A 72,089-nucleotide genomic window follows, 5' to 3' on the forward strand; every position below is an offset into this window, starting at 1 on the left:
TCTTTGCCGAAAAAAATAGATTTTATCTAAAAAAAATAATATCTTTTGATGATATATACAAAGTATAATAAAAATAAAGTAAATATTATGTCATAATAATATCTTTAATTACATTATAATTAGCTCATAAATAATGTATAATTATATTATTTTGAAAAAATATCCTCATTATAGTTATATCAAATTAATATTTAATATATTATTAAACTAATTATCAATTAATGATATTTTTTATTTAATATATTATTAAACTAATTATCAATTAATGTATTATCATTTAACTGAATTAATCTAAATATTTAATAAAGATAAAGAATAAATTTGTGTTTTGAATATATATTCTTTCTGTATTAATATACGTGTGTATGTCATCTCCATATTTATTTTTTAGATCACTCAATTTTCATTAAGCATAATAAAAACCAATAAATAATTACTTGAGTTTTTCGTTATTTCTATATATAGACTTTATTTTTTTTATAATACAGTTTATATTCATTTATTTTTATTTTTTATATAAAAATTATATTATATATATTTATATATTACTTTTTTTAACTCATTCTTATAAATATTGGTATATAATTAATATAGATAACATATATATCGAATAAATATCTTTATTGAATTAATTATAACAACTGATAGAAGATAATAATATAGGAATAACTTAATTATAACAAGAATTTTTATTAAAATAATTGACTAATAATTTAAATATAATTAATATAGTTAAATTGATATAGTCGATGTAATTGAGAGTATATGGCAATTATAGCAATTATATCGATTTCAAGCATAATTAACGTGACTTCATAATAATAATTCACGTGACTAATAACCTATTATGCAGTAATAATAATAATAATAATAATAATAATAATAATAATAATAATAATAATAATAATAATAATAATTTTGACTTCATATAATTGATATAGTTCTAATCAGTATATAATAATAATAATATTATATGGACATAAGATTAATTAGTTAACTAATTAAATTTAGATTATGGAGTTTTATTTCTCAATCAAATTTTTAATCATTAGTGATTTTATTTTTTACATTTACAGTAAATTTTGATTATAAAAAGAAAAAAATTATTTCTGATTGTTTCTTATTTTATTTATTTACAGTCATAATTAAAATTAATATAATTATAGTAAGTCTCTATAATTATAGCAATATAAACCTGCTTCATATATAGCAATAATATTGTACATATTTATATATCTCCTGTTTTATCTCTTTTCTCAAAATTTTGTCATATAATTAATGTGGACAATATAATCTACTATATATATTTAGCAGGTGTCTCTAGCTATTTATATAATTTTTTTTAATAATAGCAAGTATCTCCATTAAAAATCCATATCCTTTGCAATTAGTATATATATATATATATATATATATATATATATATATATATATATATAAAAGTCGTATTAGTCAATACTCAATTGTTTCAATTATTTATTATCTAGAAAATTCGTATCTCATTCATATTTCTTTTTCTCTTTACTATTTTTCAAACCTAATGGCTACAAGCTATGATTCTATCAATATTATTATTGTCTATAGTAGATTATGTAATGAAAAGGTCTGAAAAATAAAGGCAAGGATTATATGGTTATGAAAAGTCTCATCCAAATTTGACAAGAGTAAGACAGCTTACCTAAAAATGGTTCTCATTGATGATAAGGTAGGTTCATTATCCTCCATGTCTTATAAGTCTTTTTAATGATATAATAATAATAATAATCCACTTAATCTATTAAAATTAAATTTTTTTTTTAACTAATGAAAATGAGGTGTCATTCCCAGATAAGTTTTTTTTTTTCCAAAATAAAAATATTATTCTTTAATATATTTACATTTATTATTTATCAATTTTTTTATTTTTATTTCTCACATTTGTTAAAGATTTTTTTTAATTATTATTATTTAATTTACTTATTTTAGATATTAATTATTAATAAGTCTTCACAATTATTTATCAACTATTAGTATTATTTGTATATTAGTATATTTTTAGAAATATTAGAAGTGAGATGTCAATTTCTTATGAACTTTTTTCTTTCCAAAATAAAAGTACTACTTTCAATATATTTATATTTACTATCTTCTCAATCTATTTTAAGAAAATATCTTTTTTATAATTATATAAAAATTAATATTTAATACATTATTATACTAATTGTCAATCATTAAATATTTTTAATCATTCTAATTATTATATTAATTTATATAATTCTAATTCTCCATCATTATGCAAGTTGATATACACGTTGATATAAGTTGATACTAATTATTATATTAATTGTATAATACTAATTGTCGATCATTAATATTTTTAATGATTATTTTTCAATTATTATTTTTAATCAAACATAATTAGTAACAAATTGATACATACATTAATGGTGACAAATTGATATTAATATTAATTAATTAATTAATTAATTAATAACAATAATAATAATAATAGAAAAGGTTTAAACAGCACATGCACACGTTATATTTTAAAAAAGCAAAACATATTTTTAAAAAGATTAAGATATCAATAATTAAAAATAAAAAATAAACATAATTCTATAATTCTAATTGCCATAAATATGATACTAACGTTGATAGTGATAAATTGATATTGATATCAATAATTAATTTCTATAATTATTTTTGTACTACTAATTGCCATAAATATGATACTAACGTTAATAGTGGTAAGTTGATATTAATATCAATAATTAATTTCTATAATTATTTTTGTCCTACTAACCTAGGTTATATATAGCGTTTCTTTTGTGATTTGTGAGTCTAAATCTAACAGGTAAAGCATTCTTTTTTTCTAATTTGTTATTTTTCTTTGATTGAGCAATTGTTTTCAAGGAGTTTTGTAGGTCAAGTTCAAGTCTCATTCTCTCAACGCTTTCTACGTTTGTCCGAAAATATTCGAAGTGGAGCATCTAATAAGATTGAATTTTCTCAATTTAGGTTCAATTTTAGAAAATTCGTTCAAATTTGAAGATGCAATTTCAAAGATTGGTACTATATTTAAATTTTCTTCTCTTAAACTTTTGTATTAAAATAATTTTATAACATACTGTGATTTTTTCAGAAACTACCGGCCTTCTGGTGCATCAATGCAATGTCATTGAGGAAAATAAAGGTCAATTTAGTTTGACAATTTTAACAAAAAAATGGTTTGAATTTGTATGGATTCTAAATGTTCGATCTTATGATGTTATTTCAATAGGTTATCATTACTAGAATGACTCTAATCTATACGTATCTAAGGATTAGAATAGCTTAAATATTATTTAAATAATTTAGTTCTAATATTAGTATTTGATTAAATTAGTTTTAGAGAAATTTAAATTGTTGTCTCAATTTATATATTATGACTATTCTTTTTTGATATGTTATTTTTTAATTTTTTTAATATGAAATTTCTTTCTTTTTTTCGGTTTTTAAGTTTATTTTTTTTCTTGGATATATGCATCACTTTTTTTTATTTTTTTGTATTTCAGATTAGGAATGCAATTATTAAGAGAAATGTAATTCATCAATATACTAAAGTGATTAAAAATTTAATTATATTGTGTGGACACAAGATTGATTAATTAAGATTAAAGCATGGAAAAAGAAAAAGAGTCACAATACGTAATTTTGCTTTTTTTACCCATGTATAAAAATACACGAAAGAAAAAAAAATTAAAACATCACCATTTAAAATAAAAATAGTTAATCATCATGTGTATGAAAGGGGATTGAGAAATATGCATGGATAGAAAAAATAAAAAATTATTGCACAGTTGTAGAATAAAAAATAATCATATATATAAGAAAATAATCATAACAAAAAAAATTAATATATGTGATTTAAATATTTTTATGTACAATTAATATATATGTATACATAAATAAAAAAATATTTAAAATTATTTAACAAAATTAAAATATACGTATACATAAATAAAGAAATTACTATAAAAAAATTACTATAATTTATGAAGATTACACATACCATGACATTAGTAATAAAGAATAAAAAAACTTATCAACTGATTGTAGGCTAAAAAAAATTATGATCAGAAAATAACTAATATATGCGATTTAAATATATCTACATACAATTAATATATATGTATAAACTAAATAAGAAAATATTTAGAATTATTTAATAAAATAAATATATTTTGAGAATAAAAAAATTATTAACTAAATAATTAATATATACATATAAATAAATAAAAAAATTATTATTATTTATGAAGATTATTATGCGTATGATGGTATTAATGGAATAACAAAATTATTGAATGATTGTAGGCTCAAAATAAAATATTCACAATCAGAAAATCAAAAAATAATTAGCATAGGTGACTTAATATATATGTATATTTAAATAATAAAAAATTTAAAATTATTTAAACAAAATAAATAAATATATCCTACCAATAAAAAAACAATTGACTAAACGATTAATATATACCGGTAGCATAAATAAAAAAATTATGATTTAAAAAAGAAATAGTACGTTTTTTATTTTGGGAATAAAACGTAAATAATTATAATATAATGATTTATTTAATTATTAATATTTATAATTATTATTTTAATCATAAATTTAGAAAAAAAAAGAAGATTAACAAAAACGATTAATGATTATATTAGAGTTGTTACACTTAACACCAGATTAAGAAAAAACGAACGCATAACATATTACTTTTTTATTAATCAAATTATTACAATTCAAAGTAATTTTAATAAAATAATTTAAAATTATAATTTCAACCTTATCACGTGCATGGTACAAGTTATTGAACAATTTATTATCATGTGCATGGCACGAGTTATTAAATAATTTCTCATATATTTTTTTTTCTCCAAAATAAATACACTATTTTTACCTATAATTATTATTCTTTATCAATTCTTTTATTTAAACACTATTATTATTTATTAATTATTTTTTTTATTTTTCACATTCATTAAAAATTCCTTTTCAATATTTTAAGTATTAATTATTGTTATTTAATTAACTTATTTTTGGTATTTAATTATTAAAATTTTAGGTATTAATTATACTCCAATTGCAATATTAAGACTTTGAACATGATGTCAATTTAATTTTGGACAATACCGAAATAAATATATATATATATATATATATATATATATATATATATATATATTAAGTATTAATTATTGTTATTTATTAACTTATTTTAGGTATTTAATTATTAAAATATTAGATATTAATTATACCCTATTTACAGTGTCAAAACTTTAGAGATAATCTCAATTTAATTTTGGGTAACGTCATAAGAAAATATTTATATGATATTAAGTTAGGAGAGTATATTTTAATTTTACATAAAATAATATAATAGATATAGTGTATAAATAAATTTACTTAACAAATATAATTATTCATAGAGTGATATTTTATTATGATAATACATCTTTTTGTATCTGTTCTCTCTCTTTATATATATACTAGCGGCTCAACAGGCACTAACGTGCCTGTTCAGCCGCTTTTCTATTGTTTTTAAGAAATTAATTCTACTTTTTGTTAATATATGATTCACTCTTTAAATTTATTAGATAAGTATTTTTTTATTTTAATGTTGATGTGACTTTATTTATATCATATTTTATTAAAATTAAAATTACTATAAACTAAAATATAATTAAAAAAATAATAATAACATTATTCTGATTCAAAAAGAGTATATATAAAATAAAATACATGTTAGTTATTTACAGAAAATAATTTTTACTTAAATGTCATGGTTACTCATATTTGTCTTCTTCTTTTTTAAATGATAGGCCAAAATATGAATCTAAATACGAAGAGGTCTTCATTTTTTTATAAATAGTGGAAAAATAGAATAAATGAGAATGCTTATTTTTTTATTTTTAAATATCAAAATATAAGAATAATTAATAAACAAAATAGGAGAGTATAAAAATTGTGTATCTGAAGAAAATCTTTCGTAATTCATCGTATATCTTCTTATCAATAGCTTCTTTAGTCTTAAAAAACCGCCAGATTTACTGACCATAAAAATAAATATATAAACCCGTCAAGATTATTCGATTAAAAATTATGTGTAACAAAATCAAAATAAAAATTTAAAAACATTATTTACAAATTAATTATTTTTAAACATTATTAAGTTTAATTATTTATTTTTAATTAGTTTTAATTTGAAACCCAAATAAAAATTTATATTCAAAGCACTCTCTATCTTCATGCATAATTTTAATCATTAAAAAATATTTTTTTAATTTTATATTTAATTTTTTAAATTATCTTTAATTTTATTATTTTTTCAAAATTATTAATTTATATTTTTATTATATCCCTTCCTATATCAAACACTATTCTCTCTTGCTATTATTCTCTATATGACAAATACAATACTTTACATAATTAAATATCAAATCTAGTACTCTAAAGTCAATGAGTAATAGTTCAAATGCCATAGTCTCCCCATACTCAATTAAGAGGTTGCGGGTTCGAGTCTCATATCTTTGGTAAAAAAAAAAATCTAGTACTCTAAATAATTAATTATTTAGAAAATTAGTATACTAATATTTTAAGAAATACTTAATAGGTGTAATTTTCTTGGATACATTATATACCAATTAAATAACTAAGCCAATATGCCAAACAAATAATATTATAAAAGACAAAATTAATAAACTTTTTTTAGTATAATTTATTTATTTTAGTTTAATTTAAAAATATTTATATACTCAAATTTTAAATACAATATTCTAAGTAATAAAGTATTTTAGAAAATTAAAAAAAATTATCCCATTAAAAGCAATTTAAAAAGAAAAATATTAAAAAATATTTATAAAATTTTTTCATCCCATCGTTGACAGATAGTTAAATACAAACATGTCAAAAAAATAAATAAAATGTGTACATATAAAATATAAAGAAACTATTTTTTTTGTCAAATCAAATTAATGAGAGTAAAAGACATAACGCTATTTGTCTACATGAAAAATTGGTAACAAATTAAAAATATAAAAAATAGATTAAAAATATAGATTGAATAAGTAAATTGAAAAAAAAAATTGTAACCACAGTAAAAGAAGGTAAAGGGGGATGATGGAGGCAATTCAATTGAGAATGTTAAAGAAAAGAGAAGAAAAATATCAAAAGAAATACAAAAATGATAATTTTTTTTAAGAAACTACAACAAAAACTCTAATAAAATAATTAGAGTGAAGCTACAGACATGGTACAAACTAAAACTAAGATAAAACTAAATAAAATATAATTTAAATAAATATCACAAAATATAATAAAATTTTTCAAAAATTACTTATCACTATTATTTTGATGATAATTGAACACTTCTTTCATCATAAATTATTCTTTTGCTTTTTTCGTACATGCTTCTAAAACCAACATTTATCATAGTCATAGTCTATTTTAGGAAGTTGTCTAAAGAGTTATTCAAAAGGTAAAAATGTTAGAACTGAGTAAGAGAAGTAAAGAAAATTAAAGAAATGATAAAAAAATAGATTATTTAAGTAGAGGATTGAGAAAGAAGTTACGTGTGAATTTTTTTGTAACTGATGGTGAAAAAATATTATTTAATGAAAGATCTATTGAATCAAAATTTATGGAAAAATAAATTATTATTATTATTAATTAAATAAATATACAGGAGTCCTACCCATATTTATTATCATTCGGTCTATTACTTGAATCTGTTTCGCTTTTATTATGAGTATCTAAATATTTAAAAAATTTATTCTTAACATGAAAATAATGTAGACTGAGAATTTAAGAGTACATTCGGTAGAGTACAGTAACATAGAGATATTGTAAAAATAATTCAAATTAAATGGCGAACTAAATTGTAGAAAAAAGGTTAAAAAAATACCAGAATTATGTATTAAGTTTTTTTTGTTACAGAGTCAAAATATTTAATAACAAATATATTATTAAACAGTGAATATATATATATATTTTTCTTATAATAATACAGTTAACTAAATTTTATATTTGTATGATATTATATTAAAAAATTATTAGATAAGTATTTAATAATTGAGATTATAATGATGTAACGTACATTTAAGATAATATAATATTATTATTTAGGCCAATAATAAAAGATTTATTGAATCAAAATTTAAGAAAAAATAAATTATTATTAATTAAATAAATATAAATATAGGATTCCTACCCATATTTGGATCGTTCGGTATATTACTTGAACCAGCTCCGGTGTTATTGTGAGTATCTGTATATGTAAAAAAATCATTATTAAGATAAAAATAATGTAATTTGATCATTTAAGGGTATATTCAAAAAATAAATTATACATAATTGGTATATATCGTAAAAAATAATTCATATTAAATAATAAACTAACAATATAAATTTATTAATGAGAAGTATAACTTAGAGTACCTGATATAGAGTATTATTTAGGAGGTATATTTGTGATATCTTGTAATGGTGTTGCCATGTTAGTTGGTCCACTTGATGTATCGATTTGTTTTCCTCGTTTAATACTCTCTCGGTAACTGGCACGCCTTCTGGCAAGGTGTTGCTGCCTCTGTTCTTCACTCATATTTTGTCTTCGTTGTCTGGCATAGTCTTGCCAAGTTCGTCGACCACTTCCACGTGAATCTTCCATTGGTATGTTGTCAACTATAATTAATCAAAGAAACATATAAAAACAGTTCTACACTTTTATTTAATGACGAAAAATAAATTACAGTAAATTTTACATTATATTTAGGCAAAGTGAGAAGAAGGCAGGAGAAGATAAAGAAAAAACGAAGGAAATTTTTTCTATTATGGAGAGATATGGAGTAACCAGTGAAGTGAGAGAGATTAAGAAAAAAAATTGGGAATAATACAATTAACGCAGTAACTGATGTGAGAGAAATTAACTGATGCAGTAGTGGGAATTAACGTGGAGAAGTTATATTGAGGTGAACGTGGATGGAAATGAAGTAGTAGAATTAACGTGGAGAAGTTATATTGAGGTGAACGTGGATGGAAATGAAGTAGTAGAATGCTGTAACCGTAAGTAAGTTATTAAAAAAGGATAAAAATGGAAAGTAAAATTGGACACTAAAAATGAATTTTTCCATTATATATTGTTATAGATATTGTTATAGATAAATATAAATTATGTATTTTTTATATACAAATTTTTATAAATATGAATACAAATTATTATTAACTAAATACTAATCTAAAATAATAATATTTATTAGTCATCTAGTATTGTTGTTGTTTGAATATAGCTTGATTTAATTTTGCTTTTTCTGTTTGAATTATGTTTCATATTTATTTTTGTGTTTAGCTCTTTTTTTTTAAACAAAATTTATTTAATTATTATTAAATTATGTGATGTATATGATGGAATGGTAATTTTGTACAGGCAGTGTAAGTTGCGACGGTTACGACTTGTTCAATGCTTCTATACTACTTCCGACTACGGATTATATGAGATCGCTCAAAAGCTTTCGTTGTTGGAGGCACTCGAAATTACTCTTTGTAAATATGTAACTAGTATTGTTTTAAAAGCTATTGGCCAATGTTGTCCTCTTCTAAAATCATTAAAGTTTAACCACAATGATTACAGTATAGGTAACGAAAATGCATTTGCTATTGTACAAAATATGCCCATAGGTAACGAAGATGCATTTGCTATTGCACAAAATATGTCTAACTTGCGCCATCTACAACTTGTTAGAAACAGTTGTTTGGATAACAATGGTGTAAGTGCCATTCTTGACGGCTGTCGTTATCTTGAATCTCTGGACTTACGTTGGTGTGACAACGTTAATTTGGAGGGAAGATTAAGAAAAATGTGTGATAAACAGTTAAAATATTTTATAGAACCAAATGCACTCGAGGATTTTCTTGGCTATAAATTTGGTAAACTATGTAATGCAGATTGGTACGATGACTTAACATATACCTATAGATCTTGCAAGGAAATGTGCGATCATTATATTGCTGAGAATAAATCACAAGATAACGGTGAGTTATCAGAAGAAGATGAAGAAGAAGAAGTGACAACAAATTGGGATGAAATATATGATATAGAAAAATGTACAAAGAATCAAAGATCACGCAAAGGATTTTAAAGATATCTTAGAGATAAAGAAAAGAAGAAGAAGAATAAGAAGAATGATAAATTGAAACCAAAGAAAAAGAAACACGAAAGAAAGGAAGGGGCATTAGTAACCACAAAAGTATATGTTTTATGTTTTGACATGGAAGATGCACAATAGTTTCATCAGTAATGGTTCATGGATCAAGTCTGACTAATGGTTCATGGATCATTTTTTTTACGTACTTTTAAATGATGCTAAATCACGTCTAAATTATTTATTTCAAATTATTGTCAATGAAAAATTTTACGTCATCAGAATTTTTTTTTGTCTAAACATTAGTCAATTCTTTTTGTTATACTAAAAGTGTCCGTCTTTAAGAATTTGTATCTTTAATTATGCAAAAAATTTCATATATAAAATAAAAAATAAACAATAACTGTTCAATACCTTTTTGAAATTAAACAGTAAATTGCTACCTTACTATCATATATTATTATATATATAATATGTTTTAAATATTTTTAATGCATGAAATAATCATATAAATAATTATTCAATCCAAATTATAGTTAGTTTGGAATTTTTTTTTTAATTAAGAGTCTGATGATGAAATAAAATAGATGAAGGTTGTGGTAGGCTTACAGAAGGGGGTTGAATTTATGTCTTTCTTTTCAGTTATTGAAATGACCCTTTTAAACAAACTTTGACTTCTGATTCTGTTTGAACTCAGCAGCAAAAATTTATGAGATAATTTATTTTTGTCTCATGAATATCAGAAAACATAACAGTGTAGAGAAGAGAAAAGCTAACACCAGCATGTATCCTGGTTCGGTTGCCTTGTGCTATGCAACCTACGTCCAGTCTCCTCCACAACAATGGAGGAATTTCACTATAGTTAAAAGTATTACATACATCAATTCCACAGGATTGACACAATCCTTTCACACTCAAGTTCTAACCTAACTTGACATTGGCTATGCTAATACCTAACTATTAACTCTTAGTGCTAACCCAACTAAGAAAGGGATACCTTACATGTACAAGATACAAGACATAGACATACCTAAAGAAATCTGAAAATAATTCTAGGCTTTTCTCTCAAGTGTATCTCTCAGCGTTTTTTCACTCATGGGTTTTACTTAAGCTCTCTCAATATGCCTTTTCACTCAAGAAATTACAGAAAGATAAATATTGAAAAGTATATTACAATCTGTAAAACATGAAAGAGATTGATTTCTTCAACAGCCTCTTTGCTATGTGATAAACCAGATTTGCATGTCTCTGATTCAATTCTTCATTTTTGGTGGAATGCTTCTTTGAAAGAAAGCACTGTCCAAGTAGAGGAACTTCTTCAGGGAACTCTTTTCAGAACACAACTCACCAAATACTGGTTATCTCTCCTTGCCTTCAAACTGAAGTGATTTTCCTATTTGTATCTTGCTTTAGCCACAGCTAGGGTTCAGCTCCTTGGTTCTTGAACTAGCTGGAAATTAGCCTTTCTCTCTTTCTTTCATCAGCCCAAAAAATCAGGGATTTTAACTTAGAACTATGCGTCGTAGCAGACACAGCAGCAGTAACATTTTTCTCTCTCAATCAGCTTATCAGAATCCAAGCCATTAATCTTGTGCTTTGACTCCAAGAAACAATCTTATTCATTGATTCACAGTAGGAAAAAACAAACACTACTTTCTTCATTTTTTTCCGAAATGGTATGTGTAGAAGAAGGTAGGTTTCAATCAAGCTATCAACATGCATGTAAATAGAAACAATCTACCTTTATCTTCTGATTAAGCTAGAGGAGCCCTTTACTTTTGGCTTCATTGATTTGACCTTTTCTTCAAGAAGCTTTTTCCCCTTTTCTTCTTTGTGTATTGTCTGAAAGACAAAGCTTGCGACCAGGAACTCTCTTTTTCTTCTAGGATGTGAACCCTAGCATAGCCATCTTGTCATGCGTGGGTAAGAGAAGAGAAGAATGAGAATAGAGAGTTGGTTCCATAGAGAAGGGATTAGTTCAGATGCAAATGAACTTTAGTTACTTGGGTAGCCACTAAGTTAGATAAGGAATGGACTTGGATCACCTAATGGGCTTGCTTATGAATATGGGCTCACTTCATCAACTTTGAGGCCTTTGAGATTAGGCTTTCTCTTTCTTTATTCTTTGATGAAATGAGTAGGAAGGATGAAGCTCTCTTTCTTGTGTTTTGTTGCTGACCACAGCAATAAGAGAGAGTGAAGACATCAATCTTGTATGAGAAGCTTGGTAGGATCAACTTGGGCTTGAATTTTCTTCTTTTACTTCTTAGCCCATTTGGTTTCTTTGCTTAGTGACTTTGGGCTTTGTTGATTAGATATTCACCAATAAACTTGTTTTTCTTTCCTTCCAATTGGGCTGCTGATTCTTTGATTTATGACCTACAACACTTAACCAAACACATTCAAAACTAATTAATCACCCAATAAAATAACGTTTGTCATTATCAATTAAGTTAGTTAATTTTTTAACTCAACAATCTCCCCCTTGATGACAAACATAATTGAAACAATGCTCAAATAGAAATGAATTTGATTTAGGTTAAGAAACTTCCCTTTGAATGATGTTACTTGCTTTTGGGTTACTCCCCCTTTCCTTTTCAAGAAATGCTCCCCTTGGATTTGTGCTATTCTCTTCCTTCCTGTTTGTATGTACTCACAGGAAACACAATAATAGACTATATACACTATGTTAACTGTGGATGAAGCAGTCAGCAAGGTTTTCAAACAATTTAACTTCTCATGAACCTGAATCAAGGGATTGTGCAAACAACCAAATATATATCTCAAAACTGAACAAAATATATCAGCAATGATACCAGATATCCAGCCCAAAACTGCTCAAGAACTTAGCAATACAGAGCATCACGACTAACAAAGGCAAAACAGCAACAGATCATATAAAGCAAGTTCACATTCTCATGCCAAACAAAACAAACAGCAGCAAAGTTTCAAACTCACAGCAAAATTTCAAATTCTTCATATGCTACTACTCCCCCTTTTGTCATCAACGGTGGAATAAAAAGACACAACAAAATAGCAATGATCAATTCAAGTTCTAATGCCCAAAACTAAGTAAGACATAGCAGCTTATCATGTAAGGCAGATTCATAAACTGAAATTCACTTTCAGAAATCATATGACAGCACATTCAAAATTCACATGACAGCAGCTAATTAAAATTATCACAGTAGCAGTAATCAAGATTCACAATAAAAATTTAGCAGCAATCAAAATTCACAATCATGCTACTCCTACTCATACAGCCACTCTATCTCTAGATTTTTTGAAGAAGTTTTCATGCTTGGTGACTAGTTTTCTTTGCTCTTACTCATAGCAATCAAATGGTTTGACTGAGAAACAAATTCCTGCACCACATCCTTAAAAACTTCATATAGAACAATTTTGTATCCAGTGAAGGCCGAAGTTCCCGTGGAGGATGGAGGAGGAGATTACTCAGGAATGAAATCATCATCATCATCATCAAGAACCGCCCTGTCAGAACGAGTGGGTCTCTTGCTGTTTCACTGAACCACCTTCCTTTAGATAAGGGTGTCTATTCTCATATGACTCTTTAGACAAAACAACACCAAAGTGTTCAAAAATGCAAGTTAAGAATATGCCATAAGGAAGAACTTTATCTTTCTCACTTATAACAAAATCAAACATGTATCTTACCATAAAATAAGCAAAAGAGATTTCTGTTTTAGTGAGAAGGACATACAAAACAAGAGTGTTAGTATAAGAAACCCTTTGATATGAACTGCTTTGAGAAAGAATGATGTGGTTGACAATTCGGTGTAACTGAGCATGTTCATATCCTAGGGCTTTGTGAGTGGGTGTAATGCCATCAATCAAGAAAACATGGTCACAAACATGAGCCAAAACATCATTGAAAGAAATACCAACTCCTTCATCCCACTTACCCGAAGTAAATGCACAAGCCCCAACATCAATGTATTTCAAGGAATCACTGATTGTTTCATAGTTTAACACAATGTGTCACCCCTTGACATAAGAAAGAACACTGTCATCATGGTAAATCATATTAGCATAAAACTCTTTGACCAAAGGTGGGTGCATTGGCTTTTTGATGTTAAAAAGATTATTCCAGTCCAGAAATTCCAAAGTTTCAACAAAAGAAAAATCTTTCTTTTTCAGATTTGGTAAATCAACCAAAAAGACTTGACATCACAAAGAAAAGTGATTTAATCTCATTAAAAAAAATAAAACAGAAAGTAATTTTAAATATGAAAGCTTTTTACTAAAGGACAAAAAGAACAAATTAAAATAAAATGAAACACATGTATGATGTAACACTCATTTGGGTCCAGAGGTGGTTTATTTTAAGGAAACATGTATGGACCACCCAGAATCTGAAATTTAAGGTAGGCCGAGATGATTTAGCACGTGAAACAAGGCCAGAGAACGCAGTTTAGAGAGAAGGTTCTTCATTTGCCTAGAATTTTCTCATACCTGTTTATAAGACAAAAAGCTCAAGCAAACACATTAGTAATTTTCAAACAATGAATCATATGTCAAAATTCCTAGGCTAGTCCTAAGCATGCAGAATCTGTCCTCAGTAAGTGGTTTTGTGAAAATATCTGCTAATTGCTCCTCCGATTTAACAAATTTAATGCTAATATCCCCCTTTTGAACATGTTCTCTTATTGAGTGAAATTTCACTTCAATATGTTTAGTCCTAGAGTGCAAAACTGGATTTTTAGAAATATTAATGGCACTCATGTTATCACACAGCAAGAGAATATTTTTAGCATTTAATTTGTAATCGGCAAGCTGTGTTTTTAACCACATAAGCTGAGAACAGCAAGAAGAAGCAGCTATATACTCAGCCTCTGCAGTGGATAAAGCCACTGTTGGCTGCTTCTTACTTGACCAAACATTCAAGGACCTTCCAAGGAAGCAACATAAGCCTGATGTGCTTCTCCTATCAACTCTATCACCGGCAAAATCTGCATCACGATAACCAACTGTAGAAAAATCATCAATCTTAGGATACTAAAGACCAAAATTGGATGTGCCATGAACATATCTAACAATCCTCTTAACTGCAGAAAGATTTGACTCTTTAGGTTTGGATTGGAACCTTGAACACAATCCAACACTTTGCACAATATCGGGTCTAGAGGAAGTTAAGTACATAAGAGAGCCAATCATTCCTCTATACCTAGTCTCATCTACATCTTTCTCAGTTTCTCCCTTATCTAATTTTGAATTAGGGTGCATGGGAGTTTCCATGGGTTTGGCATTTTCCATACCAAATTTCTTAACTAATTCCTTGGCATACTTCTCTTGATGAATGAAAATACCATTTTCAGTTTGTTTAATTTGCAGCCCAAGAAAAAAATTAAGTTCACCCATCATACTCATGTCAAATTAACTTGTCATGAGTTTTCCAAATTCAGAACAACGAGATTCATTGAATAATCCAAAAATAATGTCATCAACATATATTTGGACTAGAATAAAAGAATCATTAGAATTCTTGATAAATAGAGTTGTGTCTATGGTGCCTCTTTGAAAACCATTTTTCAAAAGAAAAGAGCTAAGTCTCTCATACCAAGCTCTAGGAGCTTGTCTTAAACCATAGAGAGCTTTAGATAATTTGAAAACATGATTAGAATGCTCTTTATTTTCAAAACCAGGTGGCTGCTCCACATACACTTCTCTATCTATCACACCATTTAAAAATACACATTTCACATCCATTTGATGTAATTTAAAACCACAAAATACAGCATAAGCTAAGAGAAGTCTTATGGCTTCCATTCGGGCTACAGGGGCAAAGGATTCATCAAAGTCTATTCTTTCTTCTTGGTCATATCCTTGTGCCACTAGCCTTGCTTTGTTTCTTGCAATGCTGCCATCTTCTCCTAACTTGTTCCGAAATATCCACTTGATGCTGGTCACTTTCTTTCCACTTGGCCTTGGAACCAAAGTCCACAATTGGTTCTTCTCAAACTCAAGAAGCTCATCCTCCATTGCTTTAACCCAAGAAGGATCACTAAGGGCTTCCTTGACGTTTTGAGGCTCCAATTGTGAGAGAAGGACAATGTTTGTCTCTTCATTTGCCTTTCTAGTTGAGGACCGTGTTCTAACCCCATGAGAGACGTCCCCAATAACAAATTCCTCTGGATAATTCTTCAAGAATCTCCATTCACGAGGTCTAGTGGACTTGGAGGCAGATTCAGTCACCAATGGATTCTGGGTGTTGTTGATTCCAGGATCTCCTTCAGATTCATAAGACAAAATAGAATTGTCTCTTGAATTTTCAGCGTTTGTAGTTTCTGGTTCAGCTTGACCAGAATTTTCCTTTTCATGATTTTGAGCAGTTTTATCTTCCTTTTGAGCTTGATTTCCTGTATCACAATCTTTCAAAATGCTTTGTACCAAGTTAGTATCACAAAAATGTAACATATATGGACTCCTCATTAATCCTAACATCTTGATGATAAACCCTATATGCTTTACTAGTTGTGGAATATCCTACAAACAAACACTCATACACCTTTGGATCAAATTTACCCAAATTATCCTTGTTATTTAAAACAAATCATTTGCATCCAAAGATGTGAAGTAATCTAAGTTTGGTGGGTAGCCTTTCCAAAGTTCATAAGGGGTTTTCTTCAAAAATTTCCTTATGATTGTTCTATTCAAAATGTGGCAAGTCGTGTTAACCGCTTCAGCCTAAAGGAATTTTGGAATATTACTCTCACAAAGCATAGCTCTTGTCATCTCTTGTATGCTTCTATTTCTTCTTTCCACAACACCATTTTGTTGTGGTGTTCTTGGACAAGAGAAGTTGTGAGATATTCCAAATTCCTCACAAAATGATTCAAATAAATTATTTTCAAATTCAGTTCCATGATCACTTCTTATAGAAGAGATTTTTAAATCCTTTTCATTTTGAATTTTCTTGCAAAAAGGTTCAAAGGCCGAAAATGCTTCATTTTTGTGTGCAAGAAATAAAACCCAACCAAACCTAGTATAGTCATCCACAATCACTAAACCATAATATTTTCCACCTAGGCTTTGAGTTCTTGTTGGACCAAATAAATCAATGTGTAGCAACTCAAGTGGTCTTTTAGTAGAGATGTCTTCCTTTGGTTTAAAAGAACTTTTTGTTTGTTTTCCCATTTGGTAAGCATCGCAAGTGATGTCTTTGTCAAACTTTATCAAAGGAAGACCTCTTACTAATTCTTTCTTTACAAGTTTGTTTATTTGAAACATACTTGCATGGCCAAATCTCTTGTGCCATAACCACTTTTCAAATTCTTTAGAATGAAAACAAGCTACATTTTGATCCTTTAGTTCATCAAGAGTAAGTCCATACATATTATTAAAATGCTTGGCAATAAAAAACACTTCATTTATCTTCTCATTAACAACACAGCATTCAAGTCTATTGAAAGTCACTAAATATCCTAAATCACACAGTTGGCTTATACTCAAAAGATTGTGCTTCAAACCACATACCAAAAATACATCATCAATAAAAGTTGATTGTTCATTACCTACTTTTCCAACAGCAATAATTTTACCTTTACCATCATCTCCAAAGGTCACAAAACCTCCATCATACTTGTTTAGTTTGATGAAGTAAGTCGACCTTCCAGTCATGTGCCTTGAGCATCCACTATCCATGTACCACATGTCCTTTTTGTTCTTGGATGCTAGGCAAAGCTGCATGAAGAGTTTCAAGTAGCCTTAGGTATCCAAATTAATTTGGATCCTTTGAAGTTAATCCATCTTGGTTGCCCAAGTGCATTAAAATCACAAACAACATTATAAATTTGGTTTCTCATAACTCTCTTTTCAATGAAACATTGTGCATATGAATGACCAAATTTTTTTTGCAATTAAAACAGTAATTTTCTTATGCATGTTGCTGATGTTTAGATGAGCTACCATGCTGGAAATGATTAAATGATTGAAATTTTCTGGTTTTTGGAAGAGGTGCATTTCTTTTGACAAGCTGATTTTTGTTATAATTATTCCTCTTTGCAAAAGCATTTTCACCAGAATTTTTGAAAACCTTTGGATTTTTCCAAAATGAGGTTTTGTTGTAAAACGGTGGTTTCTTGAAAGCTACCTCATTTTTCGAGTTGAATCCCAAATCTGGCCTATTTGAACTAGGTTCGGTTCTTGGTGAAGGTTCAGTTTCACTTGTGTATACTTCATCAAATTTTTCTTCAAATGTTGGAACATATCCAATACCAGATTTGATTGGTGTGGATTTACTATTTGATGAAGAAGCCACAAATCTTATAGAGGAATCATTAAAAGCTGCATCTTCCTTGGCTATATATTCTAAACCAGTTTTTTCAAATAATGGTCTTTGACTTGCAAGTAATTTGTCCAAGTTGCTAGAACTTTGAGTAAATTTTGCTAAGTCACCATTCAGCCTTTTAATTATATCATTTAATCTTTCATTTTCAGCAATTAACTCATGAGAAGGATCCACAATGTGCTTTTCTTTCAATTTTTCAAGTTCAGATTTTAAAAATCTGTTTTCTTCAATAATGTCCAAAGCACATTCAGTTTCCTTCACTTTTTCTTTTAAAAACTCATTTTCAGCTCTCAACACATCTCTTTCAGATCTGCACTCATTGTGCTTGTCAAGCAGTTTTGAGGTATTTAAGGTGAGATCATCAATAATAGCATGTAGATCATCCATAGAAAAGTCAAAGTAATTTACCTCATCAAAATTATTGTTTCCAGCCATGAAACAGTCTTTGTTTTCACCTTCAAAATCTTCTTCCTCATTGGAGTCGTTCTCGAGATCCTCCCAAGCTGCCATGAGCACTCTCTTCCTTTCCTTCTTTCTTTTGTCCTCCTTTTTGAGCTTTGGACAGTTTAGCTTGAAGTGTCCAGCCTCCTTGCAATGATGACACGTCACTTTGCTCAAGTCCATCTTGTGTTCCTTTGAGTCTGAACCCTTGTATTTGCCCTTGTTCTTCATCATCCTTCTAAATCTCCTAGCAAAAAACATAAGCTCATCATCTGAAATACCATCACTAGACTCACTCTCTTTGGGTTCTACTTTTGACTTGAGGGCTATTCCCTTTTTCTTTGAATCCGGGTTTGTGTGTGTGGTTTCATAGGCAAGGAGTTTTCCTCTCAGCTCATCATAGGTTATGGGGCTTAGGTTGTTGCTCTCGGTTAGGATAGTGGCAGTAGTTTCCCATTCTTTTGTGAGGCTTCTAAGGAGTTTTCTCACCAAAGTTTGTTCTACGTAGTTTGTACCCATAGCATCAAGGTTGTTGATTATGATTGAGAATCTCTCAAACACTTCATCAATGCTTTCTCCATCCTTCATGTTAAACATCTCGTACTCTTTTCGCAGCATATCAATCCTCGTTTCTTTGACTTGTTTAGTGCCTTCGTGTGTAACCTAGAGTTTTTCCCAGATTTCTTTGGCTGTCTTGTATCTAGACACCTTTCGGTACTCTTCAAAGCTGATAGCACAGTGAAGAAGGTTGATAGCTTTAGCATTCAGCTCCATCTTCTTCTTGTCGTCCTCATTCCATTCAGCTTCTTCTTTTGGAGTCACCACTCCATTAGCACTTGTTTTTGTTGGAATCTTGGGACCGCTCATAACAATCTTCCATATATTGTAGTCAATGGATTAGATGAAGATCCTCATCCTCTCTTTCCAGTAGGCATAGTTCTTCCCATTGAAGAAGGGTGGCCGGTTGTTTGACTGACCTTCAATGAGGGTGTAGACAACTGTGGTAGTGCCAAGTTGTTCGCCATTGGATCTTTGCTCCAAGCAGTGAAGCTTGATACTTGAGACCTTAGCTCTGATACCAATTGAAGGTTGTGGTAGGCTTAGAGAAGGGGGGTTGAATCTATGTCTTTCTTTTCAGTTACTGAAATGACCCTTTCAAACAAACTTTGACTTCTGATTCTGTTTGAACTCAGCAGCAAAAATTTATGAGACAATTTATTTTTGTCTCATGAATATCAGAAAACAGAACAGTGCAGAGAAGGAAAAAGCTAACACCGGCATGTATCCTGGTTCGGTTGCCTTGTGCTATGCAACCTACGTCCAGTCTCCTCCACAACAATAGAGGAATTTCACTATAGTTAAAAGTATTACATACACCAATTCTACAGGATTGACAAAATTCTTTCACACTCAAGTTTTAATCTAACTTGACATTGGCTATGCTAATACCTAACTATTAACTCTTAGTGCTAACCCAACTAAGAAAGGGATACCTCACAGGTACAAGATATAAGACATAGACATACCTAAAGAAATCTAAAAATAACTCTATAGGCTTTTCTCTCAAGTGTATCTCTCAGCCTTTTTTCACTCATGGCTTTTACTTAAGCTCTCTCAATATGCCTTTTCACTCAAGAAATTACAGAAAGATAAACATTGAAAAGTACATTACAATCTGTAAAACATGAAGGAGATTGATTTCTTCAACAGCCTCTTTGCTATGTGATAAACCAGATTTGCATGTTTCTGATTCAATTCTTCATTTTTGGCGGAATGCTTCTTTGAAAGAAAGCACTGTCCAAGTAGAGGAACTTCTTCAGGGAACTTGTAACAGCCCAGACCACCCGCTAGCACGATATTGTCCGCTTTGGCACACAAGGCCTCACGGTTTTGCCTTTGACGATAGGGATGATAGCTGAAGCCCCCCACACTCACTCGTCAAAACGCGTCATGCTAGGGAGAGGTATCCACACCCTTATAAGGCATGCTTCGTTCTCCTCCCCAACCGATGTGGGACCTTACAATCCACCCCCCTAAGGGAGCCCGGCGCCCTCGCTGGCACATCGATCCGGGCTCCGGCTCTGATACCATCTGTAACAGCTCAGACCACCCGCTAGCACGATATTGTCCGCTTTGGCACACAAGGCCTCACGGTTTTGCCTTTGACGATAGGGATGATAGCCAAAGCCCCCACACTCACTCGTCAAAACGCGTCATGCTAGGGAGAGGTATCCACACCCTTATAAGGTATGCTTCGTTTCCCTCCACACCCTTATATCCACACCCTTGGATTACCTAATGTATTTGTATATAAATACATGTATGATTTAATTTATTTTCAATATGTATTTATATTTTAACATATATTTTATATAGGTAGTTGATTTTAGTGTACATGTAGCATTACTCATAAATAATATATGTAGTTTAATACATTTTTAATATGTATTTTGTATTTTAAATTTGTATTCTTAGTATGTTTATTGTTACTTCTCTAAGTGAAGTTCAAATGTTACTAGAGAGTACGAATATGCATTATTGTTGTGTGTTGTTTCTCTTCCCAGTATATTATTATGATTATGGTGTTTTGTTATTGAGTTGTCTAAATAAGTGATTTGGACAAATTAATTGTGGATTTACAATGTAACAGTTTGTATGATGATTTCTAACAGGGGATGTCATAAATTACGACACTTGCGACTTGTTAAATGCTATCGAATTTCAGACAAAGGATTATGTGAGATGGCTCAAAAGCTTCCATTGTTGGAGGAACTTGATATTACCCCTTGTTACAGGTGGAAACAGGCTAGGCCAGGCCATACTTTCTTAACAGGCCTGACCTGTCATGCATACAGTTAATTGGCCTGAGTCTGGCCTGCAACTTGCTATAGACTTTTTCTAAAGTATTAAGCACGGCCTGTTATTCAGCCTGGTCTAAAGCTTGTTAAAAGGTCTGATAATTTTTTTTTACAAAAATAAAAATATTATTTAAAAAAATTATTTTTTAATAAACATATTTATATGTAATATGTGATATTTAATATTTATAAAAAATTTAAATTTTAAAGTATTTAAAATATACAAAACTATTTATAATTAAATATAATAAATTTAAAATATCTCATAATTTTTTTAATAACAAAAAAATTATTTATATATGTAATTATGTATTAACAAGTCCAGGCAGGCCTGACAGGCCTATAAGACTAATTAGTGAGTCTGGGCCTGACCTATTAATATAATAAGGCTTTTATATGAACCTGAGCCTGTGCCTATTTTATAACAGGCCAAGCCAGGCTACAGGCCCTTGACAAGTCGTCTGCCCTTTTTTCACCCCTACCCCTTGTCTCGATGTATCTAGTATTGCTTTAGAAGCAATAGGTCGAGGTTGTCCTCTTCTGAAATCATTCAAATTTAACAATGGTTATGTTTGTGACGGTAACGAAGAAGCATTTGCTATTGCACAAAATATGTCCAACTTACGCCATCTCCAACTTGTTGGAAACCCCCTCGACAACAGTGGCTTGAGTGTTATTCTTGATGGTTGTTCTCATCTTGAATCTCTGGATTTACGCGAGTGTTACAATGTTGAGTTGGAGGGGATATTAAGGATAAGATGTCATGAACAATTAAAAGATTTGAGAGATCCAGATGCACCCCTTGACTTTTAATTTTGGAGACGATGCTATGACACCGCAGACCATGATGCATTATATGAGTATCTACACATGAGTATCTACACGAGAAGAGGGTTAAAAAAATAAAAAGCTGAAAGAGCCGAGAAAGAAAATAGATATACAGAGGCAGAAAATTTGGATAAAGCAAATTGGGAGGAAATATATGCTATATGGAAATGTATTAAAAATCCAAGATTACTGTATAAATGATTAATTCTAGGATCAAGTAGGAGAAAGAAGAATAATGCTAAAATCAAATGGAAAAAGAAACATGGAAGAAAGGAATGCAAAATTAATAACCGAAAAAACATATATTATGAAATGAAAGATGTATATGAATTATTGCAGTCTAATATTTTCTTTCCTTAAATTATAATTTTTTTTATATATAGGTCATGTTTATTTTATTGGTTTAATTTCGTCTCTCAAAATTAAAGAATTGTTTGAAATTCTTGGATAATATAAGTTTGTTGAGACATTTATTATTATTATTATTATTTTACAGTCTTCATAATTTTCCTCAACCTCTTCTATCCCCAAAATCCCCACTTACATGTTTCTCTTTCTATGTAATATGTTGCAACTTTGGATTAAGGTTCCCAACCACAATAAATAACTTAAACGTCATGCAATATAGTTGATTCACTTTGTATTCCTTTTCGCCATTGTTCATCGATCTTCAAAACCTTCGCCCACCATTTTTCTTGATACCTTGAAATCCTTCGTCAGGTCACAAATATGGAACAATCTGGTTGCAAGTTGCAACTTACAAAAAAATGACAATTACGCTTATGTCATTTGGTTTTTGTTATATTACCAACATTGCCACGGTGGTAAATAACTTCTGATTAGCATCTTTGGATTAATCATTAGCACAATTAAGATATATATAACAACATTTTAATCAGTGTTTTAATTGTTAGGTGTCACTTCTATATTTGTCCATAATCTTAAAGCCACTCATAGCCACCCCTCACTTAATTACCATATATAGTTGTGACCTTGTTATATAAACCATTTTTTCACACCTTATATATATATAAAAAATAACTTTTAATTTTATTTTAAATTCTTAAAATAAAAATATACAAAAAGAACAACGTAAATATAACATTTTTCAAAATTGTGTGACAATGGAAGTATTTCTTTTTTTTTTTTTAAAGGTAAAAATATTTTATTGAATTGAAATTAAATCAATTACAATAAAATGATGTTGTCTGAAACATTGAGAGATTATCCCAAAAGAACTAATTAGAGCTTCTTTACCGACGTAGAAGAAAAAACTTAGGAAGAAGAAGAAAAAAGAAAAAGCTTAGGAAGAGAAATGAGGATGAAAATTGAGAGACCATATTCGTTAGCAAGTTTAAGCGCCTAAGACAAAAATTTTTCAGGAGACTTTCTTTGGCTCTCAAAAATAAGTGTGTGTCGGTAACACTATATCTGCTAAAACAAATATGCAATTTTTTGGTTGTACTGTTTCAGGGTTAAAGACTTAAAGTGGGTTGTCACTAATGGTTGATCCCAAGCCTTCTGTGATCAATTAGTTGGTGTACCTATATATCTTAGCTGCTCAGTTAAGTATTCGTTGTTTGGTGGTTGGAACGGTGGCTGATTTCTTAGTCAAGGATCTTCATGGATTTTAACCGAGTTTTGAGATGAGACTCTCCATATAATTCTCTTTTTAAAATTTTTAACCTTCTAAAACTATCTACTAAGTCTATAAAAATCTGATTTTTGGTTGAGTTTTTACTTTTTAAGAAGGAAGAGTATCTAAAATATTTATATTTATAAATTTGGTAGAATAAAAACAGTTGATTAGTGATGAGACACTATCATTGTTTAGTCAACATTGTTAATAATACTTTTAGTTACATTAAAATTATAGTTGATATTTTTTTAAAAAAATATAAGTCATGTTTTCAAATGTAAAAAATTGTATATAATAAAAATGTGCTGTAAAATAATAATAGAAATATGGAAATTATTTGAGTAAAAACAAATAATTCTAATTACATTAAAGTCATAATTGATTTTTAAAAGAGTAATGATCAAAAGGATTATCAGTAATATAAGTATATGACGAACACTGATACATAATACGTAGACATATAATTATAATATTTTAATATTTTATTAATATTAAAATATAAATTAATTTTTAAATTTTTTAATTATTAAAAAATATTTAAAATTTTTTTTATTTCAATAAATAATAATATATACTATTTTTAAATTTATTTTAATAATAATGTTAGATACGCTAATACGTCACGGTGTTTAGGAGTATCTAAATGTGTTTTTATTAAGACATGGTTGACACAGAAGACACTCACGCATTACGGACAAATATTAATGAGTGTCGTGTCTGACATGCGAATCCACTACTTTAGCGAATTGTACATATTTCATAGGTTACAATATTTTTATTATACAGGTACATTTCTACGAAGGTTTATATTTATTGTTTTTTTTTTTGAAGGAAAAAGCTCAACACAACAAGGTGGAGCATATAAAATAATGAAGAACACCTGACAACTTTAGTCATGACAATCCCTAGTTATTTTCGGCATTGCCATCAATAACCATAGAGTTCACCACCACTCCACTCATCAGAGAGCAAGAAGGATCTACTAATAATATCCACCATACGTAAACTTTGATTCCTGAAAATTCTATCATTTCGTTCTAGCCAAACTATCCAGATAACAACAAAGAAGCCAATCACTCACTTCTTCCTCTCACCTCTTCTTGCTGCAGCATTCGTCCAACTTTCAAAGTGTTGTTTGAATGTACCAGGCATGGTCCATTTCCTTCCAAAAGTGAATAGCCAAGCACACCACACCTGCCAGAAAATCTCATAACCAGCAAACAAATGAAAAGCAGACTCCACAAACTTACCACATAAGACACATGTACAATCATTGGGGTTAATTACACCTAGTCTACACAGTCTGTCCTTAGTATTCACCATCCCCACCAACACAAACCAAGAGAATAACTCGATCTTTGGTAGAACGAAACCCTTCCAAATTGCACTTGTAAAGCTATAGCTTGTTATTTCCTCCGGGAGAACCGCTTCCTGCAACACCTGCACAAATGAGTTAGTCAAATAAATACCAGATCTATCAAATTTCCAGACCACTCTGTCCTCCCTCTCAGATGTTAGCTGAACAGACTATAAAACCTGATGGAGTTAGTTTACTAGTGCCAACTCCCACTGAAAAAGCTTTCTCCTCCATTGAAAATTCCATATCCACTCTAACCCATCCTAAAACCCGCAATCCCCAATAACAGAACCTTTGAGGTTTGAGACCGAAAAAAGCCTTGGAAACAACTCTTTAAGAACACCGTGAGGTAACCAGATATCCTCCCAGAACCGTACTGTTCTGCCATTCCCTACATCCATATACAAACCCCTGATCATTTTTTCTCTCACATGTGGCTCACTGATTTGTAACTGGCAAATATCCTTTCAAGGATCCCCTTTGTAGGTACAGGCTGACCACACAGCATCTCATTCGGATTCAAGTTATTACAGGATCGCAGATGACTTTCTTCCACAGGGGACAATCCTCTTTCGAGAACCTCCACCACCACTTAAAGAGCAAAGCTGTATTCCGAATTACTGCGTCTCCAATTCCCATACCACCTGCCTTTTTTGGAGCCATTACCACTTCCCATTTTTCTAGTGGTATCCCATTTCTCCCATTCTCTTTACTCCACAAGAAGCACCTTTGGAGTGAGATCAACTTCTCCGCTACTGCCTTCAGCATTTTGTATAGGCTAAGATAGTAGATAGGCAAACTATTCAGAACAGACTTAATAAGAACCAGCTTACCCGCTTTGTTTAGGGTCTTTGCTTTCCACAGACTTAACTTGTCTTCCACCTTATCAATCACCGGTTTCCAAGTCTTCACAAGCCTCGGATTTGCTCCAAAAGAAATGCCAAGATATCGGACTGGTAGAGACTCCTCCTTACATCCTAGTAACTGACACATCTTACGCGCCCAATGCCGATCACTGTTAATTTTGTAATTGAATTATTTTTGTGTAAAAAATATTAGAGTTAACATAGTATTTTTTTTTTCAACTTATACATTTAAAAATCTAATTAGATTCTTAATTACAGATATTCTTAATTCTAAAAAAAATAGTAAAAATTTATTTTTTTTTTCAAAGTTAGGAGTGAAATTTAAATCTGCGATCTCAAGGTGAGTATGGAGAAACCATGTCATTTGAATTATAACTCATTGGCAAAGTAAAAAATCTACTTCCAAAATTAAAATAAACTGAAAAAAATTAAACATTATTTTTGTTTATTCAGATTTCAAACTATTTTTTTATGTATTCAGTCTAAATATTATTATTTATCAAACACATTTGGAGTGGATGAAGGCATCAGTTAGAACTTGAGGCGCACGTAAAACGGTTCGGGAGAAAGAAAAACGAATTAATTAGCAAATACAAATCTCGCGATATATAAGTGGGGGGCAACATCAACACCAACACCAAAATCTATTCCTAAAAAATCACAACTAACTCAAACCCTAATTCCTCATTTGCCTACCTGTGAACTTTCCAAATCACAATGGACCACCGATCCATTAATGCAGGGCCTGTGAAGAAATTAAACTGGTTGGATCTTCCGGACGATCTCACTTTGATGATCATTGGGAAACTTACCACATTTCAGATCTTAACCAGCGTTCAGTTTGTGTGCCGCAAATGGTGGCGCATCTGCATGGATCCGCTCATGTGGCGCACCATCAACATGTGCAATATTGGGATTCGTAATTCGGTGGACTATAAATTGGAGAAGATGTGCCGCCATGCAATTGATCGTAGTTGTGGCCAGTTGGTAGACATAAGTATCGAGTACTTTGCTACCGATGATTTCCTCAAATATATAATTGACTCGTAAGTTTAAAATTTTTCATTTTTATTTGTATAAAATTACTTTTTAACATTTATTGGCATATAATTAAAGATTGTTCACGAGTCTTAATCTCATGAGGGTCATCCTTTTATCTTGTTGCAGTGTCAATCTTATTACCCCACTTTTGTGTTTCTTGACTATTAAGATAGTAATTAGAATTCATGCATATATAAAAGATAAAAATTGTTATTTATATATTAAAATCAATAATTAAAATTAGTTTAATTTATTTTTAGTGTATATTTTGTATTTTAATATATATTTTATTTTAATAATTAATTTGGTTATACACCTAACATGATTGTTAAAAAATAACATTTTTAGTGTTACTTCTCTAAGTGAAGTTCAAATGTTATTAATAGAGAGTAGGAACATGAATTATTGTTGTGTTTTGTTTCTCTTGCTGGTTATTATGATTATGGTGTATTGTTATTGAGTTGTCTGAATAAGTAACTTAGTTTTCTACCCGTTTGTATGATGATTTTTAACAGGGGATGTCATAAATTGCAACGCCTGCGACTTGTTCAATGCTTCCGTCGAATTTCAGACAAAGGATTATGTGAGATGGTTGAAAAGCTTCCATTGTTGGAGGAACTTGATATTACCCTTTGTCTCAATGTATCTAGTATTGCTTTAGAAGCAATTGGCCGAAGTTGTCCTCTTCTGAAATCATTCAAGTTTAACGACAATGGTGGCGGTAAAAAAGCAGCTTTTGCTATTGCACAAAATATGTCCAATTTACGCCATCTCCAACTTTTTGGAAACCTCCTCAACAATAGTGGCTTGAACGCCATTCTTAATGATTGTCCTCATCTTGAATCTCTGGATTTACGAAAGTGTTACAATGTTAAGTTGGAGGGGAAATTGAAGACAAGATGTGATGAACAATTAAAAGATTTGAGGGATCCAGATGCACCTTGTGATGACTTTCGATTTTGGGGACTTTGCTTTGAAACCGCATACTATGATGCAACACTTGACTATGTAAGCGAGAAGCGGGTTAAAGCTCAAGTTCGAGAAGCAAGAAGAATTAATTCAGGATCAAGTAAGGAAAAGAAGAATAATGCTAAATCCAAAAGCAAGAAGAAACGTTGAAGAAAAAAATGCAGAATTAATGACCGAAAAACATATATTATGAAATGGAAGATGCACATGAATTATTGCAGTCTAGTGTTTTCTATTTTAAAATTATAATTTTCTATATAGGTCGTGTTTATTTTATTTGTTTGATTTCATCTCTTGTCAGAAATAAAGAATTGTTTGAAGTTCTTGAATAATATAAGTGTTTCGAAAGTTACTTAAAACGTTGATTTGAGCCCGAATGTGAGGTTCGAATTCCTTTGTATGGCAACGTCTGATGCATTTAGCGTTCAACTTGTTGATGTCGAGGTCGTCTGCCTGAGTTTCTCGTGAGGAGGTGGGTGGTACCTGCTAGAGCCTCCGATGTTTAAGTTAGCAAAGATTTTAAGCCGGTTTTTAGTAGAGTAGAACGTGTATATACTTTATGGGTGTGGTGTATTTATAGGAGAGTAGATAACCATTGTTAGAGTAGTTCTATCTTTATTAAAGGATAATCATTCTCTTTATTTTGGAAATTTGTTAAGACTTATCTTTTAGAGAAGATAGAGATAGTTGGAGAAATTTAAAAAGACAATTACTTTCTTAAATAAGAATAAACTATCCATTTTCTTGGGAAACTACCCCTTTCATCGTGTCCAACTTCTTTAAAGAGGTCGGATATGAACAATAAGTTTGCTGGGATAATATTATACAGTCTTCAAAAGGACAATTTCAGAGCTCCAAGTCTATAAAAATATAGGAATAAATAAATGAATATAAAGTTAAAATGGATATCGAAATGAAAAATATAGTGAGTGATTGGCCTGGTAAAGTCTCGAGAAAGAACTAGGGTTCCACCTCTGAGTGAATGAACCTGTTTTGGACTGTCTTTCTCAATCTTTGTTAACCTCCTCTCTCCCCAAAAATCACCACATATTCATTTCTCCTTCACCTGTAACATATTGCAACTTTGGTTAAGGTTTCCAACTGTAATAGACAACTTAAACTTCATGCAATGTAGTTGATTCACTTAATATTCGCAATGTTTGCCACCCTTCAAAACCTTATGATTATCCCACCATATCTTGAACATTTGGATTAGTCATAAACACGATTAAGATATAACTTAACATTTTAATTAGTGTTTTAAGTTCTAACTGTCAGGCATCACTCCCATATTTGTCAGTCAACTTGAAGTTATCAATAGCCACCTATAATCACCATTCACTTGGTTATCATAGTTTGCGACCAAGTTTTATATATATATATATATATAGATCTTTTATAGAAAAAAATAATTTTCCACTATTCTAATTTTTCAAATTTTTTTTTTGAAATAAAAAGCTCAACACAGCAAGGTGGAACATAAACGTCTCGACAGAAATAAGCATCAACGTCTCAACAGAAATAAAAAGTACAATTTATTTGATTTGAGTTGACTTAAATGGTAGTTAATTTTTTAAACTTTTTCATATATATAAGATAACTTTTTGTATTTTTTTAAATTTTATTTTTAAATACTTAAAATAAAAATATACAAAAAAAACAACATAATATAACATTTTTCAAAATTGTATGACAATAGAAGTATTTTTTAAAGTTGATTGGTGAATGATATATATATATATATATATAATGGTATATTTCTCAATATATGTCTATGGCCATGGATTCCTTGCTCCTACATTTTTGTAGGAGTATCATTAATCTTCATGAAAATAATTACAAAATATATTCCTTTTTTTTTAAATTTACTAATTAGATTTTGATCTCTCAAATTATTGGTTTTTAACTTTTTTTTTCTTTTCCTTTCACTTTCAGATTCAAAGCCATTCAGAGAAGAGAGGTCTGCTAGAATTTTCATCTCTTTATCAATTTCTGCTAGGATTTTCAATCCCTGTCTTTCTCTCTTCCTCTTCCCCTACTGCAAATCTCAATATCTATTCCAATAGTTTCTAGTAAGCCTGATAGATTTGGAACATTACAACCATATTGGCGATAGCGCTCTTTTCATTTTTCTTCCCATCATCTGGTTAATGCCGAATGATGGCAACTAGGCCTGAAAGTCTTTCTCTCCGAACTTGCTTTTGTCCAAGATTTCTAAACCTTCGATGAGGTGAAGGCACGCATTCGGATCTGACCTTCTTAGTATATAACTACACCTCAAACCAAGCATATCCTCGCTGCCGCAACCTGCACCCGTCGCCGTGCAACATACCGCCGCCGTGCAACCTGCCCCCGCCGCGCAACCTGCCGCCTCTGCGCAAGACGCTGCCTCAATACTTGGAGGTTAGTTAATCATCATTTTTTTTCTCAATAGTCAAGAAATTTAATTATGCTTGCAATAAAAACTTAGAAATCTATTCAGTATTTTCATTGAAAATAATTTTATTTGTATATGTATGTCACTACCTCTATGGTAAATACTAAATAGAGCAGCACTATCTAATCTAGTGTAGTAGATGTAGATCAACTCAAACTTTTATGAACAGAAAAGAAAAGAAAGTTGTGGAGGCACGTGAAGTGCCATCAACTTCTGTGTCTGTGTTGTGGCCAATTAACAGTTAAATTTCAGCATGAGGGAGGTGGCTTGGGTATTGTCTGCATTTCAAGCCTAAAGGCTTTTTTGTATAAGAGACAAATTGCATCCATGTGCCTTAACCTAGCAACTTAGGCATTTTGGAGTGTTAATTTTTTAGTATGTACTCTAATTCATTTTCCCATTAAATGTTATAGCAAAGTGACAGAGCAACATTCGTTGTCAAATTCAAAAGGTGGTGGAAGGGTGTAAATATATTTCAGAAGGCTTATGTTTTGATTCCAGTACACGAGGAGTAAGTTTTTTCCTTAGCAGTGAAATTTCATTTTGTAAGTTATTAAATTCTTGACTGCGAGGAAGTTCTTTTTTGCTTTCTATTGTTTTAGGTTATTATCGGAAGAAAATACAATTCTTGTGATAGGGAAAGCCCTCTAAGGTCAAGAAATATATTTAATACTTGAGCCATAGTGTCACCTCATTTTACATTGACTTGAAACTACAACTGTGGCTTGTCCGACTAAAATAAGGGGCTGATATGCTCTGTAGTTAGTTTTTCTTTGTTATATTTTTCGTCTCTTCTGCCTTATAAGATTTTCATATTAGAAGAAATAGTGGGAGAAGAAAAACTGGTAAGAAAAAACAAATGAAGAATGGGTTATTTAACTGTAAATTTTTATAGTTATGTTTTTTGTGCTCCTATGAATGCACTTCATGCTCAATTTTATATTGGCAGCAGGGTCATTTTTATTGTTATATTTTAATCTGTCTTGTCCATTCTCTCATTTATGGATTCTTTTTCTTCTAATGTTTCATGTATTCAGTCTTCATTGGAGCTTGATCATTATTTGTATCCCGGATAAAGGTGATGAATCAGGGCCAATCATACTTCATTTGGATTCTTTGAGTCTTCACTCTAGCAGATCACTATTTGATAACATCAAAAGGTTAGGATGAAGTAGCACTTAATTTATTGTATACCATATATGTGACATATCTAGTTCATTTGTGCTCTAGTTATTAGTTCTTAAACATATCACAGCTTCCATATCTTGTGACTTCACTACCATCCTATGTTACAAGTAGATATTTTTCTTATGTTCTTGTAACTTGTAAGCATATATATATTTGGTTAAATCATGTTAATTTGCCTGGTATTTCTTTTTTCAATTTGTTTAATATTGTCTTATGACACTACTATTTTGTATTTGTTTTCTCCTGCTTCTTTTATATTACATGTTGCTATTCTATCTCTACCTTTTAGGTTTGCAATCTTTACAAGTAATTCGGGTGTAGTTTTATGGAATTAAATTAAGTAAAGAAAAATTAAAAAAGAAGCAAGATAATAGCAATCTTTACAAGTAATTCACCTTCTCTTTGCATCGCATCATTGAGAGAGATTTATCTTTACACGGAAAATGGCTATGAATTTGTTGAAACAATTTAAGGAGGAAGATGCTGCACAAAAAGAATTGGTCAATGATGTAAATAGTGTAAGAGATGATATGCAAGCGAATGCTTCTGGAGCTGGGCTTGCAACCAATAATCTGGGACATAACATGCCAAGGGACCCAAGAAAATGTAGGACAAAAGGGGGGACTTCACAGTCCAATAAAAGAAAACATCGATGTGGACAGTGTGGCATGGAGGACCACAATCGAACAACTTGTCGTGTTCATCGTGGCATTTCATAGTTAGAAGGCCGTGGAAATGACACATTTGATAATGACTTGGGTGATCACATGAACATTGAAGATGACTCATTGGTAAGTATTTTTACCAATGAGGTATGACAGTTTTAATTGCTGCTTATTAGCTAATACTAATGATATTATATTGCTGATATTGTAGGTATATGATGAGAATGCTTTGTACAGTAGCAATGAAATGCTGTAATAAGATATAGTTAATGGTTTAAGTTTCTGGTATTCTCTAATTTTTATTTTATTTGGGATTGGTGTTTTTTTTTTTAATTTATTTTTGTTATATTTAATGTTATTGGAATTCAGCTTTTGCGATGGTTGTTGTTGTCCGTGTTTATGACTAAAGGTTGAGGTTTGTACCCTTTTTATGGCATCATAGAAATGTGAAGCTGTTGCTTTTTTATTCCATCATAAAAATGAAAAAAGAAAAATTCGCTATCCTTCATTTGTTAGTGAATTTGTTGTGTTCTTTGTCAAATTGATCTATTCAAATATTATGTTTCTTACATGTTAGACTATTGCTATTTACTATTATGAACCAAAGTTTGAAGTTCTGCTTAGCTTTTCTTCTTCTGATAGTGGATATCAAGATTAGGGACCAAAGTTAGAAAACTTGGAGTTTAACCAAAATTAGACTAGCTAAAGAGACGGCCTTAATGATGAATCAGCAGTTTAGAGTACTAAAATGCATTTTAGCTAAAGAGATTAGTATGTGGTGGATATTCATGTCTTGTTCTCAAGAATTAATCGTTGGATTTATCATCTATGGACTGTACCTTTCTTATTGGTTGAAAGCATAGATTTAAGCTCGAATTATCATGACACCTTTTGAATCCCATAAATTCCAACCTTGACTGGTCAATTTTGTTGCTGATTAATGGTGATATATAGTTTCCATTTGAAATGTACACTTCAATTTTTGGTATAATATTAGTTATTTTCTTATCATTTGGTGGGTCACGGCTCTAAATTCTAACACATATGAATAAGTCATTGAAATTAGTTATTCTCTTAGAAGGCAATGTTGGAAGTGTAGGCAATGGTGGCAATGCTGTTGGTTTTGGCAGATTGGGAATGTTTCCAGGCAAATTTGGAACACTTGTTTGCAAAAGATTGTGAGCTGCTAGGCTCATGCTCATGCTTGACACGGTGATCACAGCAACAAGCAATGCTGCCATCAAAGATCTTCTTGCTGATGATGCCATGGCTGATGAAATGAGAGAAGAGAAGAGAATATATGGTAAATTGATTTGCTTTGAGATTGGATGAGAAGCCAAAATATGGTGCTTGTTCTTATATAGAGCTAGCTAGAATATGTGATTTCAATTATTCAACTCAAAAGTTTGGAGAACTAACTAGAGACTCTTGGTCTTGTTAGTTCACCTTCCTGTTTTAATTTGAATAAATCATTTTTGTTTCTTGTTTGGTTATTGTAACTTGTGTAAACTGATTATAATTTATGAACACAAATATTCAAATGTAGGAGTAGGATGGCCAACACTAGTTTTGTTATTTCTTGCCTAGTTTTGTTAGTAAAGTTGGTTGATCTAATGGAGTTCAGCATATAGCGTTTCATCACTTTCAAAGTTACCATTAGCTCAATTTGACCGACAAAAAGAGGCATTTTATATTTATTTTTTTATTTCCTACAGAAATATGTTGTTGCAGGGTTTGTACTTTAATTTGTAGTAGTTGGAAATTTTTCTTATGATAAATAGGCAATAGCGATAAATTTTCAATAAATCTATAATAACTATTATAGTAAATTAACTTGATACTAATAAAGTTAGCTTTTTTGAAGTAAGCCGCTCCAATTTGATTAAGGGTTATGTTAGGTAACCAATAGAATTCTTACATTACTTTTAATTTTATAATTAGGTCATCAGAAAAGAAGAACTATATAACCGAATAATGAGCATGATTAGTGAACGAATCATTATTATCTAAATTTCAATAATTCAAGTAATTTTTTAAGTGAGTCGATTCCTAATGCTACCACAATCATACCTGTCTAAGCTGAATTTGAATCATATGCACTGTAATTATATCTATCAGAAATATATAAACAGCACCAAATCCAAATGCACACATACAGAACCAAACCAACCACCATAATAGGTATTGTACGGGGGTAAGAACCTCTACAGTATGGACAATGATCATAATGAACAGGAAAAAATTTAATTCAATTCTATGCTACTATGAACTTTAAGACACTAAAATTATAGCATTTCATCAAAATCCAATAGTCCACAAAGCATGAGAACACATACTTCTGTTCTTACTAGAGAAATGTTCTCTGTACTCAACTTTTTCCTATACACCAAGCCAACTTATTCTCCTCTACCATAAGAGTGAATCCGCTCGTCATCCCTTACATATAACCCAACTCCTCTTATTTTCCTCGGAGAAGTATGACCGTTATGAACATACAACTCGTCATTAAATCTAACACTGCACATTAATGAAAACACTACTACTGACCATTGTTGTGGTTTATTTATCTTAGCCTAGATCAGGCACAGTGAAATGCTCATCATCTATTTCACCTACGACTTCGATCCTAGGCTTTTTGCTAGACATGTAAGATTTATTAGTGGCTTTAAAAGTGTATGGTGCAAGAGTGCTAGTGTGTGACATAGGAAGCTGAGGAACTTCAACTGCAGCTAATGTTTCCAGAGGAAACTGTTCACCAAAGATACCAACATCTGCTAGCCATTCCAACTCTCCAAATTCGTCTGCTTGTTTCTGAACATATATAAAAAAAGAATAACAGTAAATTACCAAAAATAAAAACATTGATATCATGAAATAATAGCATTGTAGGAATGTCAAAATTAAGTGGCTATTCGACTTTGTTTTTCCTTACCATTGCCGTCAGCTAGATAGATGTTGTGCAGGTATATGGTTCAAACTTTAGATTTCAAAGACGATCTTATTTTAAAACATAAAAACCAAATTGGAATGAAGACAATGCATGTTAGTACTACAGATGAAGTAAACATTTATACTTCACTGTTTAGGTACAATTCTCAAATTTAAAAATTTTCAATCACTGAAGACTTTTAAAAGAACGTTTTTTTTTGTTGAGTTAACATGAATTATGATGATTGGCTACTGCATGGTATTGTCCTAGATGAAAAGTTAAATGAGGTAAACTTATGAGGACATGAAAAGAAATGTTATGTCCTAATATATATAGCAAAATCACTCTTATCATCCTATCTCTTCTATGCAACTAGAATTTCAAAATAAAGCTGCCTTACTTTCTCTGGTGATCCAAACTCTGGTAAATCCAATAGTTGATCAACTGCTCAAAAGCTAGGGGGAGTGAAGCTAGGCGATTGCTGAGAAGGAACTTTCCTTGGAACTTGTTGCGCAGCTGGAATAGATGGTTCCAAGTGGCTTTTCTCATCACTTTTGGAGCAGTCATTAGTACCCAAAGCCACCCGGATTCCAGTAGCGAGAAACCGCTGGTGGTTCGCAGAAAGGCTGCCAGCTAAATGAATTAGTTCGTCACAATCCTTACAGAAGAGTGCTCTGTCTTCGACACAGAATATGAAAGCTGGCTTATCCTGTAGTTATAAGTAGGAGAACGGAGAGAACACAATTAGCAATATTTATTTTAGTTAACAAGATCATGCATGATGAACAAGTAGCTTTTCATTTGGGATAAAAACCATTTGTCAAGCAATATTTTCACCACTCACTCAGCATAAACTATACACTATTTATCAAGATGGTATTTTCTATTTTTGTTTCATGTTTTACCACTTCTTCCTAGAGTCCTAAAAACTGAAAGCAGAAACAGAAAACAAGAACAAAAGCCAAACAAACACTAAGAATTTCACATGGTAACCTTGAGTCTGTTGGGCACAAAATTATGTGAAATCACGTAGTATTTTCTAACAAGCTCACATGAAAAAGTTGCAATGTTTTTAAATATCAACTAACTTCTTTCAAAAACTTTGCTTTTAATATAAAAAAATGCAAGATCTGCATAGGCATAAAGAAATATCTAAGACTTTAGACAGTATAATAAGCTGACTGGAATATGGAATCAAATTAAAAGTTACAAAATTGCAGTCTTTACCCTGAGATGTGATCAAGTTGGATGGAACTACCTCCATAATGGCTTCAACAAAATCAACCAGGAATCCCCAACTTGATGACTTTCAAGGCATCATCATTGCACAGGTTCCCATGAAAAGATCGCACGAATTCCTAATCGAACGCCAAAAAGCAGAGAAAGCACATCAAGCATCAAACCACAACACCAATAAAATCACAACGATAATAGCAAATTAACCACCAAGATTTAATTGGGGAAGGCTGCAAAAGTAAGCAGACAGGGAAATAGATTATCAGCAAAGCATTTGCTATGCAGCCAAAAAACTGGAGAACATACAGAGTTAGAATTGTTGTCATCCTTGAGAATGTCTGTCAGCCGTCTTGCGCGGCGGGGGCAGCATCTTGCGCGGCGGTGGCGTCTTGTGCGACGGCGGCGTCTTGCGCGGCGGCGGTAGGTTGCGTGTCGGCAGTAGGTAGCGCGGCGGTAGTCGCAGGTTGCGGCGTATTGCAGTGGCGAGAATATGCTAGTGAGATGTGCAGCAGAGGAAGAGGAAGAGAGAAATGCAGAAATTGAAATTGTATGAAAATCCTAGCGGACCTTTTCTTCTCTGAATGCTTCTAATGTGAGAATGAAAAGAAGCAGCGCGTGGCGGCAGAAGCAGGGCGCGGTGGCGGAAGCAGGGCGCGGCGGCGGCGGCGGCGAAAGCATACGAAACTTGCAGCAGAGGAAGAGGATGAGAATGGTAGGGATTGAATTTGGATGAAAACCCTAGCTGCTTCTCTTCTCTGAATGCCTTTATATCTGAAATAAAAAAGAAATAGGAGGGCAGAGTTAGGGTTTTCCAATCTGCACTCTATTTCGGAAGAAAATTGCTTCAATCTCGTTGATGCTCTCCAAGAACTCTAATCTCTCTCAATTTCTCGTACCCAAAAAAGGAAAGGGAACAAAGTTAAAAAACCAATAATTGGAGGGATCAAAATGTAATTAGTAACTTTTAAAAAAAAAAAACGGAATATATTTTGTAATTATTTTTATGAAGGTTAATGATACTCCTACAAAAATGTAGGAGGAAGGAATCCATAGCCTATATCTATATATTATATATATTAGTATTTGTAAATATATTCTATTTTTTTTTGTAACATTTTAATCAGGGTTCTGAAAACCGAATCGGTCATCGAACCGCTCTAGGTACTGGTTTATTGGTTTATAGGTTCAATCGGTTCGACCGTGGTTGAACCGAAAAAAACCGTTTTATAATAAAATAATAAATAAAATATAAATAAGCACATGAAGATATAAGTATAGTCTAATCTAAATTTTAAAATATCATTCAAATTAAAAGTACTACATAAACCAAAATGTTATAATCTCATTCGAATACAAATTCAAAAATCAAAAGTCAACAAACAAAACAACCAATCAAACATAACATAGCAGCATCAAAATGATCAAAGTTTGTCATCAATCATCAAAATCCTCCATAACTTGCTGCAGATTTGCGTCATTGATTTCATCACCTTCATTTTCACTACTTGGACCAGAAAAAGCAAGTGGTGCAGCATAAAATGTACTAGTACTACCACCACCACCACCTTGATCTAAATTAGCATCAATCTCATCTAAGAAAATATAACACATTATCAATAAATTAAAGATCAAAGCTATTGTAATTTATTGTCTGATCAATAAACTATAATACTCACCAAGCAAGTCTTCAATATTACTTGGAAGATTAGGCTCTTTTTCAACAACCTCTTCCGTCACCCAAAAATCAACCTTATCAATAGTTTCAATATCGATTGGATCATATTGCAACTTTTGCTTTCTTTTTTTTTCTTTCCTTCCTAACAAATTAAATACAATATATGATAAGCCTAGTATATTAACTATACAAAATCTAATGATATGAAATGAAAGGATGAAATATATATTACCTGGATTTAAGACGCAAATTATATGTAACATACATAATATCACTTAGCCTATCATGCTCCAATCTATTCCTTCTTGTTGTATGAATTTGATCAAAAAGACTCCAATTCCTTTCACACCCTGAAGAAGCAGATGCTTGGCTAAGAATGCGAACTGCCATTTTTTGTAAACATGGAGCAGAACTACCAAACAACCTCCACCATTCATCTATAAATTACAATCCCATATCTCAAGTATTAGTTATCAAATTAAGGAAACCAAAACATAAAATAAGTAAATAACTAAAGCTTATTATCAAACAGATATTATTACCAGGTTGAAATTTTTTTGCAGCTGGAACAGCTTCAGGCCTATCAAATCTTTCCTTTCGATCTCTATATAAGTGTATTTCTTTCATTGCCTCAACTGAATCTAAATTATTAACCTTGCAATGCAATGTAACAAGATTAAGTAAAGCTCGCATGACATCAGGTGATTCTCTATAATTTTCAGAAAAAAAGCAATCAGGATTCAAGAAATAGGCTGCTGCGTGAAGATTTTTTTTCAAATGTTTGTCCCATTTTGAGTTGATAATCTCTGTGTAAGGTTGATATGCAGTCTTCCTATGCTTGAACATTTCTTTGATTCCATTTTCTGACCTCAGCATACCTTCATAAACAATTCCCAATGATGGTTTATCATCGGCATCTACCAACCTCAGCAATTTAATCAACGGACTCACAATTTGGCATGCAGTAAAACAATCATCCCAAAATTTATTGTCTAGGATAATTGCACTCACAGCTCTACCATTAGCACTCCTTCCTGATGAGTTTGGAAAACTCTACCTCCAATTAAGTGATGATCAAACATTATTAATAAAACCAGTTGCAAAAATTATTGATATTAAATTTAAATTGATTAAATTAATTTTTGCAATGCAGGTTCAGTTTGGGCCGAAAACAAATTTCTGGAGCAAGCCCAACTACTCTCAGCCTTTGGTTTTAAAAATATATGTTGAATATGGCTGATTTAATTTTTATGTTACTTGGGCCAAAATGATTTTTATTGCTCTAAGCCCAAGTGTGTTACATGCTTTCCATTAGCTTTATGCATGTTCCAAATTTTATCAAGAAAGCAAATGTTATCAATGGGTCAAGAAACTTAATTGATTATAGCAACCAAGCCCAATTCCATGAGTGTTACTCATGCTTTGTCCGAATCCATGAAGCAAAGAATAACAAATCCTCAAATGCTTCCAACGGATTCCATTACTCTTCCTGAAAGGATTTCAAAGCCAATTTAAACATTGGGAATATAAGCAAGAGAGAGAAGATTGATTTGACTAAAGGGCATCATTGCTACACGCCAACTAAGGGAAGCAAAAGCAAGATATTCTTCAATTAATTAGTTTAACCACTATTGCTTTTCTTCAGACTCTTTCTTCTCTCTCACTTCTTTCTCTCTTCGGTTATTACACAGGAAACATTGGTAGCCATGGAAGCAAAAATGAGCTACCGAAAGGAAGAGAAAGCAAGCCTAAAGACCATCACAATGATGGCAAGAAAACATACTAAAATAAAAATGAGTTGTGGCTGAGATTGTCACCATTTATGGACAGATTTGGTGAGGTAATCTTGGCTTCTCCATGCTCAAAAAGGAAGAAGAAGATCTCGGCCAGCAAGGGAGATTCTTGAAGCATGGCTTGTCTTTGATTCTGCTCAACCACCACAGGGAGTAGCTAGAGTGGCGAAGTGATGGTTGAAGGCAGAGATTAAAGCAGATGAAGTCATCATCATCATGAAGCATCAAGGGCCAGTATTCCATCTTGGAGAGCAAGCCAAGGATGGAGAGCTCGGATTGATGAAGGGTGATGATCAAGAAAGGACTAGAGGTAATTGCATGTTGGTTAATGCATGGTTATCTCTTCTCTCTCTTTGTGGCCGAACCGGTTTTGTTGAAGGAGGAAGAAGTTGGTTCGGTTTTGGCTTCAATAAGTGGAGGCTCCCCTCTTCTATATTAAGGGTGGACAACCACTGTTTGAAGTAAGGAGAAAATTTGAGAGTGCAAGGCACAGTGTTCTCAGAGCTACCTGAGCTAACAGTTTTCTCTTCTCCTTCAATGTATTCAGTTTTGTATTTTTCTGTTTAATTTTGTCATGTCTTGAGTCTCATGGAAAAAGGCAAACAGTGAGGTTTGTAATGAAAAAGCCATAGAGCGGAAAAAGGCAGAGAGTGCAAAATTAAAAGAAAAAGCCATAGATGTCTTAGAGTTCCTTTGTTCATCTATGTTGTGTTTCATGATTCTGTGGGAATCCCCTTGTAAGTTGGGTTAGCACTTTACAGGTTGTAATCTGTTTGATTATAGTGAAATTCCATCATTGTTGTGATGGAGACTGGATGTAGGCTGCACTGCACTTAGCAGCCGAACCAGGATATATCTTGGTGTAATTTTCTTCCTTTCCTACTCCATCTCTGTTTTCTACTGCACAGGAGCAAAAACCAAAAATGTCTCGTGCCAAGTGACGAGACAAAATGAAAATGTCTCGTGGCTAGGGACGAGCTAAAAACAGAAAAGTCTCCTCTGAATCCAGCAAGTATTAGCAAGCAAAAAAGGGGGCTAAGATTCAACCCCCCCTTCTCTTAGCCACTGAAACCATCACTTCCTAATTTGTATCCAGTAAAGTGTGTATCAACAACCAATTGTTGTAATTCCGATTTGCGCTCAAAGATACTCATCAATGTGAGGAAGACAGTGGCAAAACGAGTTGCACCTGGACGAACAATCTCCCTCCAATCAGTTCTTTGTCTTAGCCAGGACAAGAACACCGTATGATTATATACAAACACGGTAATCTTCGAAGCACGTGTTGCAAGGCTAGAAATATGTGGCATGCTGCTTATATCTTTTAGAATAAGATTCAAGCAATGAGCAGCACAAGGTGACTGGTGAATATTTTCAAATTTCTTATTAATAAGCCTACCAGCAGCAATATAATTCGCAGCATTATCGGTCACTACATGAACAATATTATCAGGTCCAATCCATTCAATCACCTCTGAAAACAAGTCACACAAGCTTGAAGCATTTTTAACCATACTTGAGGCATCTACAGATTTCACAAAGCACAATCCTTTCGAACAATAAACCAAAAAATTAATCAACGTTCTTTGCCTTTGATCTGTCCAACCATCAGCCATGAGAGTACATCTAGTTTCTTTCCAAGTAGACCTATAACTATCAACAACCATTTGACACTCCCTTTTGAGATCGGCTAATAAGTTAACCCTCACAGAGTCATAAGAAGGACCTTTATAATCAGGCCCAAAACCAGCTACACCATCCAACATATCTTGAAAAAAGGGTGACATAACCGCATTGAAAGGAATCCTACAATCCAAAAGCCATCTAGCCACTCGCTTATCAACTTCATGAAGCGCCTCTTTGTTTTGAAACACGCTTTTCAGACTTGGTTGACTTCCCGGAGTTGTTCTTGGTGCAAACATAGGAGGAATAATGGTTTTTGCTTTCTTTTTTGGATCGCCTCCAATAACCTCCTTAGTTGGTAACTGACTCGGAGTTTGTTGTTCTTCTTGCGCTATTGCTTCATCAATTGCATCCTTACACTCATCGGTACCCTCTTCGTTGAAACTTACTTTCCTTTTACTAGTTTTACTTTTCTGAATCTCTTTCAATAAACCTTCCATTTGTTTTTCTACATCATACGGGACTTTAGAACACTTCTTAATGTCTCCACCTATCTTCGCCAAATGCTTTTTCATTCTATTAATTCCTCCGCCCCCAAAAGAACTCAGACAAAATAAGCATTGGTAATGCGATTTTCCATTTATATTTTGTAAAGCAACATATCTCCAAGCAGGATCAGTTTTTCCCCGAACACTAGAAGTTTGTGACTGACTTTCGTTACTCGCGGGAGGAAGAGAACGTTCATTCGAAGCAGAATTATTTTCAGCATTATTATTCCTAGGTAGTTCTTGGTTGATACTTTCATCCATACCTAAACATTACCAGCAATCCAACCCAATAATCTCAACTCTCAAGTTCACAACAAATGAACAAACAACATCCAAAATTCAAACTTTAGCAGTTCATCATGTCTCAAAATCAGAGTTGACAAAATCAGAGTTCACAAAATCATGTCACAAAATCGGAGTTCACAAAATCAGATTTCACAAAATCAGAGTTCACAAAATCATGTCACAACATCAGAGTTCAAAAAATTCTTTGTTCACAAAATCATGTCACAAAATCAGATTTCACAAAATCAGAGTTCACAGAATCATGTCACAAAATCAGAGTTCACAGTTTCAGAATTCAGAGTTCATCATGTCACAAAATCAAAGAGCTACTCAATGAACAGAGTTCACAGTATCAGAGACTCAGAGTTCATCATACAACAGTTATTCAGTGATTGAATCAAACAATTATAAGTTCATAACTAAAATAAAAATTACCTGGAACTCAAAGGCTTTCTCTCAGAGCTCGAAGGCACCTTGAGGCTTCAGGCTTCAACGCTTCAACCGAAGGAAGTGGGAGACAGACAGCAACGATGAGTGGTGACTGGTCGAAGGAAGTGATTGCTCGACGGAGGTGACTGGTCGAAGGAGCTGACTGCGCGACGGCGAACCCGTGTGGCCGTCTGAGCCAGTGAGATCGTGATGGCGTTCTCTACTTCTCTCTGAACCTTGATGAGAATGGTGAAGCTGAACTGTGAAAGTGAAAGTGCGAAGGGCGAAGGGATTAGGGATTCAGACTCAGCGTTCATCATTTAGGGTTTCAGAGCTCCAAACGGCAGCGTTTTGCTACACAGCTCAAAAAACCGGCCGGATCACGGTTCGGTTCGACCGACCGGTTACCGACCGATTCACCGGTTCTACTCCGGTTTCCAAATTTTACAGTTTTCCTTATTGTTCGAACTGTGTTAGTGTCCAGTTCACGGTTCGACCGGTTCGACCGGCCGGTTCGAACCGGTTTTCAGAACATTGATTTTAATAAATTGAATTCATGTGCCACAAATTTCTGTTTCAAAACTCGTGAACAAACCCTTAAAAGTATAAAAAAATTTGGTTAAAAAGAAAAACACGCCAGCAAATTCGTTTCTTTCATGAAATTTCAAACAAATTAAATGATGTTACTATATTTATTTGGAGTCTACATAGAAAGCATAGCAGATCAGATCAAGCAAATATATGAAAAAGAAAAAGTGGATTAGCATTAGCATAATACGTGAATTGCTATTAGAGGCAAAGGAGGAAAGAATCATATCTGATTTGATTGTTGGAAAGAAATTTTTGGAATCAAATTATGGTACAATCATTATAATTGATAAAGGACAACAATGGAATTAAAATTGCATATTTGACATTTATAGAAAGAGCAAGGACAACAAATAAAATAAGGATTGCAAGTGTTTTTCACTAAACAATTTATTTTCATCTCAAAAAATTAAATTTGAAATCAGTAGAAAGCTCAGATGAGTTTGCCCATTATTCAATAAATTTGAGGTTGATTTTGTAATTTAATTATAAATTTAGAAATTAAAGATAATTGGATAACTTAATTTTAAAATCCGTCTTGTTTATGGGTTTAAAATAAGTTAAAAATATACAATATTTATTATATATTTTTATAATTTATTCCTTAATTACTTATAATAACATATTAGATTTAAGTTAAAGATAAAATAATAAATTTAATTAAAAAGATTAAAATCTCCAATTTTGAAAACCTAGAAATAGGGAGTTTCGAAGGAATTTGAAAAACTAAAAAAAAAAAAAGATATTTACTTTTCAAATAATAAAATTCATGAACTGTTTTTACATCTTTGAAATCTTTTTTTTCCCTTCAAAATATTTCAAAATTCTTGAACACACGTTAAAGTCTAAAAAATAAATGTAATTTTAATATGTTACCGGTATACAAAATTTTTATATGTTTTTAATTATGTATAATCATTCAACGGGAAATTTTTTTATAAAATATTGGTGCATCAAAATTAAATTTATAAAAAAATTGGTTAAAAGAAAATAGCACACCAGCAAATTCATTCATTTCTTTAAAATTGGAACAAATTAAATCATACTATATGTATTTGGAGTACTTCATTACTACCTAATAACGACACATGCTTCAAGAGATGAGATAAAGGCTTTATCATAGGAGATGACGGTTTCAAAAAAAAGGAATAGGAAAAGAAATATTAATGACTTGCATCCCACGAAATTAAAATAGGGATTCTAATCACTCACATGTTATTTAAAAGGTTTTTGTTTTCACTCCAACACTAACAACCCACAAATTCAATTCCTTACTCATCAAATGGCTAGAGGAACTACCAAGCCATTATTGCGCCGGCACAAACGCAAAACCGCCGTGAGAAACTGGCTGGATCTTCCGAACGACCTAACTTTCATGATCTTCTCGAGGCTTACCACATTTGACATCTTAACTAGCGTCCAGCAGGTGTGCCGTCAATGGTGGAGGATCTGCATGGATCCGCTCATGTGGAGCACCATCAATATGTGCGATATTGGGATGTTCAATTCATTGGACTATAAATTGTGGCAGATGTGCCACCATACAATTGATCGAAGTTGTGGCCAATTGGTAGACATAAGTATTGAGTATTTTGGTACCGATAATCTCCTCAAATATATAATTGACTCGTAAGTTTAAAGTTTTTATTGTATGATTTTACATGGACTTGCTTTTTTATTTTATTTATATTTAATTTTTTTTAGTTTAACAAAAATCGAATCCTAAATTTTTTAATAATAAAAATTCTGATACAATATTATATTTAAAAAAAAATTAAATTGATAAAAGATTAAATAATTATATCTGTAACATTGTTGTTAGGCATGATGGCGGTGCTTAAGATGAGAGTCGAAAACCTTTAATTTAATGGCTTATGATGCTTTTTTATTTGATTTGTATTTATTTTTGTTGAAATAGGATTTTGTATTTCTTCATCAGAAATTTTTAGGAACTAGTAGTTTTAGATAATTTTAATTAGTTTTTTATTGGAACAAATATCAAATTATTTTTAATAAATAAATTTTATTAATTTATATGAGCAAATTCTGATAGATAACATATAAGTTATATTAATTATATGTATAAATTTTAATAAATATAAATATAAATTATATATTTTTATATACAAATTTTTTTAAATATAGATGTAAATTATTATTAACTAAGTACTAACTTAAAACAATAATATTTATTAGTCATTTAACATTGTTGTTTCTTGAATATAGCTTGATTTAATTTTGCTTGTTTTTTTTTTTTTTGGTTTGAATTATGTTTCATATTTATTTTTGTGTTTATTAGCTCTTTTCTTTAAACAAAATTTACTTATTTTTTTTTGAATTATGTGATGTATATGATGGAATGTTGATTTTGTACAGGCAGGGTAAGTTGCGACGGTTACAACTTGTTCAATGCTTTTATACCATTTTCGACGAAGGATTATGTGAGATCGCTCAAAAGCTTCCGTTGTTAAAGGAATTCGAAATTATTCTTTGTAAACATATAACTTGTGTTGCCTTAGAAGCTATTGGCCGAGGTTGTCCTCTTCTGAAATCATTAAAGTTTAACCACAATGGTCACAGTAAAGGTGATAACGAAGACGCAGTTGCGATTGCACAAAATATGCCCAATTTACGCCATCTCCAACTTATTTACGGTTGTTTGGATAACGATGGTGTAAGCGCCATTCTTGACGGCTGTCGTTTTTTTGAATCTCTGGACTTACGTTGGTGTTACAATGTTAATTTGGAGGGGAGATTAAGAAAAATGTGTGATGAACAGTTAAAAGATTTTATAGAACCAAATACACTCGAGGGTTTTTCTGGTTACAAATTTGGTAAATTATGTAATGCAAATTGGTACGAAGACTTAGAATATACCTATAGACCTCGCAAGAAAATGTTCGGTCATCATATTGCTGAGAATGAATCACAAGATAACGGTGAGTTTTCAGAAGAAGAAAAAGAAGAAGAAGAAGAAAAAATGGCAACAAATTGGGATGAAATATACGATATATGGGAATGTACAAAGAATCAAAGATCGCGCAAAGGATTTCAAAGAAATCTTAGAGATAAAGAGGAGGAGAAGAAGAAGAATAAGAAGAATGATAAATCAAAACCAAAAAAAAAAAAAACACGGAAGAAAGGAAGCGACATTAGTAACCACAAAAGCATATGTTTTATGTTTTAACATAGAAGATGCAGAATAGTTTCATGAGTAATGGTTCATGGAATAAGTCTGCAGGCTAAGGGTTTTTTTTTTTCTTCTTCTTCTGCTGTCTAAGTTACAACATAAAGTTCTTTATAAGAAGAATATTTGTATCATTTTTTTTTTTTATACTTTTAAATTATTTATTTCAAATTATTGTCAATGAGAAATTTTACGTGATAAAAAATTTGTTATTTATGCCTAAATTTAAACTAACATTAGTCAATTCTTTTTTCTATACTAAAATTGTCAGTCTTTAACAATTTGTAACTTTAATTATTTAAAAATAACAATTTGTATCTTCAATTATTCAAAAAATTTTATATATAAAATTAAAAAATAAACAATAATTTTTATATTTTATATTGTCAATCAATGTATTAAAATAAAACTTTTGAAAGTAAAGGATAAATTGATACCTCTCATATATTATTGTACATATAATGTGTTTATTTGAATTATTTTTCATGCATGAAATTAAATAATTATATAATTACTCAATCCAAATTATAGTAAATTTGGATAAAAATATATTATTTTTTTGAATTAAGAGTCTAATAATAAAGTAGAATATCTGAGAAATAATATACACGTACGAGTTGAAGTATAAAATACCTCAGATGCGAATTATCCTGTGTGGCTTCATTCTTTTAATTTTCGCATAAATCTCTCAAAATTTTGTTAATAATTTTTCGCATATGTTTTCATTCATTTTGAAAATATAAATCTGAAAAAAATATTTTGTGAATAACTTTTTGTACTTTTTATATATTTTTATTATAATTAATTATCATCAATATCAAACTAATAAAAAAATAATCTAAGTGACAAAGTCAAAAGCAAGTAAATCAAAAATCAATATATTTTTAGTAAAAGAGAATTATTATTATTATTATTATTATTATTATTATTATTATACCTTCCTTTCGTCTTTTCTCTTACGTGTTGAAAATTATAAATTTGATGTGAAATAACTGAATGAGAATTTTTAAATTTATTATTCGTGGGTAATTTTTATTTTTAACTTATATTGGGTCAAATAAGCAGTCCATCATATACATTGTACAAATATTCCGTTGACTTCCTAGTGTTTTTTTTTTTTTTTACATATCATTGCTTTTTGATCCCTAGTCTCTGGATTTTTGCCCTCTAAGTTGAACTAAATCCATTTCAAATATTTTATTTGAGATTTTCTTCAATTATGAACTATATTGTATAACAACCTAGGTTTATTTTAAATTTAGTGGTGAGATTATATTTAAAATAAAAAAATCAATTTAAACATTTAAGCTAGTATCCCACAAGATACTATTAATTGTTATTAGTTTTATTTTGGCGTCTGTTATCTAGATTTAGAACACGGTAATTTATAGTCACCAAAAAAAAAAAGAACACGGTAATTTATGCACTCGTCTATCTGTTATCTATATTTAGGCTTGAGTCAAACGCAAAGAGCTTCAGTATTAAAAAAAAAAAAATTAATTAGCAAAATACTAATCGCGTAGATATATAATTGGGGCTTGGAGGCAATATCAATACCAACACCAAAATCTATTCCTAAAAATCACAACTAACTCAAACCCTAATTCCTCATTTGCCTACCTATGAACTTTGTAAATCGCAATGGACGTCAGATCCAATATTGCAAGGCTGCGAAGAAATTAAACTTGTTGCATCTTCCGGACGACCTCACTGTAATGATCATTGGGAAACTTACCGCATTCGAGATCTTAACCAGTGCTCAGTTCGTGTGCCGTAGATGGCGGAGAATCTGCAAGGATCCGCTCATGTGGCGCACCATCAATATGTGCGACATTCGGATTCGCAATGCGGTGGAATATAAATTGGTGGAGAAGATGTGCCGCCATGCAATTGATCGTAGCTGTGGCCAGTTAGAAGACATAAGTATCAAGTATTTTGGTACCGATGATCTCCTCAAATACATAATTGACTCGTAAGTTCAAGGTTTTTCATTTTTCATTGTATAAAATTTCTTTTAACATTTATTGGCATATAATTTTTACTCTGATGTTTGTATTGGTAATTATGCTAAGCTCATCAATAATTTATAATCGAGTTGAAGAATTGAAGTTGAATTATAATTGTTAAAAATTGTTAGAAGCTTTATGAATTCAACATTTATTATTAATTAGACAAGTGTATGTACGTATGATTAAACATAACCGAGTAACTGCATGGATGAAGAACAAGATATATATTGAAATTAAAGGATTTTCACACATGATTGAAGAAGTGTCATAATTATTATAAACAAGTTTTAATCTCATGAAGAAGACACCTTATTTTTGTTGCAGTGTCAATTTTACACCACACTTATTATATGTTGCTTAACCATTAAGTTTGTATGGTGATTTCTAACAGGGGATGTCATAAATTGCGACGTCTGCGACTTATTCAATGCTTGAATCAAATTTCAGACAAAGGATTATGTAAGATGGCTGAAAAGCTTCCGTTATTGGAGGAACTTGATATTACCCTTTGTCTCAATGTATCTAGTATTGCTTTAGAGGCAATTGGCCGAGGTTGTCCTCTTCTAAAATCATTGAAGTTTAACTACAATCGTAACAATAATGGGGAAGAATTTGTTATTGCGAAAAATATGTCCAACTTGCGCCATCTCCAACTTGTTCCAACCAACTTCAATAATAGTAGCTCGAGAGCCATTCTTGATGGTTGTCCTCATCTTGAATCTCTGGATTTACACGAATCTGACATAGTCGAGGTGGAGGGGATATTGAAGACAAGAAGTGATGCACAATTAGTGACACCAATTCCAAAACCTACTTCAAAATTTACATCCAACTCAAACTCTATTCTTTCTACTTTATTATTCTTATTCTTATTATTATTCTTATTATTATTAGGTGAAAACTCAGGTGAATTCGACTTCACATGAAGTTGATACTTTAGAGCCGTTAGATGAAAATTTAGTCAAATCAGTCAGATCATCTAACGACTCTCAGGTATAACTTTACGTGAAGTCGATTGCACCTGAATTTCCACCTTGATTGTTTTTTATTCAAGTTTTAAGTTTCTGTAAAATATAGGTTTAATCAAGTCTATATTCTTATTTGACTTCTGATTGTGGACTTAATAAGATTTAGTTGTTTTAGACCTCTATTACAATAGTATTAGTGATTTTTATTTTTCAGCACCTCTAAGTTGAGACATAGCCACTCTACTCTTTATGTTGTTTATGTGTCTATTCCTGTTGTAGTTTCTTGCACAAAAAAAATTAAATAATCATGTCCAAGAGTTACAAACAATAAAGAAAAATGATATATTCATAAATAAGTTCATGTGCCACAAATTTTCTGTTTCAGAACCCGTGAACAAATTGGTTAAAAAGTAAAACACGCCAGCAAAATTCGTTCCTTTAATGAAATTTCAAACAAATTAAATGATGTTACTATATTTATTTGGAGTCTACATAGAAAGCATAGCAGATCAGATCAAGCAAATATATGGAAAAGAAAAAGTGGATTAGCATTAGCATAATATGTGAATTGCTATTAGAGGCAAAGGAGGAAATAATCATATCTGATTTGATTGTTGGAAAGAAATTTTTGGAATCAAATTATGGTACAATCATTATAATTGATAAAGGACAACAATGGAATTAGAATTGCATATTTGACATTTATAGAAAGAGCAAGGACAACAAATAAAATAAGGATTTCAAGTGTTTTTCACTAAATTTTTTTTCATCTCAAAAAATTAAATTTGAAATCGGTAGAAAGCTCAGATGAGTTTGCCCATTATTCAACAAATTTGATGTTGATTTTGTAATTTAATTATAAATATAGAATATAGAAATTAAAGATAATTGAAGAACTTAATAATTTTAAAATCTGTCTTTGTCTTATTAGTTTAAAATAGGTTAAAAATATAAAATATTTATTATATATAATTTTTATAATTTCATTCTTTAATTACTTATAATAACATATTAGATTTAAGTTAAAGATAAAAAAATAAATTTAATTAAAAATTAAATAAAATCTCCAATTTTAAGAACCTAAAAAATAAGGAGTTTTGAAGGGATTTTTTTTTTTTTGGTGACTAGTTTTGAAGGGATTTGAAAAACTAAAAAAAAAAGTTTTAACATATTTACTTTTTAAATAATAAAATTTATGAACTGGTTTTACATTTTTGAAATCTTTTTTTTTTTCCTTCAAAATATTTCAAAACTCGTGAACACACGTTAAAGCATAAAAAATAAATTTAATTTTAATATATAATTTTACACAAATATTTAATTATGTATCACTATGTCAATAAAAATAATAACTTTGAATAATTAACACGTAAATGGTTATTTAAAAAAACAGATGATTGAACGACAATATAAAATATTAAATATCATAACATCAAAATTAAATTTATAAAAGAATAGTTAAAAAAAATAACATATCAACAATTTCTTTAAATTTGGAACAAATTAAATCATCTTACTATATCTATATGCATTTGAAGTACTCAATTAATACCTAATAACTGGCCACATATTTCAAGAGATGAGATATAAGAAAGTTGAGGCTTCATCATAGGAGAGGACGGTTTCAAAGAAAGGAATAGGAAAATAAATATTAATGACTTGCATCCCACGCAATTAAATTAGGGATTCTAATCACTCACATGTTATTTAAAAGGCTTTTGTTTTCACTCCAACACTAACAACCCACAAATTCAATTCCTTACTCATCCAATGGCTAGATGGACTATCAAGCGCAGCCACAAACGCAAAACCGCCGGGAGAAACTGGCTTGGTCTTCCGAACGACCTAACTTTGATGATATTCTCGAGGCTTTCCACGGTTGACATCTTGGCTAGCATCCAGCAGGTGTGCCGTCAATGGTGGAGCATCTGCATGGATCCGCTCATGTGGCGCACCATCAACATGTGCGATCTTGGGATTCGCAATTCGGTGGACTATAAATTGGAGAAGATGTGCCGCAATGCAATTGATCGTAGCTGTGGCCAGTTGGAAGACATAAGTATCGAGTATTTTGGCACCGATGATCTCTTCAAATACATAATTGACTCGTAAGTTCAAAGTTTTTCATTTTTTATTGTATAAAATTACTTTTTAACATTTATTGGCATATGATTTTTACTGTGATGTTTGTATAGTATTGGTAATTATACTAAGCTCATCAATAATTTATAATCGAGTTGAAGAATTGAAGTTGAATTATAATTGTTAAAAATTGTTAGAAGCTTTATGAATTCAACATTTATTATTAACTACTGCATGGATGAAGAACAAGATATATATTGAAAATAAAGATTTTTTTTATCAAGATATATATTCAACAATAATTTATATTGCATTTTTAACATTTATTATATGAAAAATAAGATCTTTTAAAAAAAAATGTAAATTACAGCTTCTCAAAAAAGATGTTTTTGTTCTAGTGATTCTACTTTTATTACTAGAAATTTGACAGACGCGCTAAAAAATATAAAAAAGATCTTTTTCATTAAAAAAATAATTTTTTTTATCAAGATAATGGCACTCAAACAAACACTAAGTGACTTGGATAAATTATTTGTGGATTTAAAAACTAACAGTTTAATTTGTATGGTGATTTCTAACAGGGGATGTCATAAATTGCGACGCCTGCGACTTGTTCAATGCTTCCATCAAATGTCAGACGAAGGATTCTGTGAGATGGATGAAAAGCTTCCATTGTTGGAGGAACTTGATATTAGCCTTTGTCACTATGTATCTAGTATTGCTTTAGAAGCAATAGGCCGAAGTTGTCCTCTTCTGAAATCATTCAAATTTAATAATGATGGCAGTAAGAAAGAAGCATTTGTTATTGTACAAAATATGTCCAACTTACGCCATCTCCAACTTGTTGGTAACAATCTCGACAATAGTAGCTTGAGTGCCACTCTTAATGGTTGTCCTCATCTTGAATCTTTGGATTTACGCATGTGTTCAGAACTTGAGTTGGAGAGGATATTAAGGATAAGATGTGATGAACAATTAAAAGATTTTAGAGATTCAGATGCACTCCTTGATGGCTTTCAACTTTGGGGACTCCTTGATGGCTTTCAACTTTGGGGACTAAGTTATGAAACCGAATACAGTGTTGCAGTATATAAGTATCAATGCGAGAAGCGGGACGAGAAAGAAAAAAGATAGAGAGGCAGAAAATTTGGATGTAGCAAATTGGGAGGATATAGATGCTATATGAAAAAGTATCAAAAGTCAAAAAATACTGTATAAAGGATTAATTCCAAGATCAAGTAATGGAATGAAGTATAGTGCTAAATCCAAAGGGAAGAAGAAACATAAAAGAAAGGAATGCAAAATTAATAAACAAAAAAACATATATTATGAAATGGAAGATGCAGATGAACTATTGAAATCTAGTATTTTCTTTTTTTAAATTATAATTTTTTATATAGGTCATGTTTATTTTATTGGTTTGTTTTTATCTCTTGTGGAAAATAAAGAATTGTTTGAAGTTTTTGGATAATATAAGTTTGTTGAGACAATATTATAGGGTCTTCATAATTTTCTTTCAAAGAGTTCCAAGTCTTTAAAAATAAATTAAATATGTAAAATATAAAATTTTAATGTGACGATTTAAATTGTTCGCGTAATAGAAATCAATCTAGATATATATTAAAAATTATCTATTAAATCAACCACTTGTATAAAATATATGTCGCAATACAAAATAGACATACATAAATATATAAATATATAAGGACTAATTTGAGATTAATGTTAATGTGCTCCAAAAGAAAATAAAGAGTGCAATACTCTTTAAATTCTAAAATCTAAATTTTAAATGCTAAATTTTAATTTTTGAATCGTGAACTCTAAACCATCAAATTATGAATCTTAAACTCTAAATTATAAATTCTAAATCTAAATCATTGATATAAAATATAATAAATAAAAAATTAAAATTTATTTATTTAACAAGGAATACAACACTATATCTTACAATTTTATATTTTACATAGTATAATTAATTTCTATTAGATGAACAATTTAAATTATCACGTCACAATTTCATGTTTTATATATTTAATTTATTTTTTAATTTTTACTTCAAATTTTTATTTTGTCTGCCTTGAGGCGCAAGCTGCAAGCCGCAACTCTATTGTAATAGTAGGGTTTCATTTGGTTACTATCACTGTCACATATTTAACCTCTTATCCAAAAAGGTTTGTGACACCAACACCAAAACCTACCTCAAAATTTACATCCAACTCAAATCCTATTCTCTATTATTATTATTATAGAAGTGAGACTCAAACCCGTTTCTTTTTTATACTCCTATTTGACTTATGATTGTGGACTTAATAAAGTTCACTTTGAAATAAATTAAAAAACTGTTTTGAACTTCAATTACAATGGTATTAGTGATTTTTATTTTTCAGCACCTCTAAGTTGAGACATAACCACTCTACTTTTTATGTTGTTTATGAGTCTTTTTCTGTTGTAGTTTTCTTGCAAAAAAAAAAATTAAATAATCATGTCCAAGAGTTACAAAAAATAAGAAAAATGATATATTTATAGATAAGTTCATGTGCCACAAATTTCTGTTTCAGAACCCGTGAACAAACCCTTAAAGTATAAAAAATTTGGTTAAAAAAAAACATGCCAGCAAAATTCGTTCCTTTCATGAAATTTCAAACAAATTAAATGATGTTACTATATTTATTTGGAATCTATATAGAAGGCATAGCAGATCAGATCAAGCAAATACATGGAAAACAAAAAGTGGATTAGCATAGGCATAATATGTGAATTGCTATTGGAGGCAAAGGAGGAAATAATCATATCTGATTTGATTGTTTTGGAATGAAATTTTTGGAATCAAATTATGCTACAATCATTATAATTTATAAAGGACAACAATGAAATTAGAATTGCATATTTGACATTTATATAAAGAGCAAGGACAACAAATAAAATAAGGATTGCAAGTGTTTTTTCACTAAACAATTTTTTTTTTCATCTCAAAAAATTAAATTTGAAATCAGTAGAAAGCTCAGATGAGTTTGCCCATTATTCAACAAATTTGATGCTGATTTTGTAATTTAATTATAAATAAAGAATATAGAAATTAAAGATAATTGAAGAACTTAATCATTTTAAAATCTGTCTTATGGGTTTAAAATAGTTTCAAAAATATAAAATATTTATTATATATTTTTATAATTTTATTCTTTAATTACATATAATAACATATTAGATTTAAGTTAAAGATAAAATAATAAATTTAATTAAAATTTAAATAAAATCTCTAATTTTGAGAACCTAGAAATAAGGAGTTTTGAAGGAATTTGAAAAACTAAAAAAAGTTTTAACATATTTAGTTATTTACTTTTCAAATAATAAAATTCATGAACTGGTTTTACACTTTTGAAATTTTTTTTTCCTTTAAAATATTTTAAAACTCGTGAACACACTTTAAAGTATAAAAAATAAATTCAATTTTAATATATTTATCTGGACAAAGAAATTTTATACGTATATCTAATTATGTATTATTATGTCAATAAAAATAATAACTTTTAACAATCAACACTTAAATAATTATTTAAATAAATGAATATGATTGAACTATAAGATAAAATATTAGAGAGCCTTTTTTGAAGTCCATTTTATGATGCTACAAAATGGTTGTTCCCTAAACCCTAGTACGAGAGAGTACACGAGAGTACATGAAATGGAGAGTGGGGAGAGCGGGGGAGAGTCTTCGAGGGTGGCACATAACGAGGCAGCCGGTCATGTTGGCGGAAGCAATAAGGGGGAGAGCGGAGGGGGCATGCATCAGGTGAAAAGGAGAGGATTAAAGGAGATGGTAACAAGACTCAAAGTCAGCGGCTATCGTTCAGAGATAAAGTTGTTGGTGCCTCAGCAAGGAGAGCTTTGGAAGTTGCTGATTCTCTTGATGGGGATAAGATGGCTACCGTAGTTAGTAAGCAAGGCGATTCGGAGATACCAATTGTGACGTTCACTGAGGAAGCAAAAGAGATATTGGCAGAGCCCTACAAAGATGCCATCGTGATCAAAGTTCTTGGAAAAAATTTTAGCTATACAGCGATCATGCACAGGTTTAAAGGCGTCTGGAGAACCAAAGGAGGATATGAGGTACTAGATGTCGGTTTTGGCTATTTCTTAGTCAAATTTGATCTCTTGGAGGATAGAGAGAAAGTTCTCCTTGGAGGACCGTGGATGATTACTGGAAGCTATGTTGCGGTTAAACCTTGGAGTTCTTCATTCAGACCTTGTGAAAACACTTTTGGGTCTACCATGGTTTGGATAAGAATAATATGTTTAAACATTAACTATTATCAAGAGAGAGCCATGAAAATGATTGCGTCAGCTGTTGGCAAACCGATCCGCATCGACTTAGCCACCAAATTTGCAGAGAGAGGAAAGTATGCAAGAGCATGTGTGCAAATTAACTTGGGACTTCCAGTTATAAAAAAAATTCAAGTTGATGGTCATATGTATGACATAGAATATGAGCACTTGAATTTAATTTGTGAAAAATGTAGCTGCTTTGGGCATGTCACAAGAGACTGTGCGAAAGAGATCACAACAATGGCATTAGGAAGGAAAGCACGGTGAAGGAGAAAAATTTGCCGTCACTTTTTCCTGTAGATAACAACGAGAAAACGGTGGAAGGTAGTCAAATCCCAGTAAAAAATCAAAATTTAACTTTTGAATTTGGAATTAATGCCAAATCAATTCCAATTATGGAGAAGCATGGTGCAGCAGATCTTGTGCATGATAATTTGCAAGATTCACGTATGGAAAGGAGTACTAGTGCAAAAGAGGGTGAATGGGTTACAGTTAGTAGAAAAGGCAAGGAAAAAGTGGGTAAAGGCCACAATGTAGTGCCAAAAAAAGCCAATGTAGCAATATGCTCTAATTTGGTGAGTAAGAAATTTTCTTTTGGGTCTAATAACATGCATGCTGGATCCTCATCAAATGCAAAGGTGAAGTCCTTATCAAATGCAAAGGTGGGGCCTAAGGAAAAGAAAGATCCTCCATCAACGCTTGGCTCTTTGGGAACAACTCAGGTGGCTTTCAAGGATCAGAGTACTCCCTTTCTTAAAGCAGGGCATAAAAGGCAGCGACCTATTTCGCTTCAAAACTCACCTACTGAAGCATTGTCAATGGATTCTCGAGTACGAAAAGAGCTTGATAAAGTTAGTGCAACAACAAACTTGAAGACCCAACCTCAACAGAAGAATGATAGTTCTGCGGTGCAAGTCCACAAGGAGACACTTGGAGACAGGGGTCCATCAACATGAGGTAGAATGATTAAACATTCTAATTATTTAATTTATTTTTTATGGATTGTGACCATTTAAATATTAGTAGTTGGAATGTTAGGGGGCGTCAAATAAGATGTCTCGGGTGCACTGTAAGGAGTTGGTACGAAAATTTCAACCAACTTTTTTTATTTTGGTGGAAACTCATATTGGGTTTGAAACTATGAAAGAATTTTGGGGGAGATTAGGCTATTATCCTGTAGGGATTGTAGATGCTGTTGGACACAAGGGAGGAATTTGGTTCCTCTCTGCTAATTTAAAATTTTCTTGTAAAATTCTTTGGGCTATGAATCAATGTGTAACTTTGGAAATTGATGGTGGTGGGCGAAGATGGATCTGCAGTGCGGTTTATGGCAGCCCTCAAGCCACTAATAGAGTAGAATTATGGAGTCATCTGCTTGATATTGGTTTGTGCATTCAGGACCCGTGGGTGGTGGTTGGGGATTTTAATGATATTTTGAGTGTTCATGAGGTGAAGGGGGGGTAATTTCTATTCAAATCGCAGTAGTATCTTTGCAAGTACTCTAGATTCTTGTGGTCTTTTTGATCTAACAACCTCTGGAAGACGGTTTATTTGGTTCCGTAAAATTCAAGGAAACAAAGAAATTGCAAAGAGATTGGATAGAGTTTGCTGTACTACAGAATGGCGCCTTCTTTTTCCAGAAGCTTTTGTTGAAGTTCTCAGTCGTTCCCACTCTGATCACTGTCCCCTACTTATCCGATGTCAAAGAGTTCCTATCAAGAAAGGAAACCGGCCTTTTAGATTCCAAGTGGCATGGGCAACGCATCCTGATTACAAGGCCATTGTTCAGAAATCTTGGGATAGTACAGACTTTGGCATCCATAGGAAGTTGCTGGGGGTCCAAGAAGCTTCGTTGGAATTCAACTCTACGGTCTTCGGCAATATTTTTATTAAAAAGAGGGAATTGGAGAGTTATTTGAATCGTATTCAACGGAAAATGGAAGCTGACGATGATCCGATTCTGAAGCACAAAAAGGAAGAATTGAGAGCTGAGTATAATATAGTTTTGGCCCAGGAAGAATTGCTTTGGTACCAGAAGTCAAGAGATCAATGGGTTCGGTATGGTGATAGAAATACTAGCTTTTTCCATATGCAAACCATCCTTAGAAGAAAATCTAACAAGGTTCATGGATTGCTAGTCAGTGATGGGTCTTGGTCTGATGATCCGGAAGTTTTGCAAAGGGAGGTTGTTCATTTCTTCAAAAATATTTTTTGTTCTACTGAGCCTGTTGAGGTTAATTGCATGGGAGAAATTTCTATACCATCTCTTAGCCATGATGCTTATGATAATTTGTCTAAACCAGTAACAATGTTGGAGGTTAAAGAAGCTTTGGATAATATGAGCTCGTTTAAAGCTCCTGGGCCGGATGGTTTTCAAGTTTTTTTCTTCAAGGAATATTGGGATGTGGTGGGTCATGAGGTATGGCGTAATGTTCAAAAAGCATTCTTAGGGGAGACGTTAAGCCATTCTTTGTTGGAAACTTTGATTGTTCTGATCCCTAAGTGCGACCCTCCAACTAGATTGAAGGATTTTCGGCCAATAAGCCTTTGTAATGTAATTTATAAGCTAGTGACTAAAGTGCTGATTAATAGATTACGACCATTTTTGGATGAGATTGTTAGCCCAACTCAGGGAGGGTTTATTCATGGTAGAGGAGCACTTGATAATATTATTATCGCCCAAGAAGTTCTTCACTTTCTTAAGCGGACAAAGTCTAGAAAAGGAGCTATGACTTTTAAGATTGATTTAGAAAAGGCTTATGATAGAGTTTATTGGAATTTTCTTGAGCACACTCTTGAATCTTTTGGCTTTCCTTCTCTAATTATTCGGCTTGTAATGAATTGTGTTCAGACCTCAAATCTTTCCATCCTTTGGAATGGGAATAGATTGGACAGCTTCCAACCTCGCAGAGGGCTCAAGCAAGGAGATCAAATTTCTCCGTATTTATTTATTTTGTGCATGGAGAGATTGGCGTGCTTCATTTTCAAATAAGTTGACGAGGGTATTTGGGATGGTGTGGCTGTTTCTAGAGGGGGACCTAGAGTTTCTCACTTGATGTTTGCAGATGACCTCCTCCTTTTTTGTAAAGCGAAGAAAAGTCAAGTTCAGAATGTTGTGCACACCTTGGAGTTGTTCTGTAAAGCTTTAGGTATGAAGGTTAACATTGAAAAATCTAAAGCTATTTGTTCTAGAAATATCTCTAATAGAAGGAAGAAAATGTTGTCTGGTGTTTCTCATATTCCTTTTACTAGTGACCTAGGCAAATACTTGGGGGTGAACCTTAATCATCCTCGAGCTGCTAGATCTATTTTTTCGGACTCTTTAGAGAAGATCAAGAATAGGCTGGCTAGTTGGAAAGGTCGGCTCCTTAACAGAGCAGGCAGGCTTTGCTTAATTAAATATGTTGCTTCTTCTCTTCCTATTTATCAGATGCAAGTGACTCTTTTTCCTATTTCGGTTTGTCGAAAGATTGATTCTGTGCTTAGACAATTCTTGTGAAAGGGAAAGGTGGGGGAGCGTTGCTTAAATTTGGTCAAGTGGAGCAAAGTTGTCACTCCAGGAAAATATGGAGGCTTGGGAATTAGAGATACTCAATGTGTAAATTTTGCTTTACTCGAAAAGCTTGTTTGGCAATTATTGCATAATAAAGATAAGCTTTGGGTAAGAATTATGTTGGCAAAATATTTATCTGGGAGTTCTTGCTTTTCACCCAAATTTTCTAATAATGTTTCAAGCACTTGGCGAGCGATTTATAAGACAATAGAAAAGCTTCGTGATGGTTTTGATTGGTGTACAGGCAGGATGTCTCAATCCTTTTGGTATCATGCTTGGCGACCATGTGGAACGCTAGCTCCTTTGGTTCCTTTTGTGCACATTTCTGATTCTCACTTGAAGTTAGAAGATGTCTGGCACCATGGGCATTGGCGGTGGGATATTCTTTGATCCTATCAAGCAGGCAGGAGATAAAACTGGTTGGTTTTGGACAAACTCAAATACTCTCACCTACTCGACTAAAAGCGGGTATGAATGGCTATTGAAGAAGAAATTTGGCTGGAATGATAATGAAAATTGGCTTTGGCTTTGGCGCTTGAGAATACCGGAGAAGATAAAGTGTCTGCTCTGGCTTTGCCTCAACAACGGAGTTCCCACAGCTAGTTACTGGTTTCAAAGAGGTATTTCTACTTCTGATTTTTGTCAGAGATGTTATCTTGCTCTAGAGGATATTAACCACTGTTTTAGGACTTGCCAAAAAGCTCGTCAGATTTGGATTAGCTTAAATTTGGGAATGACCGCTGAGGACTCTAGTTTGGATTTTGTGTCTTGGATTCGTTCTAACCTCAACAAAAATGAGTTTCTCTTTGCAGCGGCCTTTTGGTGGATTTGGAGAGATAGGAACAATGACATCTTCCACCAAGATGATCCATGGAGTAAGGAGAAAATTGTTCACTTAGTTAAACATGCTGCTCGAGATTTCTCTAATGTTATTATCAACCAAAAACATATTATTCCTTCTTCTTTGAAATATAACTGGGAACCACCTCCAATGAATGTTTGTAAAGTGAACTGCGATGCAAGCATTTTTGAAAATGAGCAATTAGCTGGCTTTGGATGTATTATTAGAGACAGCATGGGAATTTGGATAAAAGGTTGTTCTGCCAGTATACCTCTTTCTAGTGTTCTCTGTTGTGAGCTTCATGCTATTTGGAGAGGGCTTGTTATGGCTTGGAATTGCGAGTGCAAAGAGGTCATATATGAAACTGATAATCTTGATGCGTTTCTTCTTGTTTCGCGAGGCACAACCAGCATGATTAGGAATGACTCTGATCTGCTTGACAAAATTAAAGAGATGCTCCAGCGCAATTAGACAGCTACTTTAGTGCTTATCTAGCAAACAGAGCGGCTGATTTAATGGCTAAGACTGCTGTTTTAAACAAGCAAGTGTATTTAGAGTGGTTACTGCCTCCTAATAATTTAGACATTATTATTAGAGAGAAGTACTACTCTTTTTCTTAAGTCTTTTTTCTTTATGTTATGTTCAGTCACCAAAAAAATAAGGTAAAATATTGGTACAGCAAAATTAAATTTAGAATAATTAAAAAAAATAACACATCAACAATTTTTTTCATTTATTTTGAACAAATTACGACTATTATTACTATATGTATTTGAAGTACTCCATTAATACCTAATAACTGGCCCCATGTTTCAAGAGATGAGATATGAGAATGTTGAGGCTTCATCATAGGAGAGGACGGTTTCAAAAACAGGAATAGGAAAATAAATATTAATGACTTGCATCTCACGGAATTACATTAGGAATTTTAATCACTCACATGTTATTTAAAAGGCTTTTGTTTTCACTCCCACACTAACAACCCGCAAATTCAATTCCTTACTCATCCAATGGCTAGATGGACTACCAACCCATTATTGCGCCGCCGCAAACGCAAAACCGCCGTGATAAACTGGCTGGATCTTCCAAACGACCTAACTTTGAGGATCTTCTCGAGGCTTGGCACGTTTGACATCTTGAATAGCGTCCATCAGGTTTGCCGTCAATGGAGGAGCATCTGCAAGAATACGCTCATGTGGCGCACCATCAACATTGTGGGATCTACAATTTATTGGACTATAAATTGTGGCATATGTGCTGCCATGCAATTGATCGAAGTTGTGGCCAGTTGGAAGACATAAGTATTCAGTATTTTGGTAACGATTGTCTTCTTAAATACATAATTAACTCGTAAGTTTAAAGCTTTTATTGTTGTTGGTGTTTGTTATTGTACTATATGCTTTTTTTTTTTTGAATTATGTTTCATATTTATTTTTGGGTAAAGTATATTTTTTGTTCCTGAAGTTTGGTAAAAGTTTTAAAAATATCCCTAAGTTTTATTTTGTTTCAATTTTGTCCTAAAAGCTTTTAATTTGCATCAAATATACCTTCGATGGCTAAATTTTCAAAAAATTTAAGACCAATCTAATAATAATACATAAAAATTATGCTTAATTTGCTTGTGTTGAGGGTTATTCTTATGAAATTGTTGTTGAATTGATCTTAATTTTTTTGAAAAATTAGCCATCAGTGGTATTTGATGCAAATCGAAAACTTTTGGGACAAAATTGAAAGAAAATAAAACTTAGGAGTATTTTTAAAACTTTTGTCAAACTTCAGGGACAAAAAGTATACTTTACCCTTATTTTTGTGTTTAGCTCTTTTCTTTAAACAAAATTTATTTAATTATTATTAAATTATGTGATGTATATGATGGAATGGTGATTTTGTACAGGCAGTGTAATTTTCGACGGCTACGACTTGTTCAATGCTTTTATGCCATTTTTGACAAAGGATTATGTGAGATCGCTCAAAAGCTTCCGTTGTTGGAAGAACTCGAAATTACTCTTTGTAAACACGTATCTTATGTTGCTTTAGAAGCTATTGGTCGAGATTGTCCTCTTCTGAAATCATTAAAGTTTAACCACAATGATTGCAGTAGAGGTAACGAAGATGCATTTGTTATTGCACAAAATATGTCGAACTTGCGCCATCTCCAACTTGTTAGAAACGATTGTATGGATAATGATGGTGTAAGCGTCATTCTTGACGGCTGTCATTTTCTTGAATCTCTGGACATACGTTGGTGTGACAACGTTAATTTGGAGGGGAGATTAAGAAAAATGTGTTATGAACAATTAAAATATTTTATAGAACCAAATACACCCGAGAATTTTCTTGGCTACAAATTTAGTAAACGATATAGTGCATATTGGTACGATGACTTAAAATATACCTTTGCACCTCGCAAGGAAAGGTTCGGTCATCTTATTGCTGAGAATGAATCACAAGATAATGGTAAGTCTTCAGAAGAAGAAGAAAAAGAAAAAGTGACAACAGAAGAAGTGACAACAGATTTGAATGAAATATATGATATATGAGAATGTACAAAGAATCAAAGATCGCACAAAAGATTTTAAAGATATCTTAGAGATAAAGAGAAGGAGAAGAAGAAGAATAAGAAGAAGAATAAGAAGAATAATGAAATATATGATATATGAGCCTCATCAGCCATAGGACAGGCATGCATCATATGCATATTACTTGAATTACTTGCTTGTGCTCTAATTGAGAGTGCCTATCTGTATTTGCCATGCTAAATGTGTATTTGTTACCTGCAGTAGTTGTAACCTTCTTGTGTTTGTCTTTATCTGTCTATTTGTCTGTGAAAATGCATGATGGAGTTGGAGGTATGGAAGAATGGCAGTATATGACTTAGATTTAAGGTTAAGTTAAGTTAGGATTAAATATTTTTAGGAAACCACCTTTTATGGCTTTTGTTTAATACTTTAAGCTCTATAATCTGAGTGTCGGCGTTCTAGGATTGCCTCTGGCATTCCCAGGACCTTATATATTATGTGTGTGGCACCTTTACTATATTGAGAACCTCCGGTTCTCATTCCATACTATGTTGTTATTTTTCAGATGCAGGTCGAGAGGCATCTCGTTAGGCGTCTGGACTCTTGAAGCGGAGTGGTTACTGGGATATTTTGTTATGCTATGATGTATATATGTACTTAGCTTTCTCTCCGCATGACTTATTCTTTTTGATCCTCTTAGAGGTTTATGGAGAGGCAGGATTGTGTATATGTACTTTTGGGTTTTGGATATGTATGTATATATGTGTAAATATTCTCCGGCCAGTCTTGACTTCGCAGGCTGAGTTAGGAGCTTGTTATTTTGTATCTTTGGTATTCTACTCCTACTTCTATTATCTTATGTTTGATAGTTATGATTTTCTTATCACGTGAGTTAACTCGTTCCTTGAGCGTTGCGCCTTTATTGTGCGATTTTTTTTACTTCCCCCTTTCCTTCAAGGCTCCTAGCATATTATAATTCTTCTGCTATTATATGTACTCATTTTATTTTAGAGGTCGTAATACCACACCACCTTCGGTTTACGACTTAAGCATAAAGCTTAGTGTGGTAGGGTGTTACATTATGGTATCAGAGCAGTTCGTTCCTATAGAGCCTGAAAGATGGACTGATTGTGCTTCTGTGCATTCTCTGTATATGTGTTTATGTGCTATTAGGATATCTGATTGATATATATGGCATAAACGTTTGTGAGCATGCATTTGGAACTTAAAGCATTAGACCTGCGATATTGAGACTGATCAACTTAATATCACTTGTTTGGTATGTATAGGGACCGGATGTCGACTCGCGGACGCGGTCGCGGGCGAGGTAGAGGTAGGACAAGCACCGTTACTCCTGTCCCCATAGGGACTGATCCAGTAGACTTTATGGCTGCTTTGGGAAATATGGCTGTAGCTATGCAGGCAACAGCTGAGGCATTGGGTAATCAAATAAATCAGGGTAATCATGGGAATAATAATGATGAGGATGGTCCTATGACACTTGCTACATTTCTGAAAGTTCACCCTCCGACCTTCAGGGGAACCTCAAATCCCACTGATGCAGATAATTGGATTCAGGCTATGGAAAGGGCGTTACAGGCACAACAAGTTCCTGAAGACCAATGGGTTGAATTTGGAACTTATCAGTTGCAAGGTGAAGCTCAGTATTGGTGGCAGGGAACACGACGTATCCTGCAGCCTGATGGTGCTACGATTCCTTGGGAGGTTTTCCAGACAGAGTTCTATAAGAAGTACTTTCCTAATTCAGCTAGAAATGCCAAGGAACTTGAATTAATGCAGTTAAAGCAAGCACAGATGACTGTTGCTGAGTATACCAGCAAATTTGAGGAGTTATATTGCTTTTCTCGTATCTGTCAAGGTGCGCCTGAAGATTTTACTGAATGGAAGTGTATTAAATATGAGGGAGGTCTTCGAAGCGATATTCTGAGCTTCGTTGCCCCAATGGAGATCAGGGTATTTTCTGAATTGGTAAATAAGAGTAGGGTGGCTGAGGATTGTGTGAGGAAGGCGGCAGCAGAGAAAGGGAGTTTGAGGGTGCCTTTTCAGAGGCCTTCAGGGAGGAATTTTGCTCCGAGAGGTAGGAATTTCAAGCGTGGAGGTTTTGTTCCGCAGCAGACTCAGGGTCAAGGTAATTACAGAAGGCCGAATACCAATGCTAGTCAAGGGAAAATGTTTGGAAAGCAGCCACAGCAAGATCTGAATTGTCAGAAGTGCGGAAGGTATCACCCTGGAGTTCTGTGCAGATTCGGACTTGGAGTATGCTATTCTTGTGGACAGCCCGGGCATATGGCCACCAATTGCCCGGAGAAGAAGAAGTATGAGACTGGTAGGGTGCAGCAGCCAGGGAGAGTATACACCACTTCTACCATAGGTGCTGAGGGATCTGAGACACTGATTAGAGGTAATTGTGAAATGGCTGGTAAAATCTTAAATGCTTTATTTGATTCAGGAGCAAGTCATTCATTTATTGCATTTGAAAAGGCCCATGTATTAGGATTGAGAATGGTGGTTTTAGGTTATGATTTGAAAGTATATAATGCTACTCATGAAGCTATGGTGATCAGGATAGGATGTCCACAAGTTCCCTTTCGAGTACAACATCGTGAATTTGTGCATGATTTGATTTGTTTGCCTATGACTGATCTTGATCTCATTTTGGGATTGGATTGGTTATCCAAGAATCATGTTTTACTTGATTGTTCTGAAAAGTCAGTACAGTTTATGCTGGAAGGGTCAGAAGCACCGGTTGTGGTGAATAGTTACTATTTGAATTCTATGATAGTAAACTGTTCTGGAACTGAATGTCAGGGTATTATGTTATTAACTACAGGAGTATCAGGTGATGATCAGAGTTTAGAGCAGATTTCGGTTGTATGTGAATTTCCAGATGTGTTTCCGGATGATATTAATGAATTCCCACCTAACCGAGAGGTTGAATTTACAATTGAGTTGGTACCTGGATCCGGTCCAATTTCAATTACTCCTTATAGGATGTCGCCTTTAGAAATGGCTGAACTGAAGGCTCAGCTGGAAGATCTGTTGGGTGAGCATTTTATCCGACCAAGTGTTTCTCCGTGGGGAGCGCCAGTGTTACTGGTGAAGAAGAAGGATGGGAGTATGCGGCTGTGTGTCGATTATCGGCAATTGAATAAGATCACTGTGAAGAATAAATATCCGTTGCCTAGAATCGATGATCTAATGGATCAGTTACAGGGTGCCGGTGTGTTTTCTAAGATCGACCTGCGATCCGGGTATCATCAGATAAGGGTTAGAGAAGAGGATATTTCGAAAACTGCTTTCAGAACACGTTATGGTCATTATGAGTATACAGTGATGTCTTTTGGGTTAACTAATGTCCCGGCAGTATTTATGGATTATATGAACAGGATTTTCCGACCGTATCTGGACAAGTTTGTTATTGTCTTCATTGATGACATTCTTGTTTATTCTAAGTCTGAAGAGGAACATGCTGAACACTTGCGAACTGTGCTGCAAATTCTGAGAGACAGGAAGTTATATGCTAAGTTATCTAAATGTGAGTTCTGGAAGAGTGAAGTGAAGTTTCTCGGCCACGTGGTGAGTAAGCAGGGAATAGCTGTGGATCTTGCTAAGGTGGAAGCAGTGATGAATTGGGAGCGACCAACTTCAGTGACAGAGATCAGGAGTTTCTTAGGTTTGGCGGGGTATTATCGCAGATTCATTAAGGGATTTTCACAGCTTGCCTTACCTTTAACTAAATTGACTAGGAAGGATACACCTTTTATCTGGACTCCGGAATGTGAAGAGAGTTTCCAGGCATTGAAGCACAAGTTGACTACTGCACCTGTATTGGTATTACCTGAACCAAGTGAACCGTTTGAAGTGTATTGTGATGCATCTTTGAAAGGTTTGGGGTGCGTTCTGATGCAGCACCAGAATGTTGTAGCATACGCCTCACGGCAATTAAGGCCGCATGAAATGAACTATCCGACACATGATTTGGAACTTGCTGTTGTTGTGTTTGCTTTAAAGATTTGGAGGCACTATCTCTATGGTGTTAAGTTTCATGTTTTCTCAGACCATAAGAGTTTGAAGTATTTTTTTGAGCAGAAAGAATTGAATATGCGTCAGAGGAGATGGATGGAGCTTCTGAAAGATTATGATTTTGAATTGAATTATCATCCAGGAAAAGCGAACGTTGTGGCGGACGCCTTGAGTCGAAAATCTTTATATACAGCTTGGATGATGCTACGGGAAGAAGAATTACTAAAGGCATTTCAAGGTTTGAATTTGGGAATTAGAGAAGAATCTGGAATCCTGTGTTTAATTCAGTTGCAGATTTCAAGTGATTTTAAATCAGAACTTCTGAAGGCTCATCGAGATAGTGAAGCATTACATAAGATATTACCAGCAGTTGAACAGGGAAAACAGTGGAGAGTGTCAGAAGGTCAGGATGATTTATGGAGGTTCAAGAACCGGATTATTGTGCCTGATGTTGGAGACCTGTGACAAAGTATCTTGAAGGAAGCTCATAAGAGCGGGTTTTCAATTCACCCAGGGAGCACTAAAATGTATCAGGATCTGAAAGCGATGTTCTGGTGGCCAGGTATGAAGAATGATGTGGCATTGCATGTATCTAAATATTTAACGTGTCAGAAGGTTAAGATTGAGCATCAGAGACCATCAGGGACCCTTCAGCCTTTGGAGATTCCACAATGGAAATGGGAGAGTATCGCAATGGATTTTGTGATAGGTTTGCCTAGAACCCGATCTGGTTGTGACGCTATTTGGGTGGTTGTGGATCGACTAACAAAATCAGCTCATTTTCTTCCTATCCGAATAAGTTGCACAATGGAGGAATTGGCTCGAATGTATATCAAAGAGATTGTCAGGTTGCATGGTGTGCCTTCTACTATCATATCTGACAGAGATCCTCGTTTCACATCAAGATTCTGGGGAGCTTTTCAGCGTGCATTTGGGACTCAATTAAGCTTGAGTACTGCGTATCACCCTCAGACAGATGGTCAGTCAGAAAGAACTATTCAGACCTTGGAGGATATGCTAAGGGCTTGTGTTTTGGACCAGCCTGCGAGCTAGGATCGGTATATTCCATTAATTGAATTTGCTTATAATAATAGCTATCATGCGAGCATCGGAATGGCTCCATATGAGGCTCTGTATGGCAGAAAATGTCAGTCTCTACTATGTTGGTATGAAACTGGAGAAATGAGTTTATTAGGGCCTGAAATGATAGCTGAAACGACTGAGTAGATAAAGAAGATTCGTAGTCGAATTCTTATAGCCCAAAGCCGCCAGAAGAGCTATGCTGATCAGAGGTGAAAGCTTTTGGAATTCGAAGAAGGAGAACATGTCTTTCTGAAAGTTACACCAACCACTGGCGTGGGAAGAGCTATTAAGACCAAGAAACTGAATCCCCGTTATATTGGACCGTTTGAGATTCTGAAGAGAATTGGACCAGTGGCTTATAGAATTGCCTTACCGCCGTACCTTTCGAATTTGCACGATGTATTTCATGTATCACAGCTTCGAAAGTATACCCCTGATGCAAGTCATGTTCTAGAACCAGAACCAATCCAAGTAAGAGAAGATCTAACACTCCCAGTAATTCCGGTGAGGATTGATGACACCAGTGTTAAACGATTACGAGGAAGGGAAGTATCATTGGTAAAAGTAGCTTGGAGTCGAGCTGGTATCGAGGAACATACCTGGGAACTCGAATCAGATATGCGAAAGGACTATCCACATCTCTTTTCAGGTAACTAGATTTGAATTTTGAGGGCAAAATTCTTTATTAGGAGGGTAGGATGTAAACCCCGATTAAATTAGTAGATAATTAGTTAATAAAATTAGTTTTTAATAAGGAGGATTAGAAATGTGAATATTATATTAAATTAGGATAGAGCTCATTGAAACGAGAATTTTGACACCAATTTCGAAGAAAACGGTCCAAAATTGGACCGAACGAGCCGAACCGGTTGAACCGAGCCCGAACCGGGCTGTCGGTCCAACCGGACCCACACTTTAAATGAGCCCAAAAGCCCCTTCTTCTTCATTTCATCAGCTGCAGCGTGAAAAGCCACAGGGAGAAGAAAATACTCCCGAACCCTTACGGTAACCTTCCAACCCCCGTAACTTCTCCATCCGAGCTTCGATTGCTGCACCGTTTGCGGCCACGCGTCCACCGCGTCGAGCTCTACATTTTTACCGGAATAATTTCACTGGTAACTTGTTTAATCACTCTCAGCCCTCTTTTCCCCCAATTTTCGGATTTTTGAATGGGAAGGTTGAGTTTCTTTGATTTTTGATGTTTTAGGATCCAATTAGTTTGAGAAAAACGTTCACTCTTGCTTATGTGAAGCTTGGGTAAGGTGAGGATACGATAATTTTATTTTAATTTCATTAAATTTGAGCTTTGAGTATTAAATTGGGTATATATGTGTTATGAATGTGTATTAGGTTGAAAATAAATAATTGGAGCTTGAAATTGTGAATACTGGAACTTGGAGGAAGCGAATTAGTTGAGGTTTTGAGGGCTGTGTTCTTTTAGGAAATTTTTCTTGGAATAATACTTGGAAATTGGCTAAGGTATGGTTTAGGTTTCTTGCATTTAATATATAATGTTCTGTGAAAACTTAGGCTAGATGACCATAGGATAAATTGGAATGCAGGTGTACGTTTAATATTTAGTAATTTGTCGATGAATATAATTGGTTGAAGTTTATTGGATAATTAGTTATTAATTTTGGATGGTGAATGTTGTTATGTTAATTTGGAGAGAATTATAGTTGAATGTTATTGTTGATGAACATGGTTGGTTTGGTGCTTGTTGATTAATTAATGATTCGGTGAATTATTGATTTGAGGTATTTTGTGTTAAAAGCCTAGGATTTGTGAACTATGACTCTTAGTTGAATTTTGGTTGTTGGATTTGAATATTGTATGAGTTTAATTGTTGATCTGAGGTAGATTTTTTTGTGGAGATTGTTATGATAATGAGGAAGGGAATGTTGAATTGAAAAGAATGCAGGTTTGGACCCGAACAGGGTGGCAAAGTCCGAGTTTTAGAGGAGATGCTGCCGAAATTTTATAAAAATTAGAGATTAGAGATTTTGTTTATATGATTATTTAAAAAGATTTAGATTCAAAGGTTATATGGTTTGATTTAGAGTTATTAAGAAAATGAGCATGTTTTAAGTTTGATTCATTTAGAAAAGAATGAGTTATGTTTTGAATTGGAACTATTGATGGACGGAATGGGAGGTGAACATGATTATAATGAAAGATAAGGATTGAACATGATTGATGTATGATGATGAATGAAATGCGATTGAGAATGATGTTGATGTTGATGAATTATAATTGAATTATTTATATGGCTTATGAATTTGAATAATCTGAGATACGAGATTCCCTGGATTAAGTGTCGTGGCTTGCCACCACGTGTACCAGGTTGAAAACTCGATACTCTGTTGACCCCACGACGTAAGTGTGTGACCGGACACTATATAAATTCCCGGGAATGTTACCCCCATTGAGTATTATTAATTATTTGAGAAAAAACTATGCATAGACTCTTGGGGATGCACGTCGGGGGACAGTCTAAGTACAATTCAGACTTGTCGGGTTGGCTGGATAACCGACAGATGAGCCTCATCAGCCATAGGACAGGCATGCATCATATGCATATTACTTGAATTACTTGCTTGTGCTCTAATTGGGAGTGCCTATCTGTATTTGCCATGCTAAATGTGTATTTGTTACCTGCAGTAGTTGTAACCTTCTTGTGTTTACCTTTATCTGTCTATTTGTCTGTGAAAATGCATGATGGAGTTGGAGGTATGGAAGAATGGCAGTATAGGACTTAGATTTAAGGTTAAGTTAAGTTAGGATTAAATATTTTTAGGAAACCACCTTTTATGACTTTTGTTTAATACTTTAAGCTCTATAATCTGAGTGTCGGTGTTCTAGGATTGCCTCTGGCATTCCCAGGACCTTATATATTATGTGTGTGGCACCTTTACCATACTGAGAACCTCCGATTCTCATTCCATACTATGTTGTTTTTCAGATGCAGGTCGAGAGGCATCTCGTTAGGCGTCTGGACTCTTGAAGCGGAGTGGTTACTGGGATATTTTGTTATGCTATGATGTATATATATGTACTTAGCTTTCTCTCCGCATGACTTATTCTTTTTGATCCTCTTAGAGGTTTATGGAGAGGCAGGATTGTGTATATGTACTTTTGGGTTTTGGATATGTATGTATATATGTGTAAATATTCTCCGGCCAGTCTTGACTTCGTAGGCTGAGTTAGGAGCTTGTTATTTTGTATCTTTGGTATTCTACTCCTACTTCTATTATCTTATGTTTGATAGTTATGATTTTCTTATCACGTGAGTTAACTCGTTCCTTGAGCGTTGCGCCTTTATTGTGCGATTTTTTTTTTACTTCCCCCTTTCCTTCAAGGCTCCTAATATATTATAATTCTTCTGCTATTATATGTACTCATTTTATTTGAGAGGTCGTAATACACTAATACCACACCACCTTCGGTTTACGACTTAAGCGTAAAACTTAGTGTGGTAGGGTGTTACAATAGGGACCACTTTCGCCGTCGATTTTTAATATTATCGACAGTTTGACCATCGATTTTAACGATGTTTCTTATAGTGATTATAATATTTTCTTCTATAATTATATTTAAATTGATTATTGAAACATAACTAGTGATA

At 32.5% G+C, this 72,089-nt stretch overlaps 6 protein-coding genes, 2 long non-coding RNA genes and 1 pseudogene across 8 annotated transcripts; 6 read left to right on the plus strand and 3 right to left on the minus strand.

Annotated features, from left to right (window-relative positions):
- Window positions 1-27,166: 27,166 nt before the first annotated feature.
- On the plus strand, window positions 27,167-28,609 carry LOC112779038 (putative F-box/LRR-repeat protein 9). Its single transcript, XM_025823301.2, has 2 exons — window positions 27,167-27,495; window positions 28,006-28,609. Exons 1-2 carry the CDS (start codon window positions 27,167-27,169, stop codon window positions 28,607-28,609), a joined length of 933 nt encoding a protein of 310 aa, XP_025679086.1.
- A 1,783-nt stretch (window positions 28,610-30,392) lies between these two features.
- On the plus strand, window positions 30,393-33,243 carry LOC112775107 (uncharacterized). Its single transcript, XR_003189453.3, has 5 exons — window positions 30,393-30,862; window positions 31,310-31,407; window positions 31,934-32,056; window positions 32,558-32,875; window positions 32,961-33,243. It is a non-coding gene; the product is annotated as an uncharacterized lncRNA (long non-coding RNA).
- A 1,776-nt stretch (window positions 33,244-35,019) lies between these two features.
- LOC112779039 (B-box zinc finger protein 24-like) lies at window positions 35,020-36,942 on the minus strand (annotated as a pseudogene).
- Window positions 36,943-37,255: 313 nt separating this feature from the next.
- Window positions 37,256-39,465, minus strand: LOC140182403 (uncharacterized). The gene is made up of 6 exons (XM_072228594.1): window positions 39,132-39,465; window positions 38,822-39,026; window positions 38,591-38,712; window positions 38,405-38,506; window positions 37,482-37,685; window positions 37,256-37,407 (listed from the first exon to the last, which is right to left on the minus strand). The coding sequence occupies exons 1-6, from the start codon at window positions 39,463-39,465 to the stop codon at window positions 37,256-37,258; spliced, it is 1,119 nt and encodes a 372-aa protein (XP_072084695.1).
- Window positions 39,466-41,440: 1,975 nt separating this feature from the next.
- Window positions 41,441-42,814, minus strand: LOC112779040 (uncharacterized). Its single transcript, XM_025823302.1, has one exon. The coding sequence runs from the start codon at window positions 42,812-42,814 to the stop codon at window positions 41,441-41,443; it is 1,374 nt and encodes a 457-aa protein (XP_025679087.1).
- Window positions 42,815-45,137: 2,323 nt separating this feature from the next.
- Window positions 45,138-47,101, plus strand: LOC112779041 (putative F-box/LRR-repeat protein 23). Its single transcript, XM_072228595.1, has 4 exons — window positions 45,138-45,281; window positions 45,387-45,484; window positions 46,232-46,794; window positions 47,097-47,101. Exons 1-4 carry the CDS (start codon window positions 45,138-45,140, stop codon window positions 47,099-47,101), a joined length of 810 nt encoding a protein of 269 aa, XP_072084696.1.
- A 1,473-nt stretch (window positions 47,102-48,574) lies between these two features.
- On the plus strand, window positions 48,575-50,201 carry LOC112777231 (putative F-box/LRR-repeat protein 9). The gene is made up of 2 exons (XM_025821565.2): window positions 48,575-49,014; window positions 49,443-50,201. Exons 1-2 carry the CDS (start codon window positions 48,665-48,667, stop codon window positions 49,975-49,977), a joined length of 885 nt encoding a protein of 294 aa, XP_025677350.1. The 5' UTR covers window positions 48,575-48,664; the 3' UTR covers window positions 49,978-50,201.
- A 1,588-nt stretch (window positions 50,202-51,789) lies between these two features.
- On the plus strand, window positions 51,790-53,235 carry LOC112779042 (putative F-box/LRR-repeat protein 23). The gene is made up of 2 exons (XM_025823304.1): window positions 51,790-52,127; window positions 52,683-53,235. The coding sequence occupies exons 1-2, from the start codon at window positions 51,790-51,792 to the stop codon at window positions 53,233-53,235; spliced, it is 891 nt and encodes a 296-aa protein (XP_025679089.1).
- Window positions 53,236-69,409: 16,174 nt separating this feature from the next.
- LOC140182462 (uncharacterized) lies at window positions 69,410-71,743 on the plus strand. The gene is made up of 4 exons (XR_011878043.1): window positions 69,410-69,579; window positions 69,672-69,726; window positions 69,815-69,943; window positions 71,427-71,743. It is a non-coding gene; the product is annotated as an uncharacterized lncRNA (long non-coding RNA).
- The last annotated feature ends 346 nt before the right edge of the window (window positions 71,744-72,089 follow it).

The sequence above is a fragment of the Arachis hypogaea genome, chromosome 19 (assembly GCF_003086295.3).
Source record: "Arachis hypogaea cultivar Tifrunner chromosome 19, arahy.Tifrunner.gnm2.J5K5, whole genome shotgun sequence".
NCBI lineage: Eukaryota > Viridiplantae > Streptophyta > Magnoliopsida > Fabales > Fabaceae > Arachis > Arachis hypogaea.

Coding starts and splice junctions, on each gene's coding strand:
- LOC112779041 (XM_072228595.1), top strand. CDS start 45,138: ATGGCTAGAGGAACTACCAAGCCATTATTGCGCCGGCACAAACGCAAA. Junction 45,282..45,386: donor TCTTAACTAGCGTCCAGCAG/GTGTGCCGTCAA, acceptor AAATTGTGGCAG/ATGTGCCACCATACAATTGA. Junction 45,485..46,231: donor CTCAAATATATAATTGACTC/GTAAGTTTAAAG, acceptor GATTTTGTACAG/GCAGGGTAAGTTGCGACGGT.
- LOC112777231 (XM_025821565.2), top strand. CDS start 48,665: ATGAACTTTGTAAATCGCAATGGACGTCAGATCCAATATTGCAAGGCT. Junction 49,015..49,442: donor CTCAAATACATAATTGACTC/GTAAGTTCAAGG, acceptor GATTTCTAACAG/GGGATGTCATAAATTGCGAC.
- LOC112779042 (XM_025823304.1), top strand. CDS start 51,790: ATGGCTAGATGGACTATCAAGCGCAGCCACAAACGCAAAACCGCCGGG. Junction 52,128..52,682: donor TTCAAATACATAATTGACTC/GTAAGTTCAAAG, acceptor GATTTCTAACAG/GGGATGTCATAAATTGCGAC.
- LOC112779040 (XM_025823302.1), bottom strand. CDS start 42,814: ATGGATGAAAGTATCAACCAAGAACTACCTAGGAATAATAATGCTGAA.
- LOC140182403 (XM_072228594.1), bottom strand. CDS start 39,465: ATGCTGAGGTCAGAAAATGGAATCAAAGAAATGTTCAAGCATAGGAAG. Junction 37,686..38,404: donor TCCAAGTAGTGAAAATGAAG/GTGATGAAATCA, acceptor TTTTTATTTCAG/ATATAAAGGCATTCAGAGAA. Junction 37,408..37,481: donor AAGCATTCAGAGAAGAAAAG/GTCCGCTAGGAT, acceptor ACATCTCACTAG/CATATTCTCGCCACTGCAAT.
- LOC112779038 (XM_025823301.2), top strand. CDS start 27,167: ATGGACCACCGATCCATTAATGCAGGGCCTGTGAAGAAATTAAACTGG. Junction 27,496..28,005: donor CTCAAATATATAATTGACTC/GTAAGTTTAAAA, acceptor GATTTTTAACAG/GGGATGTCATAAATTGCAAC.